The sequence below is a fragment of the Gastrolobium bilobum genome, unplaced genomic scaffold (assembly GCF_033153095.1).
Source record: "Gastrolobium bilobum isolate Gb01-03AN ecotype WA unplaced genomic scaffold, APGP_CSIRO_Gbil_v1 utg1978, whole genome shotgun sequence".
NCBI lineage: Eukaryota > Viridiplantae > Streptophyta > Magnoliopsida > Fabales > Fabaceae > Gastrolobium > Gastrolobium bilobum.
Window position 1 is genome coordinate 257,465 of NW_026897627.1, and position 72,089 is coordinate 329,553.

At 37.3% G+C, this 72,089-nt stretch overlaps 4 protein-coding genes and 1 non-coding gene across 7 annotated transcripts; 3 read left to right on the forward strand and 2 right to left on the reverse strand.

The window, feature by feature from the left end:
• Positions 1–14,296: 14,296 nt before the first annotated feature.
• On the forward strand, positions 14,297–24,019 carry LOC133308745 (DNA replication complex GINS protein PSF3-like). 2 transcript variants are annotated; one of them, XM_061509430.1, is made up of 7 exons: positions 14,297–14,439; positions 16,920–17,019; positions 17,256–17,324; positions 17,442–17,542; positions 22,302–22,394; positions 23,208–23,347; positions 23,507–24,019. In XM_061509430.1, exons 2-7 carry the CDS (start codon positions 16,975–16,977, stop codon positions 23,614–23,616), a joined length of 558 nt encoding a protein of 185 aa, XP_061365414.1. In that variant the 5' UTR covers positions 14,297–14,439; positions 16,920–16,974; the 3' UTR covers positions 23,617–24,019. The 2 variants fall into 2 exon arrangements, with proteins under 2 accessions (XP_061365414.1, XP_061365413.1); XM_061509429.1 differs by having other exon boundaries at positions 14,297–14,435; positions 23,507–24,017.
• Positions 24,020–28,058: 4,039 nt separating this feature from the next.
• Positions 28,059–29,317, forward strand: LOC133308737 (uncharacterized mitochondrial protein AtMg00810-like). Its single transcript, XM_061509422.1, has 2 exons — positions 28,059–29,033; positions 29,285–29,317. The coding sequence occupies exons 1-2, from the start codon at positions 28,059–28,061 to the stop codon at positions 29,315–29,317; spliced, it is 1,008 nt and encodes a 335-aa protein (XP_061365406.1).
• Positions 29,318–30,122: 805 nt separating this feature from the next.
• LOC133308729 (exocyst complex component SEC3A) lies at positions 30,123–58,625 on the reverse strand. 2 transcript variants are annotated; one of them, XM_061509415.1, is made up of 25 exons: positions 58,380–58,625; positions 58,044–58,114; positions 56,739–56,819; positions 56,508–56,575; positions 56,304–56,406; positions 55,486–55,634; positions 54,515–54,632; positions 53,975–54,079; positions 52,769–52,870; positions 52,542–52,679; positions 52,085–52,213; positions 51,915–51,995; positions 51,741–51,815; positions 50,304–50,477; positions 50,069–50,219; positions 49,876–49,940; positions 42,489–42,659; positions 42,313–42,392; positions 41,175–41,256; positions 36,110–36,207; positions 35,885–35,993; positions 35,721–35,789; positions 31,081–31,146; positions 30,907–30,996; positions 30,123–30,391 (listed from the first exon to the last, which is right to left on the reverse strand). In XM_061509415.1, the coding sequence occupies exons 1-25, from the start codon at positions 58,552–58,554 to the stop codon at positions 30,281–30,283; spliced, it is 2,661 nt and encodes an 886-aa protein (XP_061365399.1). In that variant the 5' UTR covers positions 58,555–58,625; the 3' UTR covers positions 30,123–30,280. The 2 variants fall into 2 exon arrangements, with proteins under 2 accessions (XP_061365399.1, XP_061365398.1); XM_061509414.1 differs by having other exon boundaries at positions 50,063–50,219.
• Positions 58,626–65,322: 6,697 nt separating this feature from the next.
• Positions 65,323–67,610, forward strand: LOC133308738 (uncharacterized). The gene is made up of 2 exons (XM_061509423.1): positions 65,323–65,994; positions 66,153–67,610. Exons 1-2 carry the CDS (start codon positions 65,323–65,325, stop codon positions 67,608–67,610), a joined length of 2,130 nt encoding a protein of 709 aa, XP_061365407.1.
• On the reverse strand, positions 65,829–65,933 carry LOC133308746 (small nucleolar RNA R71). The gene has a single exon (XR_009751218.1). It is a non-coding gene; the product is annotated as a small nucleolar RNA R71 (small nucleolar RNA).
• Positions 67,611–72,089: the final 4,479 nt, after the last annotated feature.

A 72,089-nucleotide genomic window follows, 5' to 3' on the forward strand; every position in this document is an offset into this window, starting at 1 on the left:
CACCAGAAAAACAAGCCTCTCACTCAACCCAACACAACCATAAGGTGTTTACAAGGAAGAACCAAGAGAAAATATGATCATTTGGTGGTTTCCCACGAAGAAATGGTGAAGGCAAGGGAAGGAGACATCAAGTTAGCAAAGAGACCCACACTCAGCAGCCACTCACACACAAAAACTGATAAATCAACCTAGGGTTGTGTGCATAAGTTGTATATATAGTCACTTAACAATTAAACACACAGTATTAACATTAATAGCTACGCTTAGTATCTTAATCCCAAACTCAGGATTCTTAATTTACTCAATTTTACAAGAATTATCATATTTTTCTCATATTTTTCGTAGCACCTTTCCGGTACGCACTTTTCATAGCCAGTATCAATTTTTGGCACCAGTTCTCATTATTTTAACTTGAAACTCATTTTACAAGTCCTATATATTATTCTAGGAATATACATGCACTTATTATAATTTTCCAGGATACTTTGCCAGTAAGCACTTATACCGACTAGCAGAATTGGTATCTGCACTTTTCGTCAGAAAAGCGACTTCCATCATTATTACTCACTTACTATAATTATCAGAGCCTCATAATAATTATTAGGGTAAATTATGAAATTATCTCATTAAACTAATAATTAACTGATTAATTTCCTTAATTAATGGTGTGGGTTCTTACATTCACCCCACCTTTTTAGGGTTTTGCCTTCAAAATCAGAATATACCTGTCTCGAAAATCGGGATACTGCCGGAGAAGCTCGTCCTCTCGCTCCCAGGAACACTCTTCAGGAGTCCTTCCTGACCATTGCACTTTGACCATCGGAATGACCTTGCTCCTCAGCTGCTTCTCGCCACGATCGAGAATCTTAAGGGGTCCGACGGGAGTTTTCAAGTTCTCCCGAACCTCCACATCATCAGGTTGCACCACGTGCGAAGGATCCGCTACATACTTGCGAAGTTGAGACACGTGAAACACGTCGTGGATGTTGGCCAAGTTCGGAGGCAAGACAAGCCGGTAGGTAACAGGTCTTACTCTACTAAGAATCTGGTATGGCCCAATAAATCGCGGGCTCAGCTTCCTCACTCCAAGTGCCCGTCCAACACCGGTGACAGGTGAAAGTCTCACAAACACGTGCTCACCCTCACTGAACTCCAGTGGTCGATGCTTGACATCGTAGTAACTCTTCTGGAGATTCTGCGCCTGCTTCAGCTTTTCCCTGATCATCTGGATCTGCAGGGTGGTATCTTGGACAAAGTTCAAGCCAAACAACTCACGATCTCCAACCTCAGACCAGCAGGTAGGTGTACGACACCTCCTACCGTACAACGCCTCGTAGGGTGCCATGCCCTGGCTAGCATGGAAACTGTTGTTGTACGAAAACTCAACCAACGGAAGGTACCTATCCCATGCCGAGCCCTGCTCCAACGTGCAAGCCCGCAACATGTCCTCCAAGGTCTGGATAGTCCGCTTAGTCTGTCCATCAGTCTGAGGGTGATAGGTTGTACTCAGTCTCAACTGAGTCCCAAAAGCTCCCTGCAGCGCCTCCCAGAACCGAGATGTGAACTTCGGGTCCCTATCACTGATGATACTCTCGGGCACCCCGTGAAACCTCAAGATCTCACGAACATACAGTTTGGCCAACTGCTCAGTAGTGAAGCTCACCTTCATTGGAAGAAAATGGGCAGACTTCGTCAGTCTGTCCACAATGACCCAAATAGAGTCGCAGCCAACCTGAGTCTTCGGCAAACCCCCAACGAAGTCCATGGAAATGCTCTCCCATTTCCATTCCGGAATCTCAAGAGGTTGAAGTTTACCAGACGGCTTCTGGTGTTCTATCTTCACCTTCTGGCGAATCAAGCACTTGGACACATACACAGCTATGTCCTTCTTCATTCCTGGCCACCAGAAATTCCTCTTCAGGTCTTGGTACATCTTAGTAGTACCAGGGTGAATAGTAAACTATCCCTTATGGGCCTCCGCTATAACCTCTTTGGTCAAAGGACCTCGAGGAATCACAACACGCTTCTGAAACAACAGAAGTCCATCCTCATTCCAAGACACACCGTCTTGGTTCTTCACGTAGTCGAGACACTCTCTCTGCACTTGCGCCTTGTGGATCTTCTCCATAAGCTCATTCCTGACTCTCACAGTCTCCATATCGAGAAGTGCACCCCCAAATAAGGTTGTCACCTTCAGATCTCGAAACTTCTCTATGAGGTCGAAGTCACCCATCGTCAAACTGGATAGACTCACGAATTTCTGACTCAAAGCATCAGCTTCCACATTGGCCTTGCTAGGATGGTACTTCAGCTCAAAGTCGTAGTCCTTCAGAAACTCCATCCATCTCCTCTGCCTCATGTTCAGCTCCTTCTGATCAAACAAATACTTCAAGCTCTTGTGGTCACTGAACACCGAAAACTGCATACCGAACAGATAATGCCTCCAAATCTTGAAAGCAAACACAATCGCAGCCAACTCCAAATCATGAGTCAGGTAGTTCTCCTCATGAGGCTTCAACTGCCTCGAAGCAAAAACAACAACTCTACCAGACTGCATCAACACACAACCCAGCCCCCTTCCAGAAGCATCACAGTAAAGCTCAAAGGACTCCTCATGATCAGGAAGGACCAACACTGGTGAAGTAGTCAATCTCTCCTTCAACTTCTGAAAGCAATCCTCATACTCGTGAGTCCACACAAATGGAGTCTCTTTTTGGGTAAGGCGAGTCAAAGGGAGAACCATCGTGGAGAAACCCTTGATAAACCTCCGATAGTAACCTGTCAAACCTAAGAAGCTGCTCACCTCCGTAACTGTCTTGGGCCTCTTCCAATCCAGCACGACCTCAATCTTGTTGGGATCTACTGCAACTCCATCTGCTAAAATCACATGCCCCAGAAACTTGACTGATTTGAGCCAAAACTCACACTTAGAAGGCTTAACATAAAGCTTTTTCTCCTTCAGCACTTGCAGAACAATCCTCAGATGCTCTGCATGCTCCTCCTCAGTCTTGGAGTAAATCAGAATGTCATCAATAAAGACGATCACGAACTGATCCAGATACGGTTGGAAAATCCTGTTCATGTAATCCATGAACACTGTCGGCGCATTGGTGAGTCCAAACGGGATCACCAAATACTTAAAGTGACCATATCTCGAACGAAACGCGGTCTTAGGGACATCCTCCGGCTTCACCCGAATTTGATGGTATCCGGACCGGAGATCAATCTTGGAATACACGCAAGCACCCCTGAGCTGATCCAACAGATCATCAATCCGAGGAAGGGGATACTTGTTCTTGATCGTCACCTTGTTCAACTGCCTGTAGTCGGTGCACAATCGCATAGTTCCGTCTTTCTTCTTCACAAAGATGACCGGTGCTCCCAAAGGAGACACACTCGGCCGGATGAAATCTTTCGCTGAAAGATCCTCAATATGCTTCTTCAGCCCAGCCAACTCCGGTGGCGACATCTGATATAGAGCTAAAGTAATAGGCCCCACACCAGGCAACAAATCAATGGAGAACTCTATCTCCCGCTGTGGCGGAAACTCAGGAATCTCCTCAGGAAACACCTCGAGGAACTCCCCCACCACAGGAATGCCAGTGATATCCTCCTGTGTCCCACTCACCAAACCTCCCAACATGACATAACCAAATGCCCCTGCTCTCAAGGCCTTCCTAGTTTGCAACAATGAAATATGTGGCGAGGAACTAGTTGTGGAATCACACAGAGACATCACCACGCGCTTTGCACAACAATCAATCAGTGCACAATTTCTAGACAACCAATCCATGCCCAAAATAATCTCTAAGTTGGCCATCGGTAATCCTATCAGATCCACCGAGAACTCGCGGCCGTCCCACTGAAACGTTACATCGCGATGTATAGTGGTAGAATCACATATTTCTCCGGTGGCGGTAGTCACCCCAACGGTGGAGAAAGCACAGACATGGGCAACTCAAGCCCCAAAGCAATCGGGGTAGCAGCAAACGAATGCGTAGCCCCAGAATCAAACAGTGCATCAACAGCAATACCACCAATAGACACAGTACCTCTAACAAGGTTCGGAGCGCAGTCCGACTGCTGCCTATCCAAGGTGTACACATGCCCAACAGAAGGTGGCACCGCAGGTACCGAAGTAGAAGCCATCGGAACCATCTGCAAAGGAACTGCTTGAACAGCTGCAGCTCTCGCTGTAGACGACATAATGTCTCTAGAGAAGTGGCCCTCCTTGCCACACTAGAAACAGATCAACTGACCCGAAGCTCAACGACCAGCATGCTGCTTTCCGCTCCCCGCACATCTCGGAGTGGAAGGAGGCCTAACAGAACTCCCCTACTGTGAAGCAGCCCTCTTGAATTGACCAGGCGCCTGCCTAGTCGCCAACTGTTTACCTTTGCCCTTCCCAGCAAACTTCCTGTCCTTCCAAGAAGTAAGAGCAGGAGTGGAACTAACAGTCCCTTTGGTCTCGTCGACCTTGGCCCTCTTAGCCTTGCTCGCAATGCAGACATCCTCAATGTCCTTACACTGCTGAACCAGTGTAAATCCCTCGAAGCAGCTCCAGCAATATGCTCAGCAATCACCTCACTAAGTCCTCTGCGGAACTTAGCAGCCAGAAACATCAGAGTAGGAGGAACCATCCGGAAGTGCGCAAACTTCACAAGCTCATTAAACTTGGCCAGGTACTCGTCAACAGACATCGACCCTGAACCAATCTATCAAATTCCCCCTGCTTCCTCTCCTGCACATCGTAGGGAAAATACTTGCCCAAAAAGCATTCCTCAAAGAATGGCCACGTCATGACATGACCATGCATCTCAAAAGCACGAGAGGTGTTCGTCCACCACTCATGGGCATCGCCCTCCAGCATGTAAGTCGAGAACATCAGCTTCTGCGGGTCTGTACACTGCATGACCTGAAATATCTTGTCCAGCGCCTGTAGCCATCTCGCTGCAGCAATAGGATCCAAAGACCCATCAAACACAGGGTGGCTTACGCTTCCTGAAAGTATTCAGCTGACGATTAATCACATCACGATCATCAGTAGGCCCCACAAGGGTCTCCATCGTCTCGGCGACATGAGTAGCACTGCCAATGTGACTCAGGCTCTCATCCTGACACTAGGTGGAGGCGGCGGCGGTGGTGGCGGTTGTGGCGGTGGAAACTGACCTACAGCAGGACCAACCCTCAGCTCCTCCAACATGACTCTCATCATCGTCATGTTCCCCATCCTATTCGCCTCGAGGACATCCTCAGTGGTCCTCCGGTTCGCTTCACGAACCTCTTCTGCGGCTATCCGATTCGCCTCGCGAACAACGTCAATCATTGCCGCGTTGGCCAATCTAGTGGCCTCCTGATCGGCTAACCTAGCCGCCTGCATCTCGGCCAATGCAGTCAGGATAAGATCAGGTTGATCCTCAAAAGTCTCTCGTGTTCTCCCGGACCTTACCATGACTCTGCACAAGTTACACAAATTATGAGTTGATCAGGCCCACGCAATGTGATCACATATGCATTATCATAATAAAATTCGACGGAGTAAACACACAAGACAAACGCAACCAAACATCCTAGCTATTGCAATACACACAAGCTTTTCCCTCGAACCATTGCTTTGATACCATAAATGTAACACCCCGTATATATCTGGTAATGTTATCATACTATCGTATTAAGCTGCGCTTAATTAAAAATCGCGGAATATCTTTTTCTTTTCAATTATGATGTCATTTATCATTACCAACTTGATTACTTAACCATTTTCAAAACATCGCATGTATGTACAATACAATAAACAACTAATAGAAATACCTCATTAATTAAATAACATAAGTATGACTCTAGTCACGGAACCACCACACGTAGACCGGACCAACTAGTAGTTTATACAACTCCAACTATAAGTACTAACATCAGTGACATGGACAATCTCCATGCTCACACGAATAAGGAAACAAAGCCCACATCGTCTCAACAACAGCAACATCAAAAAGTAAGCTAATACATCAAATCAGCAGATATAACCAGCATTCAACATGTCAGCATAAATAACAGCAATATCATCAACTAAGCTCTGGCCTTCTGCCGCCAGAGACATCAGTCCCCATATTACCTGAACCTGAAATAATCATTCCCCAAACGTGGGGTGAGATCTCTAAACAAGAAATCTCAGTAAGGCAAGGGGTCCTCAAGGATCTTCCACCCCAAGCTCACTTACATGTGCAATAAAAGTTCAAAAGCAGTTTATCATCATCAGTTCTAAAATAGTGCAATGCAGCAGATAATCATGGCATGTGTGTCAATTCTATTCTACTGGCCAGAGAAATGCAAGATTTATATACATCTAATACCCACAATTAGTGCAAGATGCTACTTGCATCCACCCCGGATCACCGTCTTGTATGACGCCACATACTCAGGCTTACCGTCAAGATGGAACAACACATGCATATTAAAAGCCATTACACATAAAGCTCAACAGCATTTCAAATATTCAAAGCATGTAACACAACATGCATATAACCATACCCCCAAGGGACATGGTGGAACCACAACATGGCTAAACTGAGGACACGAAAGCTTACCTTGCAAGCTAACTATACAATGCCAAGAGTCCAACACAAGCTCAAAGCCCAAATACAGCAGTATCACAATCTGTTATGGACCAATAATAAATCAAAAAACATGCACCACAAGCATACACTATTAAGACAACGCTTTTTCATTACGTTTTACGTCTTAAGGCTTCACACAAAGCCATAAGCCCTTAATCACTTGATTCTGACTTAGTTCGATTATTACAGAAGTTCAATTTCATCAATCTAGGATCCACAAACCCCCAATAGCCTACTGTATGAACCGTACAGCTACTGATCTTCGAAATCCCAGAATATCTGAATATTCGTCGGGGACATATCCGGATATGCATATTCGGATATCAAAGACCCCATATCCCGATATCAATATCCGGATACCATATCCGGATATCAATATCTGGATACACATATCCGGATATTTCGCGACAGACAACAGCTTTTGCATTTGCGAAGATATCCATCCAAGGTACCATTTTTAACACTTTAAAATGTCAATGCATGCATTTTAAATCTGTTTTAGGTCCACATACCAGTTGGTTACTTGCTTAACCCATTTACATGCAAAGACATCACCTTTAAACCATTAAAACTCATAAATGAGGTTGGTACAACTTACCAAAGCTCAAAACAGAAAAGCAAAGGCTCTTGGAGCTCTCCAAACTGCCTCAAGGTTCAGACTACCAAGGAATACGAAATGACAACACAAGCTTGGACCTTTCAACACAAAGGAAGCTTCTTGAAGCTCAAAATGCCACCACAATGGCTCCAACAACACCAACCCCCAAAGTCAACACCGAAAGCACCCAAGAACAACCCACCAACTCAGAAAAAACAAGCCTTTAACCCAACACAACCACAAGGTGTTTACAAGGAAGAACCAAGAGAAAAGATGATCATTTGGTGGTTTCCCATGAAGAAATGGTGAAGGCAAGGGAAGGAGACACCAAGTCAGCAAAGAAACCCACACTCAGCAGCCACTCATGCACAAAAACTGATAAATCAACCTAGGGTTATGTGCATAAGTTGTATATATAATCATTTAACAATTAAACACACAGTATTAACATTAATAGCTACGCTTAGCATTTTAATCCCAAACTCAGGATTCTTAACCTACTCAATTTTACAAGAATTATCATATTTTTCTCATATTTTTCGCAGCACCTTTCTGGTACGCGCTTTTCATAGCCAGTATAAGTTTCTGGCACCAGTTCTCATTATTTTAACTTGAAACTCATTTTACAAGTCCTATATATTATTCTAGGAATATACATGCACTTATTATAATTTTTCGGGATACTTTGCCGGTATGCACTTATACCGACTAGCAGAACCGATATCTGCACTTTTCATCAGAAATGCAACTTTCAGCATTATTACTTACTTACTATAATTATTAGAGCCTCATAATAATTATTAGGTTAAATTATGGAATTATCTCATTAAACTCATAATTAACTGATTAATTTCCTTAATTAACGGTGCAGGTTCTTACATATCCCGCCGCTGGAAGCCTGCCAGGAGCCGCTCCTTGTCTGTGCCCTTACACACCGACGATCACTCCTCGCCCTCGTCAGCGCCCGGGATGTTACAATGTACCTCACCAACTAAGGTCAACATATCTTAAAAACTCAGCACTCCATCATATTGAACCCAAGCTAGGGGGCTTCTATTGTGTATATAATATCTATCTTGGATTCATTGTGCATTGGCCCTGTTCACAAATTGAGAAATCCTAGATCTTTAGGGAACTTTTGGGCAGCCTCTATATATAACTAGGGCCTTCACCATCATTCAAGAAAGAACACTGTATCAATCTTACCTTACACAATCTTACTTTGTAGGTGCATCAATCCTCTTATTCAATCGGAGCACACAAGGGAGATACTTATAGTCACCATTGTTGGCGTGCAGATCACCTAAGAGAAAACTCTAAGATGATTTGCACCTGTGCAAGTGTAAGAACCCGCATTTAGGAATTTAATTAAATTAAATATGAGTTTAGGAAATAATTCTATAATTGACCTTGAATAATTATGAAAAGGCTTAAATAATTATTATAAGGGCTCAATAATATTGAAAGTCGCTTTTCTGACGAAAAGTGCCGATACCGGTTCTGCTTCACAGTATAAGTGCGTACCGATGAAGTATCCCAAAAAATTATAATAAGTGTATGAATATTCCTAGAATAATATTTAAGTTAAGAATATCAAGTTTGAAGTCAAAATGATGAGAACTGATGTCAGAACTAATATCGACTGCGTGAAAATGCGTATCGTAAAAGTGTGCGAAAAATAAAAAAAATATGACAAATCTTAGAAAAATGGCTAGGTTCATAATATGAAGTTTGAGATTAAAATGATAAGCGTAGCTAGTAGTGCTAATACAGTGAGTTTAAACTTAAGTGCCCCTATAAATACATGGGCACAAGGCCCTAGGTCAGAATTCTCATCCTCCTACGTGAAATTTTCTGAGCTTTGGTGGCAGCCACCTTCCTCCACCTTCTTCCCTCTATTGAAGCTCCAAGCGACCACCTTTTCTCTTACTTTCTTCACAAAAATTCTTTGAGTGAGTGTGCTCTAGCCTTGAGTGGTTGAAAGATTACTCATTTCTGAGTTGTAGGTTCAGTTTGGGTGAGTGAGGGTTTCTGAATTTTGGTGAAGTGTTGTGGGAGTCTTGTGGTTGGCATTTGAAGCTTCAAGGTGTCATTTTGGTAGAGAAAAGACCAAGCTCTGGTCACCATTTCGTGGTCTTGTGTAATGTGATTTCTTGGGACTGATTTGAGAGCTCCAAGAGCACTTTGTTCTGCTGTTTTGAGACCCCATAGGTATACTATTATCATTCCTCTTGAAATCCATGATTTTAGCTTGTTTAAGTCACTAAAAGAGGGAACTTTGATTAATCAAGTTAAGAGTTTTTAGTCTATGCATGTTTAGTGTTTTTGAACATCTGTTTTTTAGAAAAACCGGACCTTGAACCTTGGGGAAGCATTTGGGTCGCGGATTATGCAGAAAAATTCTGCAGAATTCTATTCTGTTCGCGTGGGAATCGATTCCCTCTTGTTGGGAATCGATTACCAAGTGCAGGAATCGATTCCCAAGGTTTGGTAATCGATTCCTACTTGTCAGAATGAACAAAAACCAGTTTTTATTGCGTGAGAAAGTCCCCATTTGGGCATGAGGCCCTAGGAAGTCAGGGTTTCTGTTGGGAAATATTAATACCTTTAATTGTGGGGCTTAATGCTTAATAATTATGAATTAGAAAGGATGAAAACGAAAGAGAAGACCTTGTTTAATGGTTATGAAATTAAGATTTCTGAATATTAAATTGTGTATTCATAACGAACAGATTGCAATTGACTTGTGATGAGACTGTTGGGTTTCCTGTTTTTATGAGCCTTTGGACAGAGATTTTGGCACTATAGGTAAGATTTCGTGTCCTCGGTTTTGCCCATTGTTAGTTCCACCATACCTCACAGAGGGATGGTTTATATGCATGTTGTGTTTTTGTGAAAATATGAAATGATTATTGATATGCTATTGAGCTGTGATATTGATTGCAAGTGCCATATGATATGTATGTGGTGTTCCACCTAGATGGTAAGCCTGAGTATGTGGCGACATACAAGATGGTGATTCTGTGGGTGAGGTACAAGCGGGGTCCTTGTACTGTAGGTTATAGACGTATGTAATCCCTATATTTTGTTCTCTGGCTAGTAGGATATTGACACACATGACATGGATATATGCTGCATTGTACAGATTTTGGAACTTATACTGTTTTACTATTTTAGAACTTATATTGCACATGTAAGTGAGCTTGAGGTGGAGAGATCCTTGAGGACCCCTTGTCTTGCTGAGATTTCTTTTTAGAGATCTCACCCCGTGTTGTGGCACATTTTCAGGTTCAGGTACCTCGGGGGTTGATACCTCTAGCGGCAGGAGGCCGGAGTTGAGTTGAGATGCATTCTGTTATTTGATATGCTTGGATATCGACCATGTTTTACTTTCATTATCATGTTATTTGAGTTGAGACATTGTTGGGCTTTGTTGCCTTATTTGGTGAGCATGAGGGTTGTCCCTGCCACATTGACTATGCTATGTTTATTTAGTTTTGAGCTGTATAATTGTATCAAGATATTGTCCGGTCTACGTGTTGTAGTTCTGTGACTAGATACACATTTATATCATGAGATTATTCAGTTAGTTGTCTATTGAAATTTAGATACAGGCAATATTTTGAAAAAGGAATAAGTAATCAATTTGGTTAATAATGATGACGTCATAATTGAAAAGAAAAAGTTAGCTTCCGCATTTAATTGAGCTGCGCTTAATACTGTAATATGATAATAATATGGGTATACACTAGGTGTTACAGCAAGCACACACGTCTAAGTAATAAATGGAATATTAAGTCTCAATTTATTGTCCTACAGAGAACGTATTGTTATATTGAATGCCCAAACTATAAAAAATGAACCTAACAACAATTAAGAATGTTCAAAAACTAGAATTGAATCATCTAAAATTTCTCATTCCTAACTATCATAGTAGCGTTCCCATTATGACAAAAAGTTCGAACCACTCTCTTTCATTCATCACATCGTTATATATTTCAATCATTCCTTCAAGGGGAGGAACAACAATTCACATGAACAAAATATTGTGCGAAAATGGTATTGTGCAGTGAATTTAAAATTGTAGAAACGAAAATGGATCTTATATTCAAAACCCTATAATGTTAACAGAACAATAACATATAACAATAAAATGAGGAAAGTCAATAAAATAAAATAAAATAGGAACAAATTCACTGCTACATTAACAATCAACTGTAACAATGATTCAGTACCTCATTCAATGAAATTGTTCAGGTGACTTTTCATTGCCAACTCTGATTCCTCAAGCTCTTAGGCTATTTGGTATACGAAATCTTGTGTTCCCTTGCGATTTCATTCCCAATTGTACTGCATCGAACCTTTGTAGGAACTTAGTGGTTTCTTATTCCTAAGGCAACCAATGAAAGTGTTTTCACACATTCACCTTCCAACTGATATTTTGCAGTCTATAATCCCTTCCCTTCGAAAGTTTCTTTCTCCGATTATTTCAAACACAAATTCAGAAAACACCAGAATTTCATTGAAATCAGAAACAAAGCTTCAATTACAATAAGTGTTAATTACATAGATCATCCATTCCTGAGGAAAGTTAGCTCATCATGTCTGCAGACTTGTTCGAAAATACAAAAGAAGATCCTTCGACTTGAGATCCTATTGCAGACAACTTGGAATTCAATATGAACAAAAACAAAAGAAGAAGATAACAGGGAATTATATATTAAAAATGAAGAGCTGCAAAATGCAGAAAACTAATGGAAGCAGCAGAAATCAATGGTTTATGATAAAATCCTCGCACTCCAATTAAAATAAAGAAAAGAAATAGTTAATGATATAATCAACCAACAAATTATAACTTCATTATTCAATTACTAAGATTGGTCCAGTCTTAATAATTAAGAATTCCGAATTGAAAATAAAAATATTTACCGAACTATCCGAATTACTTTGAATGCAAAACAAATGATGAAGAGAACGATGATGTTCGTAGGGGAAAGGGTCAACTGGAAAAAGCTTCCTGTGGACTTTTCTCCCTTTCCTTTTATAATGATGAGAGTGAGTGGTTCTTTGGTAAATTATCTTGCCTTTTTCTTCAACGTTTGGTCAAGGCGTCTCTTCTCTTTCTTTCGTCGTGTGATTCTTGCTTGACCAATTGTCCTTTTCCTTTTTTTCTCTCTCCTTGTAACAACTTGGTCATTTTCCAGACTATTCTCCATTTTTTCCTTGTTTGATTGTCATGATTGCTAAAGTAGTGGACACCTTTTTGGGGGAACATTTGATTCACCTTGCAAATTGCAAAAAATAAAAAAGTTAGTGGAATCGAAACATGATAAAGTACAACTCATTTTTTTCACTTTTTAACACTAATATTCCTTTTTGTCATGTTCTCTCTCTCATACTCGAAGCAATATATTTTTCTGCATTTCTATGATTTTTCTTTAAAAAGTGCAATTTGAGAACACCATTAAACAATGTTCCCTTGTGAGGGAACACCTGGGATGAGGCTAAAACGAAGTCCCATCAACTGCCATCAAGCTTACACCACGGAAGCTCGAGCATAACCTCACATTACGTCTAGACAACCATATCGAAATACTTAGCGAACTTTTCATTTTTTTTGGATACATTAGCGAACTCTTCATTGAATATGTTAATATCGGCAAAAGTTCTTATAAGTATTTAGAATTTTTTACTTTTATTTTTATTTTTTACGCTATATATAAATTTTCTTTTATGATAATTCCTGAACTTGAACTTTTACCTTTTATTATATAATTGAAGTGCAATATGCAAATTAGACACCCAAAAAAATATATTGATTTGTGGAAATCGTTGTTTTTAACTATTTCTTACACTTTAAAGGCTCGTTTGATGGACAAGATATGATATGTGGCTGATAAGGGTAAGATATGATATGAGGCTGATAAGCCTATATCATGTCATGTGTTTAATGAACACCGATTAGCAATCTGATAAGATTATGTAGAAGGAAAAAGAAAAAACAAAAAACAAAATATAATGCAATAAATACAAATATATTGGGTAGCGTGGGGATATATTGGGTATCCAATCTTGGGATCATATCCTATTGAATCCTAACCCAGCTCCTCCCATAGGATAAGAAATCATGTATTGGATATGATAAAATTAGACAATAGGATAAGTTAATCATATCCTATTGACCCACCAAACAAGAGATAAAAGTAAGATATGATAAATTATCCTATCCTATCTTCTTTATCAGGTGCTCCAAACATGTGCTAAAGTCTTGAACATCTTTGTATATTATAACTTTACTTACAACTAGTTAGCTAATTTTGTTTATATAACAAAGAAGTGTTTTAGGTTATCGATTATTTGATTAATCTGAACAACACGAAAACAACAAAATTTTTCTCATCAAATTTTTAAACACTATTATATACTCAAAGTCGATAGCACTATTAGGATGAAATAAATCCGTGCAAGTTGATACACGGACACCTACTTGATTATATGTTTTTTATTTTAACTATTATTTTCTTATCAAATAGATTATTTCATCTATTAATTTTCTGTTTATTTTTACCTATTTTTCTTCAATACTGTTAGATCAGAATTTTAATTAACATTTTTTTTTCTCTTTATATTCTGATCTATCGAGATTGAAGAATGATAAAAAAGATAGGCAGAAACAAATGGTAGATAGAATAATCTATCACTTTTTCCAATATTATTTTGTTTTTTTTTTTATAATTTTTTTTTGCATCTCGAGCGCTTTCTACCGTGAAGGCGCATCGAAATCGGATCTGGATCCTCTCATGTGAAAATTTATCATATCATGTGAGAAATCATAACCATACAAAGGTAAATCAATGGTAATGGTAAGTGGTAACAAAGGAGGATGGAGAAAAAATGTTGAAATAAGTAGTTATAAAATCATAACCGTTGATTTATCTTTGTATAATTGTGATATTCTCGAATGATCATGATCCATTTCCATCGAAATCCCATATTTGCCCTGTATTTAGCGTTCGGACATTTATATCAAAGGGGTATATAATGAACTTCAAACGCGAAACCTATCTCCCTCGACTTCGCGTTCTCTCATTTTCTCACTTCGAACAACAAGAAAGCCAGAAACTCACTCTCAACCCTCAGCTTCCGGCGGTTTATCGGCGAATTTCCGGCGACCCAGCGACAGCAACCACTTCCAGCGAAATTTTCTTCTTCCAGTAGAAAGGGTTGGCATGTTCTGCTTTCTTCAATTAATTTTTTTTTTTTTTTTTTGATAGTTTGCTTTCTTCAATTATTAATTGCTCTGAAATTATGCACTTATATTTATTGGTAGATATAGCCCTCTAAATCCAATGCTTATTAGATAATGATGGCACCTCTGAAAATGACCATTGGCACGTTCCTAATTTAAGAAAATAGATGCTCATTGAAGGTTTATTCTTGAGAGGCTAAGTCCTTATAGATTCTGTGATAGCAACCATCTACGCATACTTAGGTTACTCCAGCTACTCTAAAGCAGCTTTTAAATTTTAATGTTCAAGTACAGGGGACCAAGGAGTCGTAGGAAATGAAAGGCTATATGGAATTGTAATACTATGTTAGCTGCAATTCGGGGTATTTAGATGGAGCCTAATGCCAATATTTATTAAGAAATCTTTGCCTCTTATCTTGAATAGGGGGATTTAATTAATATCAAACAGATTTAATTATCTTGGTTGCGAGGTTGAAGCAGTGGTAAAGCTATGCTCCTTTGTGACTGAAATGTTATGGGTTTGAATTCAGGAAACAGTTTCTTTGCAAATATGCAAGGGTAAGACTGCGTACAAGGATTGTTCTCACCCCAACCTTTGTTAGTCGGGGTTTAATGTGGAGTGATTTTTGGATTTAATTATCCTATTTGAGGTTTAATCTCAAGTATGATTGTATAAATGCTCTACTTATGTTCCTTGAATCCTTGTTTGGATCGTCGGTGATAATAAATTTAATTATGAATGAATATTTTTATTTTTGAGCATTTATATGTGTAGTATGTCTCTGTAATAGGTTCATGCATACGACTTCGCTGTTGTGCTATACCGCTATAGTGTCGTTTGATTACTATGATCATTATGTATTGGCAACATTTATCAGAATGAAGATCTATAAAAGTTTTAGGCTTACCAGAGTTCGTATTAATGAAAGTGCATTGGCAACATTTATCAGAATGAAGCTCTATAAAACAGGGAAACAAGAAACCTGCATTTGTAATTAATATGTCTACCTGTTGCTTCAATGTAGCTAAACTTTTGGTATCCATTGGAGATTGTGGAGACTTCAATTGACTGGAAAATTCCAATTAGACCACACAATATAATCTGTCACATACTTAACATCAAATATGTCAAAACTAAGGTACAAATTCAATTTTTGGAATGTTCTTCAGGTAGTGTTCAATTAATAGATCACTAAGTCCAGTTAGTAATATCAAAAGCAACTCTTTCTTAACGAAATACATGAGAAATTGAGAATTACTAGATCCAATTTTCATTCCCCCTCCCTATATGGACACTGGGCCATTTTACTTGTTACTGCATACATTGTCAGCATCTTTTGTCAAGGTTTATTTTAAATGTATTTTTCCATGCTCTTACACCTCATCACAATATTTAATTATTTTGCTAACAATAGCCAAACTATTTGCTAGATTCTATTTGACAAGTCAATTTCTAGTATGTGCCTTAGTAACTTGGATTTTATATAAATATAATTGGTGTCGTAGTCACAGTACTGAACTTAATGAATGCAACTTATTTTCTTGCATAGTTCCTGTTAAGTAGATTTAGGTATGCAGTTACAGAATTTTTCTTTTTCCGCTAATTGATAAATGATGTCTATAGTCTAGATAGCATGTAGCAGTATGTTCCAATTATGTATTTGTCGGCTTCTATTATGCGACTAGCTTCTTGGATAATACAATATTTATTCCACGGGTATATTTTCAGATCACGACTTCTTGTTGAAATGATGTTAATACTTGTGCTGAATTGCAAATGTTCTACTTTATTGGGTTTGGATGTTTCTGTCTTGAGTCACTGCTGAGCATAAGTTATTCAGGTTTTCTTAATCTTAACACAGTAATAGTAACTTGGTATTCTCTTGACTCTATTTGTGCTTTCTTGTTTGACTGTTAAATTTTATATTTGCAGCAAGTATACATGTACTTGTGCTATTTCTTTATTTTATTTTTTGAAAAAAATCCTTTTTTTTAAAATATCTCTATTTTAGAAAAACTAGTGGGCTGACCTATAGGGTGACTAAGAATGGTCTATACTTTTGGCTTTATGGCCCTAACTCACGTGAGGTAGGGCTTGGTGGGGTGGACTGGACCATATTGACAGCCGTACATGCAAGTTTTCAAATTGAAGAGAAGATTTTGGTCAACTTAAATTTTTGCTGCCTCATAGCTATTTTTCTCCAGAATGGAGGGCTGCTGATAGCAACAAGTTCTGTGATTTTGCATTTCATTGTAATGGAACTGCAACAATAGATGCTGTTGTGGAAGGTCTCATTGATAAAACTTTGTTTTTATTTAATATTAGAGCTGGCGAATGAAGTTCTTGAAGCTTCTCATTGATTTTTGTTGTCTTGTTTATTAGTTCAAGAAGAAAGATGTTTAAATATATTTATAAATGTAATGACATGGTTCTAGCTCAAAGTATCTTTATTTGCAGTTTGCTCTTTCGATGAGTTGAAAGAAAGTGCAAGAGCCGCAAGCTGGAGGATTGGATGGCAAAGTACTATGACATTGATGATATTATCACGGAGGAAGAGGTAGTCTTCAGACTCTTAATTTGTTTCCAATTGATATATGTCAGATTCAATAAGGGATGCTAGTTTAGAGATATTTGATTTTTGTAAACAAGGGAAATGTTTTGCTACATTAGTTAGCCTTAAGATGCTATGTGGCTAGTTTATAACAGAATTGACTCATTGTGTAAACAATGAGGATATGGAATGCAACCTAATTTCTTATCCTAATACTACGATTTGTTATGTTATGATCACAGATTGTGTCAGTTATGTTTCAGAAGGCAGCATCTGGAGTGGGAATAGATCCCAGTTCTGAGACGGACTTTGTAAGAGTCGTTGACACAATTTATGTATTTCAAAAGGAAAGAATTGCTTGCAGTAGCACCAGAGGTGCTTGGTGGAACTTTATGATTTGACCTCACTTTAGAATGTTTGATTTTCAGATTGAAGCAGGCTCAAAAGTTGAACTGCCTTTTTGGCTTGCTCGTGAGTTACAGTTGAGACAAGCAGTATCAGTCAATGTTCCTTCTTGTTTCAATCAAAAGTAATAATCATTTTATGTTTTTTTGCAACTTATAAGCACATTCCATTATATAATATAGCATTTCATGACATTGAGGAAACACTTTTTAAGTAGACTTCTATTTTTGTTACCCCTAGAATGCTTTTGCAGACCTTTCTTGTTAACTCCTGTTTCTAGAGCTTTAACTGGATTTGGAGTCAAAGTCTTTTCTTTAACCTTATTTTTCAGATACATTTAAATTAATTTCTCTTAAGTGCATGGTGTTGTGGAAATATGGAAAGCAACCAATTATTCAATAATCAATTTGCATGGCTTTCATGGAAGTTCTAAAAACTAAAAAGTGGCATATGCATGCAAATCTGCATTGGCATTTGTTAGAATAGTTGTAAAAATAGTTCATTATATATATAGTCCCACATCGTATGAGCTCAACCTATTAGGTCTTTTAGTCTCTTTAAATAGAGAGCTCTTGTACATTGTAATACACTATGATTATTCAATATACAATTATTCTTTAATCTCAAGTTGGTATCATAGCTTTTTAGCTCTGGGGATCCGCTTCCGCTAAAACCCTAAGCCCACTGCTTAGGTGTTCTCTTCTACTTTGCCGTGCATTCTTCCGGCGAGTTTTTTCTCTAAGCCGTGTGTCTCTCCGGCTTGTTTCTTCAACTGTCAGAACCACTTCCCGCCGCCAACAACCACTGCTCGTCACTGTTCAGGCCACCGGAGCACTGTTTCGGCGAGGTTTTAGCCCAGACTACCTGCGATCAGGACCGTCTCATCCCGGCGACCAGTTCTGTGGTGGTCCGACCACCGTCGCGTCAGCCACGCGCCTCCACGCACCGTTCTTCTCCTCTGCGCGTGGTGCTCACGCGCCACCTTCAACCGGCGCGTGTGCACTGTTCCGGTGGAGTTTTCCGGCCGTTCTTGGACAGAACTTCTCGTCTTCTTCTCCTCTTTCCGGATCTGTGCTTGGTTCTTTGTGGGTCTCACTTTAGACGCGTGGTTCTCCTTGATTGGATATCGTTTGCCTTCGTTTACGGCTTTTATATTCTGTCTTTAAATGGCAGCAGCGTCCCCTGATCTCTCGGAGGTTAACTCTCCTTGTCCTCTTGTCAAAACTTCCTCAGGAATCATCTCTACTAATATTGGGCCCATTACATCTTCCAAACTGAAGGATTCTATCTCTCTTGCTGCGAATATAGCTCAGTCAGACAATGCATCATTTGGTTCTGTTTCTCTCTCACTTGCGGACTATGCTGCACTCCAAACTCTTCTCAAGAAGGCTTCTCCTCAGTCTCAACCATATACTGGTAATCCCGTTGCTTGTGTTTCTCATTCTACATCACTTGGCACTTGGATATTTGACTCAGGTGCTACCGATCATCTCTGTGGTAATACGGAACTCTTTACATCTCTTACTTATTCTGATCATTTACCTTCTTTTACCCTTGCGGATGGAACCAAAGCCCCAGTTCGTGGGATTGGACAAGCTCGTCCAACCTCTACCTTAGCCTTGACATCTGTTTATTACATTCCTGGCATCCCTTATAACTTAATTTCTATTAGTAAGTTGATCCACTCCCTCACTTGCACCATTACTTTCTCTAACCATTCTGTTTCTGTGCAGGATCCGGGTACGGGGAAAATGATTGGAGTGGGTCGTGAGTCACAGGGGCTTTACTATCTGGATGTGCCTCGTCCTTCAGTGGCACTCTCTCTCACAGAATCTCCACAACTTATCCACAGTCGCCTCGGTCATCCAAGTCTTTCAAAGTTGCAGAAAATGGTTCCTCTTTTATCCGGTCTTCAGTCTTTAGATTGTGTGTCATGTCAACAAGGGAAGCGTACACGTTCCTCTTTTGCCAGTCGAGTCAATAAACGAGCTGATGCCCCTTTCTCTCTTGTTCATTCAGATATCTGGGGTCCAAGTCGTACCTTGTCTGTTTTAGGTTTTCGGTATTTCGTTACCTTTATTGATGATTTTTTCCGTTGCACTTGGGTCTATTTAATGAAAATCGTTCTGAGTTATTTTCCATTTATAAAAAGTTTTATATTGAGATTCATACTCAATTTGGTGTTTCTATTCGTATTCTACGTAGTGATAATGCTAAGGAATATGTTTCTATTGATTTTTCTAATTTCTTGGCCACACAAGGTACTTTACATCAAACTACTTGTCCTCACACTCCACAACAAAATGGGGTGGCTGAACGTAAAAACAGACATCTCATTGAAACTGCACGTACCCTTCTTCTTCATATGCAGGTTCCCCTTCACTTCTGGGCATATGTTGTACTCATCTCTTGTTTTCTCATCAATCGCATGCCCTCATCTGTGCTCAACAATGATATTCCTCATAACCTATTGCTTCCAGATGTTCCTCTTTATCCTAACTCCACATGTCTTTGGTTGTACTTGTTTTGTTCATGATCTCACTCCTGGTAAGGATAAGTTAACATCCAAAGCCTTTCAGTGTATCTTTCTTGGTTATTCTCGTCTTCAAAAGGGTTATCGTTGTTATTCTCCCGATCTTAAGCGTTACTTAGTTTCCGCTGATGTCACTTTTCTTGATCAACAACCCTTTAATTCTATCCCATCTCAGTTGTCACAGGTTGATCATGTTCTTCCTGTCCCTTTTCTTGACTTGTCTTTTCCAGCTGCAGGTGCTTCTATTCCAGATGAGCAACATATTGCTTCTATACCTGAGGACCGTCCACTTCTCACCTATCAGCGTCGCAAAACTGTGCCTCCTGTCGACTCGACTCTTGCTGACTCATCGCCCACTGCTGTTGCTTCTTCCCCTCCGGATCCTTCACCAGAGGCTCTTCCCATTGCTCAAAGAAAAGGTACACGTACTACTCGTAACCCTTATCCTCTTTATACTTTTTTGAGCTATGACCGTCTTTCTTCACCTCATTTCACCTTTGTTTCTAGTCTTTCTTCTATTTCTATTCCTAAGACCGCAGGTGAAGCACTTTCCCATCCAGGGTGGCGCCAAGCGATGCTTGATGAGATGACTGCACTTCATTCCAATGGCACTTGAGACCTTGTTTCTGTTCCTCCAGAGAAGTCTACAGTTGGTTGTCGCTGGGTGTTTACTGTGAAAGTTGGACCTGATGGCCATGTTGATCGACTCAAGGCCCGCCTAGTTGCATAGGGTTTTACTCAAATATTCGGCCTTGATTATAGCGATACATTCTCTCCGGTCGCTAAGATGGCGTCAGTTCGCCTATTTCTTGCTCTTGCTGCTATTCGTCACTGGCCACTCCTTCAACTTGACATCAAAAATGCCTTTCTTCATGGTGATTTACAAGAAGAAGTTTATATGGAGCAACCACCGGGTTTTGTTGCTCAGGGGGAGTCTGGGAAGGTGTGTCGTCTTCGCAAATCCTTATATGGTCTCAAGCAGTCTCCTCGGGCATGGTTCAGTCGCTTCAGTTCTGTTGTTCAGGAGTTTGGCTTAATTCGCAGTAAAGTTGACCACTCTGTGTTTTATAGGATCACATCTCCTGATAAGTGCATCTATTTGTTAGTCTATGTTGATGACATCATCCTCACCGGGAGTGATCAAGCTGGAATTCGTCAGTTAAAACAGTATTTATTCAGTCAATTTCAGACAAAGGACCTCAGGAAGCTGCGTTACTTCTTGGGAATTGAGGTAGCACAATCTAGACAGGGCATTTCTATCTGTCAAAGGAAGTATGCCTTGGATATCCTAGAAGAGACTGGTATGTTGGCGTGTAAGCCAGTTGACACACCCATGGATCCTACTATCAAATTACTACCCGGACAAGGAGAACCATTATCTGATCCTGGACGTTATCGGAGGTTGATTGGGAAGCTCAATTATCTCACTGTGACTAGGCCAGACATTTCTTTTGCTGTTAGTGTCGCTAGTCAGTTTCTTGATTCTCCGTGTGATTCTCATTGGGATGCTGCTGTTAGGATCCTTCGTTACATCAAAGGAGCACCAGGGAAAGGTTTATTATATTCAGATCAGGGAAATACAGAAATTTGTGGTTATTCAGATGCCGATTGGGCAGGATCACCCTCGGATAGGCGCTCTACTTCAGGCTATTGTGTTTTCTTTGGAGGAAACCTGATTTCTTGGAAAAGTAAGAAACAAACTGTTGTTGCCCGATCTAGTGCAGAGGCCGAGTATCGTGCAATGGGAGTTGCTACCTGCGAGCTAATCTGATTAAAGCAGTTGATTCGGGAGCTCCATCTTTGTGAACAGAAGAAACCCATGTCTCTCATTTGTGACAATCAAGCTGCACTACATATATCCTCTAATCCTGTATTTCATGAGAGAACCAAACATATAGAGATCGATTGTCATTTCATTCGAGAAAAAATTCAGTTAGGAGAAATCAAAACGGAATTTGTCAACTCCAATGATCAACTCGCGGATGTCTTCACTAAAGCTCTTAGGGGTCCTCGGGTTGAATATATTTGTGGCAAGCTGGACGCTTACAATATATATGCTCCAGCTTGAGGGGGAGTGTTAGAATAGTTGTAAAAATAGTTCATTATATATATAGTCCCACATCGTATGAGCTCAACCTATTAGGTCTTTTAGTCTCTTTAAATAGAGAGCTCTTGTACATTGTAATACACTATGATTATTCAATATACAATTATTCTTTAATCTCAAGTGCATTCACACCCATATGTACTGGAAGAATATTGATAGATTGATGGTGTTATAATTTGATACTTAATATTTAAGTTAAAGTGTTAATTTTTTTATCTTATAGTTGGTGCTTCTTGATTTCAGAACAAGGTTAGAGATCCAAGCTGATTCTGCATATGTAGATTTGAGGTCCAGATGTCCATTCTTTTATGAATTTGGTTGCAAGATAGCACCTATGTAAGTCTCGCTTATGCCTGTATTTTCTTGCTTACATCATCTTAAAGAGGTGTTTATTTATTTTTGGCTTTAACTTTACTCATTTATTTTAATATATATTCTTGCTTAGTTTTGTCTTGGAAGATAGTATATGGCTGTCACATGTCATCATCCTTCTTATCTAGAATGAGCCACGGAATCTGAAAATTTTGTTATTGCAGAGTACTTACAGGCTCATAGCATCTCATTCAAATCCTTATCACCAAAAATTCCACTATTAGTTAAGACAATCAAATGAAAAAAGTAGGATGACAAAAAAAATAAAAAAATTACCGACTGCCTTTGCACGAGTCTTCCTTCAAAAAGTTTGGCAACTTGTTCTGTTAGCAATCTGATCTCCCCCTCCTCCTTTCTTTTGTCCAATATTCTGCTCCACCCTTGTGGCACCAGCATACCTAGAGAAATGAAAATTTCCCATTTGATCCAAACTTAAGGTAATAAACAATGCTTAACAATAACATAGATAATTCTTAGTTTAGCTAAACATTAGAGTTGGAATTTATTGTATTTTGACTGTTAAGATTAACTCCAGAAGCGGCATTTGTCTGGTATAATACACAACAAACGTGAATATAAATAGAGAGAAGTGCATATTTGTTTTTTTTTTTTTTTTTTAAATTATATCAATTCGAAGTCTTCAAATGATGTTTTATATCATTTTTCTGATGAATTATTTTATATCATTTTAGTTACAGTATGATTGAAATATCTTATACCATGTACAAACTACTTCTGAATTTATTAATTTGATCATTTATTTTTCATTTATGACAGAGTTGCCGATAGAACCATCGGGTTTCTGTTGTTGTCTGCATTTCAGAGTAGGTATAAGGAAGTCCTCACTAAGGCACATAGTTCAGCATTTGCTGCTGGTTCCAAATTCTGGACTATTCTGACAAAAGAGGAGATCAATTGTGAGACTTGTTCCACTTGCTATTTGAAGCATGCTTTTTTTGTTTTTTTGGATACATGAAACATGCCTTTAACATTTATTTATGCGGTCTCATCTTTTTCCCCTCTCATGCACGGGGAGATGTTCAATTAATTCTTGTTTGGTGTAATGCTTTTTGTAGTGTATGAGACAGCTCAATCCGCAATGGCATCCTTCAAGAAATGGCGAATGGGGGGACCCATGTTTCAGATAGCTTCTGTTCTGAGAAGAAAGAGAAAATCAAATGAATAGTTGCTTTCTAACCTTACATTTGTTTAGGGCAATTGATTTGGACCTGCAAATTGCAAGATGCGTTGAAAAATGGACAAAAAACGTTAAATTACTTATGATATCCTTGTAAAATCAATACAATGTGTTGTAATTTTAAATTGCTTGCGTAAGGTTATGAACACGAGAATTTATTATTAGTATTATTATTGGTTGAGAAACGGGGCTAACAGCCCAAAACCTAATATTTTCAAGCAGCTTGATTCCAAGTACTGGGTGTTGTCTACCTTTGGTCCTACGTGTCGTTCTTCCCTTATAGGCCTGTTGCAGAGAATTGCCAAGTCCAGTCAGGGAGTATTGCATTCGAGGAACAGTATATGCGTGATTATTAGCATGTGACTGGTGTATCATTATCATTAGTAGGGTTCGATCTCTGGCTGTGTGTATGAAAAAAGCTTTGTTGGGAAATATTTATTCACTTAATATGATCTCCTATCTCGAAATGATTAGTCTTTGGCTGCTGGTTAGATGATATTTTGGGAAACCAAAAAAAAGAAAAAAAGAAAATTCCTATATTCTTATATATACTTGGAGGTTATTCACAAAAATTTTCACCATTAGAATCTACTCACTACGTTAGTCTTATTGTAAGGCTCACATAATTAAATGATTGAGATCATTCCGGAGGGAGGGAGCATATAATAACTTTCTAACACTACGATATAATCAGCTAACTAAACTTTTCCATTTGATTTTCTGGACCAGTATACGGAATAACAGCAGCAATAGTGTATTTAATTACAAGACGAGAGTGATGTTAACTTATTCTAATCAGCCAATATCCAGAAAAAAGTGAAAAGTAGCCAAACTCTTCAAATTAATTTAACTGTCTTTGTTCTTTTAGTATGAAAGCTTTGGTAAAGGGATTATTTTATGACGGTGCTCATGCTTAAACTCGTGACAACTTTACAATCAAATACTCCAGCTATAATATGAAGTGCAAATCAACTACTGCTAAATGCCTCCTATTGACAGTCACGTATTTGGCAGGGAACAATCCATTTAACGGAAGTAAAATTTGTCACGACATCAAGCGCTTATTTGCTATGATGTATTTTAGCATATATGTATTTTTATGTTTTTATTGTTTTGGGTTGTAGCTTGTAGCACTGCTTGCACCATGTATTTTTTAGTCTTTCTGTTAGGATTCTGTTGTGGGGCCAATTACACACCCACACCTCACACTTTCTGTTACTCTTCTTTTCTTTTATTCGCATATATAGTCACACCTATTGTAATACATCACCAGGTTGTTACAGATAATGAAAAATACGTTTCTGCATTTTCTCTCTTTCTTGCTCTAATATGGTATTAGATGTAATACTCTGAGCTCATCATCTCCTCCAATGACTCGTGGAGGTAAAAACACCAATCCCCCCTCTTCTACCTCATCACCATCCCACGTTTTTTCTTCTCCCATGGATGATTTTGGGAGTCCCTTTTATCTTCAGAATGGTGATCACACTGGTCTCATTCTTGTTGCTCACTCTCTTGATGGTCCGAATTACAATTCTTGGAGCAGAGCTATGCTAATTGCTCTCACCGCCAAGAACAAGGCGTGTCTCATCGACGTTAGCATTCCTCGTCCCAATTCCTCTGACCTGTTGTTTCCTGCTTGGATTCAATGCAACTCGATGGTGATCTCTTGGCTCCTTGATTCCATTACCAAGGAGATTGCTGATAGTTTAATGTACTTCTCCACCGCCTCTGATTTGTGGGCTGATCTTCGCACACGCTTCCACCAAGCAAATGGACCACGCATATTCCAACTGAAACAGCAAATATCGCCACTTCACCAGGGAGCTCTGGATATCAATTCCTACTACACTAAGCTGAAAATACTTTGGGATGAACTCCAAGATCACACTCCGAATTTTCCTTGCACATGTGGTGGCCTTCGCAATCTTTCTGATTCCATACAGAGGGACTATGCTATGCAGTTTTTAATGGGCTTGAATGACTCTTTTTCATCTATACGCGCTCAGATTCTTTTGATGGAGCCATTGCCTTCTTTGTCCTGTGTTTTCTCGCTGGTTCTGCAAGAAGAAAGGCAACGGCAAATCTCCACCTCTGTCCTTCCTTCATTTGATGCTCCTCTGGCTAATTCGATCTCTGGTTCTTCAACAGCTGCACCGGTTCCTACTTCCATGGCTGCCGCCGTCTCTACTCAACGGCGTCCTCGTCCTCTTTGTTCCCACTGTCAGCAACTTGGGCACACCAGAGACAAGTGCTTCAAACTACATGGGTCTCCTCTGGGCTACAAACCCAGAGGCCCACACCCTCATCCTGGCCCATCTCCCACTCAGGCCCAAATAAACTTAGCCACCTCACAACCCCACTCACCACATGGCTCCCAATCCCTTTCATCCAGTCAGTTCGATCAACTGCTCTCCCTTCTTCAGACTTGTCCCAAACCCACCGCCACCGCCTATGCCTCTGACCCACCGTCAGCAACCTCTGCTCCTACCAATCCCTTGATCGCAAGCTTCAGTGGTAAGTTCCCCCTTCCTTTATCTTCATCTTCGTGGGTGATTGACACTGGTGCTACTCACCATGTCACTTTCACTCCATCTCTGTTTTCAGATACATCTTCTTCTTCTTCTTCTGGTTCTATATCTCTTCCAAATGGTTCCCATATTCCTATTTCTTATGTTAGAACCGTTCCTCTTTCCCCTTCCATTGTTTTGCATAATGTTCTTTTCGTTCCCTCTTTTTCCCTCATTCTTATTTCTGTTAGTGCTCTCACACGGGATTCTGACATTGTCATTCTTTTCTCCAATTCCTTTTGTCTTCTCCAGGATGCTAAAACTCACAAGGTGATTGGGATTGCTAGGCGCACGGGACCTTTACATTTTTGATTCTTCCAATTTTTTCCCTATTTCTCATGTTCCCCATCCCCTTTGTTCTTCTGTTATTTCCCCATCCTCTGTAGTATGGCACTCTCGGCTAGGCCATCATTCTCATTCCCTTTTAATTTCAATGAAGAATGTTTTACAATTTGCTGATAGTGTCTCTGATCATTCACATGTACTGTCTGTCCTTTAGCAAAACAGAAAAGATTACCTTTCATTTTGAATCCTAAAATATCTTCATCTGCTTTTACTTTAATACACTGTGACATTTGGAGACCATTTACTCCCCTTTCTGTTTCTGGTGACAAATATTTTTTAACAATTGTTGATGATGCCACACGTTTTACGTGGGTTTTTCCTCTCAAGCACAAATCTGATTTTACTACAATTTTCCCTTCATTTTACACTTTGATCCTCACTCAATATTCCACTGCCATAAAATCAATTAGATGTGACAATGCCCCTGAATTCCACCTTCCTCATTTCTATTCATCGAAAGGTATCCAATTATTTCATTCCCGTGTGGAGCGTCCTCAACAAAATTCAGTTGTTGAATGCAAACACCAACATATCCTAAATGTTTTCCGCGCCCTGCATTTCCAATCACACATTCCATTAGCCTACTGGACAGACTGTGTCCTTACTGCAGTGTACCTCATTAATCGCATTCCCTCACCCCTCCTTCATCATAAAACACCTTTTGAGCTTCTTACTCACACACTTCCTTCCTATTCACATCTTCGAACCTTTGGTTGTCTCTGTTTCTATTCTACTTTGTCTCGAAACAGACACAAGTTCTCTCCTCGATCCTCACCTGCTGTTTTCCTCGGGTATCCACTTGGATACAAAGCATATAAGCTCCTTGATCTCGATTCCAATCGGATAGTCATTTCTAGGGATGTTGTCTTCCATGAGTCTATATTTCCTTTCTCTTCCTCTGCTTCTTTGTCTACTTCTTTCACCTCTTTACCATCTTCATCAACCTCTACACCTCCAACCGCTACCACTGAAGCTCCTGATCAAACTATGACCAGACCTGTCCGTTCAAAAAGGCAGCCATCCCACCTCTCAGATTATATATGTTCCACATCTACTATGCATCCCATTTCTGCCCACTTGTCCTATTCCAGATTATCCCCTCCCCATCTTGCCTTTATCAATGCTCTTTCTTCCCACTTTGAGCCTTCTTCATATGCTGAAGCCTCCCAACTCCCTGAGTGGTCAGCTGCTATGGATACTGAAATTTCTGCTCTTGAAAAGAATCATACCTGGTCTGTTGTTTCATTTCCTGAAGGTAAGAACCCAGTTGATTGTAAATGGGTTTATCGAGTTAAATACCATAGTGATGGTTCTCTTGAGCGCTATAAGGCCAGACTTGTGGCCAAAGGTTTTACTCAACAAGAAGGATTGGACTTCATGGAAACTTTCTCTCCAGTTGCCAAAATTACATCAGTTCGTATGATGCTTGCCCTTGCTGCAATCAATCATTGGCATCTAATTTAATTAGATGTCAATAATGCCTTTTTACATGGTGAATTATCTGAAGAAGTCTACATGATTCTACCTCCTGGATATTCCAAACAGGGGGAGTTTTTGCCACCAAATGTTGTTTGCAAGCTCCATAAATCTTTGTATGGTCTAAAGCAAGCCTCCCGCCAATGGTATGCCAAATTCTCCTCCACACTTTCTTCTCTTGGCTTTTCTCATTCTCAGGCTGATCATTCCCTCTTCACCAAGTCTTCTGGTGCTACTTTCATAGCTATCCTAGTATATGTAGATGACATACTGGTAGCTTCTAACAATATACATAAGATTCATCATCTCACATCCTTGCTGGACAACAAGTTCAAATTAAAAAATTTGGGTCCTTTAAAGTACTTTTTGGGTATAGAAGTTGCTCGCTCTTCTGCTGGAATCTCTATTTGTCAAAGACAATATACTATGCAAATCTTGAGTGATGCTGGCTACCTTGGCTGCAAACCAAAGTCCACACCCATGGAACCGAATCTTAAGCTCTCATCCCATACTGGTGATCTTCTCCCAGATGCCACCTTATATAGAAGGTTGATTGGCCGATTACTATACTTAACCATCACAGGACCAGATATTTGTTATGTTGTCAACCATCTTAGTCAATTCATGGCTGCCCCAAGAGTCCCTCATCTACATGTTGTTCAGAGAATTCTTGCTTACTTAAAAGGTACTGTTGGACAAGGTCTACTTTTCTCAGCTTCTTCCAGCATTCAATTAAATGCTTTTTCTGATTCTGATTGGGCCTCTTGCCCGGATTCTCGCAAATCAATTTCTGGTTTCTGTGTTTTCTTGGGTAATTCTCTAATTAGTTGGAAATCCAAGAAACAATCTACTGTTTCCAGGTCCTCAGCTGAGGCTGAATATCGTTCCATGGCTCATGCTTCTTGTGAACTCACTTGGCTGCTTTCATTGCTTAAGGATTTTCATGTCTCTCACCCTGCTGCTGCTCATTTATTTTGTGATAACACTGCTGCTCTTCACATAGCTGCTAATCCTGTTTTTCATGAGAGGACAAAGCACATTGAGATTGATTGTCACTTGGTCAGAGATCAAATCATCAAAGGCTGTCTTCAGACTTTTCCTATTGCGTCTACACATCAATTGGCTGACATCTTCACTAAGGCCCTTCATCCAAATCCGTTCTCTTCTCTGCTTTCCAAGATGGGAGTGCATAACATCCACTCTCCATCTTGAGGGGGAGTTTTATCATATATGTAGTTTTATGCTTTTATTGTTTTGGGTTGTAGCTTGTAGCACTGCTTGCACCATGTATTTTTTAGCCTTTCTGTTAGGATTCTGTTGTGGGGCCAATTACACACCCACACCTCACACTTTCTGTTACTCTTCTTTTCTTTTATTCGCATATATAGTCACACCTATTGTAATACATCACCAGGTTGTTACAGATAATGAAAAATACGTTTCTGCATTTTCTCTCTTTATTGCTCTAATAATGTATAAGACTTGATAATATAAGCTTATACTATACGTTATGATATTTTCAGTTGTTTGATATAACCATCATATAATATAAACATATACATCAGAATTTCTTAATAAATCAAAATGATGTATAACTTAATACGACCTAATAAGGTGAGATTAGGCCTAATAATAGATTAATGTATTAACATCGCTGGTCAATACAATTTTCAAGAATTAATACATTATTTTAATATTAATACACTAAAATAAAATAATTTTTCAATATCTTAATTGTTAAATATTGGAGATTTTTATTTTTATAAAAATTAATATAATTTTGGACACTAATCAAATTTTTTTTATAAAAATTAATATCATATAATATATTTGAAAAAATCATATAAATTTATTATTAGAGTATTTTTATCAAAAATATTTATTTTTATTCTATTTAGTATTATGCAATATATTACCAAACGCTTGATAATATTATCTTATACAATACATTATCTTATATCATACCAAATGCTAGATAATATTAAAATTTAATCAGGTCTTATCTTATTGTGCACCAAACATGGCCAGTGTTAAGTCATGATAGATTATCGCTAACTGAAAATCATTAAGATGCTTACAAATAATCAATATTCATTCACCCCATTCGTTCGAAGATACATTAAGGTGCTTGTTTCAAATAATTAAAACTACAAAAAAGATGCACTTTATTAAATAAATAAAATTACATAGGTATAAAAATAAAGATTATACCTCATACAAGATGGAAAGAAAGAAAAACATATACATAAACAAAACCTCCATTACATGGAAGCTAAAAGGTCTCTCATCTCTGCTACAGACGGGATTGTCTCAGTAGGGTAAATCTTAGCCACAAGTTGGGCAAAGCTTTCGTACTTGTCAAGAAACTCCTTCTGCAAAAATATTTAAGAAACTGTTCAACTTAAGTGCATTTTCTACATAGTTTAACAATCCTTCCATTCACAACCCCACACACACATGCGTGAATAAATTACGTATCTCCAGCAAATTTCAATGAGTTTAATTTTGATATGCGGTAGAGTAAAACTTGTTTACACTATCATTTATTTTATTGTGTTGCCATTTTATTAAAAGAGTTTGACCTCTTAAGTAATTATTACCGTAATCAAACTCTATTCATGTTATGGCAATACATGATTAGATAATAGTTAAGTGAACAAAATGTTTGCTCACAATATATCAAAATTAAATCCAATTTAATTGCCTTTTACATGTATCTTGAAATTCGCAAAACTGTAGTATGCTCTCAGCCAAACTGGAGAAGCACTTATAAGACACTTAAGATTTGGCTCTGGAATATTTACTATATAAGCTCTCGTTCTTTCTTACTAAGTTACTGTAAATAGTAGGTATCTTTGTTGGCCAATTGGAATTAAGTACAGCTTACCTTGCACTTGTCCCATAAGGAGGGTAACAATTCCTCTGAAGTCAAATTCTTCTGCAGTTTCTTATACATAGCAGCAATAGACTTGTCAACCTAAATAGAAGCGCATAGACATAATTCACAAGGTAAGCATAGATGCCAGTGAGTAAGGACTTTAAAGAAGATAAGAATACTTACCCCAGATAAACTGGATTTTAACATCTTCCGAAGATCCATCTTTGACAGCCCAAGATGGAAGGGAATCTGAAATTGATGCAAAACCATCATAGAATTTTGTGAACTTTTAAGTCAAATGTCCAGAATTTCAATGCAAAATTTGTCTTAACTATTTACTTCACAGTTTCACTGTTAAGAACCCAGATTTTTCAGACAGAGAGATGAGAAAAACAGAGAAAGGAAAGAGAAGTATACTTTGTGGTCGTGTTTACTGAATTAAATACAAAGAATAAATGAGAGAAATCTCTTCCAAGGGTTTCCCCTTACAACTGAGCCACCGCTCTTTTTGCCCAAATGATAACAAATCTCCCTCCCCACTCTTCTTCCCTCTCATATGTAAGCTAATTCTCTACAGCTACAACTTTAACCACCTAAATGTTCTAACTAACTAGTCTCTTGATCCTATCATTCACACACCCAGAAAAATAAGGACAAAAATACAAAAATGTCTTGTTAGAAATAATATTAATTATTATTATTAGAATAGTCTAGAATAGTCTAGATTGTGGGCTTGGCCCATTAGGTCATCCCATTAGGTCTTTTAGTCTCTATAAATAGAGAGCCTCCTTGTACAGGCTTACACACTTGAATATACAATATATTTCAGATTCAATTTGGTATCAGAGCTCTCGATCTGAGGGCTCTGCTTCCGCATATATATCTTTTTCTTTCTTTTTACTGCCGTGCATCATACCGGCAACCATCCTTTCACACCTAACCCTTATTTAGTCACAAATTTCTTGTCCTCAACCTCGTATCATCAGGAAAAAGATCGTCAGCCTCCGTTCATCGCCGGAAACCGCCACAAAACCACCGTCCGCCACTGTTCACGGCCGTCAGACTGCTTTTCCGGCGACTTTTCCGACCAACCACCACGCGATCAGGAGCGGCTAAGGGAGGAGACCCTGTCTGTCCAAGCCGCGTGTTGATCGGAGCATCCACGCGCCGCCACGCGCCGGTGGAAGTCTCCGGCGGCCGAACCACTATTCCGGCGCGTGAGCCACCGTCCGGCCACCGTTCCAGGCCGGACCACCACCATCTTGCTCGCCTCCTCACCCTCTTTCCAGATCTGGTTTCCGTTCGTTGTGGGTCCCATCCGTTTGAAAGATATCAGTGAAAAACCCGCTGTTTGGACACTTTTGTGCAACGTTTTTTGCGCGATTTCTTGCTTTCTTGTAGTTCTTTGCTATTTTCTGGTCATCTCCTTTTATTTTGTGATGGAGGGCTCAAATAATGCGTCCAAAAACACGACTGGCATCATCTCCGGTACTACCCCATCTCCATTCTTTTCTCGGGCCAGTGATTCCAATTGGAACAGTGGACGCGGTCGCAGACGTGGCCGCAGACAGAGGCCTCGTTGCAATTATTGCCAGAATCTTGGGCATTTTGAGGAACGCTGCTATAGGAAATACCCTCATTTGAAGTCACCGTCTGCCAAATTTGCTCAAACTGATGTTACGCCACCTTCAACTGGATTAGTAACTCTTTCAAGTGCCGACTATGAGGCACTTCTCAAGAAGGTTTCTTCTCAGCATCCTACTCAAGACACTGGTAATCATGTTGCTTTTTTTATCAATCATCTCTTGGACCCTGGATAATAGACTCAGGTGCTACTCATCATCTTTGTGGTAATAAAGATCTCTTCACTTCACTTTCTTATTCTAATAACCTACCCGCTGTCACTCTTGCTGATGGCACTAAGGCTCCTGCTCGTGGAATTGGGGAAGCCAACCCAACTCCCTTTTTAACTTTGAGTTCTGTTTATTATATACCTGGCATTCCTTTTAATTTAATCTCTGTTAGCCAGTTGATTCATTCTCTTTCATGTACTATTACCTTCTCTAAACAATCTTTTTCTATGCAGGATTCGGGTACGGGGAAGACGATTGGAGCAGGCGTTGAGTCACGAGGTCTCTACTATCTGATTGCACCACCTTCTCCAGTAGCCTGTTCTCTCACAGAGTCTCTTGAGCTAATTCACAGCCGTCTGGGTCATCCAAACCTCTCCAAGCTTCAGCATATGGTTCCCTTTTTATCCAATCTTAAGTCTTTAAACTGTCATTCTTGTCAGCAAGGAAAACACACTCACTCCCCCTAAAGCTCGCTTAGTGGCCAAGGGATACACACAGATCTTTGGTCTTGATTATGGGGATACCTTTTCTCCTGTTGCTAAGATGGCTTCTGTTCGCCTGTTTCTTGCCCTTGCCGCCATTCATCACTGGCCCCTTCTCCAACTTGATATTAAAAATGCTTTTCTACATGGTGACTTGCAGGAGGAAGTTTATATGGAGCAACCACCAGGTTTTGTTGCTCAGGGGGAGAATTCTGGAATGATATGTAAACTTCGGAAATCTTTATATGGCCTGAAGCAATCTCCTCGGGCCTGGTTTAGCCGCTTTAGTTCAGTTGTTGAATCCTTTGGATTAATCAGAAGCAAAGCCGATCATTCTGTCTTTTACCGGCACAGCTCTTCTGGCCAGTGCGTTTATCTCTTGGTCTATGTTGATGACATTATCATTACAGGAAGTGATCAGACCGGGATTGATCAGTTGAAAGAGCATTTATTCAATCAATTTCAGATCAAAGATCTTGGCAGACTTCGATATTTCTTGGGGATCGAAGTTGCACAGTCTAGGCGGGGCATTTCCATCTGTCAGAGGAAGTATGCACTGGATATCCTAGATGAGACTGGCATGTTAGGCTATAAACCCATTGATACACCTATGGACCCCAATGTTAAGTTATTACCAGGACAGGGGGAGCCACTGCCAGATCCTAGTCGCTACCGCCGACTAGTTGGAAAATTGAATTATCTTACTGTGACAAGGCCAGATATCTCCTTCGCAGTGAGTGTTGCAAGTCAATTTCTTGATTCTCCCTGTGACTCCCATTGGGATGCAGTTATTAGAATTCTCCGATATATTAAAAAGGCGCCAAGAAGAGGTTTATTATATACAAATAAAGGGAGTTCAGAGATCTCTAGTTATTCAGATGCTGACTGGGCAGGTTCTCCTTCAGATAGACGATCCACCTCAGGGTATTGTGTTCTCTTCGGAGGAAATTTGATCTCTTGGAAGAGTAAGAAGCAAATTGTGGTCGCCAGATCCAGTGCGGAGGCAGAATATCGGGCAATGGCAAATGCAACCTGCGAGCTCATCTGGCTGAGTCAATTGCTGAAGGAACTCCATCTCTGTGAACAAAGGCCTATGAAGCTCATTTGTGACAACCAAGCCGCTTTGCATATATCCTCTAACCCAGTCTTTCATGAGAGGACCAAGCATATAGAAATTGATTGTCATTTTGTTAGAGAAAAGATCCAGTCAAGGGAGATCGAGACAGCATTTGTCAATTCCAATGATCAACTTGCGGATGTATTCACTAAAGCTCTTAGAGGTCCCCGAATAGATCATATTTGTAACAAGCTGGGAGCTTTTGATATATACGCACCAGCTTGAGGGGGAGTGTTAGAAATAATATTAATTATTAATATTAGAATAGTCTAGAATAGTCTAGATTGTGGGCTTGGCCCATTAGGTCATCCCATTAGGTCTTTTAGTCTCTATAAATAGAGAGCCTCCTTGTACAGACTTACACACTTGAATATACAATATATTTCAGATTCAATTATGTCAAATAAGAGATACACAACTGCAAACACAATTCTTTAAGCCCCCATTATGGCATTGCAGTCAATTTAATATTAAATATATATATATATAATATATATATATATATATATATATATGTATTTATTTTTTTAAAAAGAATAACAAGAGCTTAAAGAAAGTGATAAATGACTATACATTCTTTAAGCCCATTTAGATTCGAAATTTTGAACATGTTCATTGTCAGTGAGTATGACACCACACCAAAAACCTTCCATCTCTACTTCATACGCCCCAAGTGATCCATAGAAAACTTTAGCGCACTCATGGCCCAGAAACTAGAGTCCAAAAGTAGCAACCTTCAGCCTCTTCTACATTACCACTTAAAAATTGAGTAATCCTGCCTACAACAATGCAAAGGGCTTATTTAAGCTATAGGCACGGTCGAGGTAAACTTATGAACGCAGCTCTAGCAGAGAGCTTCCTAAGATATTCGCACCATCATGGAATTGTAATTATACACCACACATTAGTGTATATTAATCACTACAAATTCCCTCACATATCGGACACTCTTTGGGCAGTGTGGATTTTTGAGTTTCTATGATTCAAAATAAATACAACAAGACAAGTAGCTATATTTTGATAAAGTAGTCTGCTTTTGATTGCTATTCAAACTGGGAAACACCAAATATTAGGGTGAAAATCTAGTACAAATTTAATTTTCCATAATTCATAACCCATGATGCCCAGAAAGGATTGTTAAAGTCGATATAATGTTGACAACTACAATTAGTTCTATCCTGTTACGACTATTATTTGGCATAGGGGTTTTAATTATGAATCCCAGTTCCCAAATCCAGAGCTGCAACATATCCAAATACAGGGAGAAACCCAGAAACATTTGAAACAGTTCGTTCGATAAAAGAATTATAAATATGATGAGATTAGCAGAAGGCTATGAAGGATTAACAAGACAGCATTATACACACTAACCTCTTCAGGTGCGACAGTGAACATTAAGTCCTCAATCCTTCGTGTAAACTGGAAAAGACGTTCAAATTGCTGGCCAAAACAAAGGGATAATGAGCTGGGTCTCAAAGGATATTAATTCAAGAGCGGTTGAGAAAAAGATGGAAAGTAGAAAATAAATTACTCACAAAGTAGATAATCATGCTAATATGGCGTGTACAAGCTTGTTCATAGGCTTCACTGGCCTGATGATAAAACTTGGCCAAAGTGGGCACAATGTTGGCGAGGTCATACAAACTGAGTAAAACGAACAAAATAATAATTGAAAAAGGCTGTCATCCTTTGCAAAATCAACTTAATTAACAAGCAAGAATGAGACAACATCTTAGCAGGGGGACAAGGTAAAAACTTGCCTATTCTGAAAGGCGGCATAGTTCTCAAAAAGAAAAATATCTGCATACTTTGGATCGGTTTGTGCAATTTTTTCCAAAGTCGCAAACATTATGCTAACCTGTCAAGCGACATTCCCACCAGCAAACATTATGCCAACAGTTACAAAGTAAATTGAAAATAAATATTGATAAATACATTTTTTGTGGACCGCAAACAAAAAAGTGTAATTAGTAAACAATTGAAATCACTCAAAGTAATTATCAAAATAGTACATAAGGTTTGAAATTATTAATTCTTCTTTCACTTTGCAAATATGTAACGGTAAGATTGCGTACAAGAATTTTCCCCTGACCCCACCCTCGCTAAACGGGTTTTAATGGTGAGTGGATTTTTGTTTTATTTTTCTTTCACTAACGACTCATCATCGTATCCTGAATAATATCCAAGGGTATAAACCACCGCCTGAGCATTCTTGCAATTCACCCTAATCAAATGTATTACATACCTGAAGAAAAGGCACTACTCCAAAATACAACCTCCTTCCTTCTCTCACAACCAAAATACGGGTAAAGAAAATAAAAAAATCAAGCGAGGAAAAATCCAATGCTTATGAAATATTCCAAACAACTTACTCCATAATTTTTGAGAATTCAGGTATGAGTGATAAAGTTTCACATTAGTTATGAATAGACTAAGTAAGGACCATACAAGTGAAAGGACCTATGAACTCAATGATTTAAAGTTTTTGATTCAAATGTGATGTCGGGTTCACTTATGGTGGATTGTCGCTTAGCCTATACATGAAAATCTCCCTTGCCATGGCTCCCCCAGACAGCCTAACAGTAGTATTAGAACCAATGTTTGGTTGGGCCAAGCATGTGATTGACTAGGCTAAATATTTGGATATGATTGTTGGTGACTATGTTACACCGACACGGGACACGACACGCCGACACGTTAATTCTAAAAAATATTAGATTTCGATACATTAGGAAACATTTTGATATTAAATAATACTTTTAATATTGTAAAGAACCAATTCAACCCAAAAACTTAAGCTATTGGGTGAAGCTACATTAATGATTTTATATAACTCTAACACTCCCTTCACATGCGAGCCCACTGGGCTTAAAGGGTGGACAATGCACAGGCACCTATCTGTGCTAAGAAACTCCACAAGACTTAATTAATTATTAATTAAATGAGGGGCGGTGAGGATCGAACCTGTGACACCAAAGCTTTGGTACAATGTAAAGAACCAATTCAACCCAAAAGCTTAAACTGTTAGGTGAGGCTATATTAATAGTTTTATATAACTCTAACAAATATATATAATATAGTTTACATATAGCCTAACTATTTGGCCATAACTAAGTTTGGACTTAACTAACAATAATAATCCACAACAAGGAAACCAGTGGTGGAGCCTGCAACATTGGAGCTTTCTAACATTGGATAAGCCTGCAACATCCCCTTCACCTTCAAACGATGCTTCGTCCACGAAGTGTGATGGGCCAGGTAACATTTGGACAGTTGGGAGGATTTGATCATTTGGCAACTAGGGATTCCCATTGTCATGGAAGACAACTGTAGTGCACTCCTGTTAATGGGCGGTTGAGATTGGTGTCTTAGAACGAGGAAAATTTAGCCGTTGAGATGGGTAATTAGTTGTACCCTTCAATTGAGATACTTCCAAAGTCATGGGACCTAGGTGATCAGGATGAGGTTGCGGCTGATTGGCTGTAGGAGTGATAAGGTAATCCGGGTAAAGCTTGTTGAATGTGGAGGGCCCCACATGATTTTGAGACTTTGCACTCGAAATTAATGGAGCAGAGAGGGTAAGAGTATAGTTATTTGGTTCTCCTGAATTTTTCGTTTATGAAAAATGCTTCCTTTTTTCCTGTGTAAGCTCTGAATGTGGTATTTCTTTTCCCCATAGCTATAAGATCGTGTCTTTCTCCATTTGTATTTGCTGCTCTTTGGACCCCATTTGTTACTGCTAAAGGTGAAATCTCGAGTCCCCCTTCGTCGTGAGTGGCCATTCTCTTTTCTTCTCTTTTCTCTGTTTTTTCAAATGGATTCTGTGTTTTTTTTTTTAAAAAACTTTTATATTTTATTTTAGAATTATTTTAATTTTATAAAAATTTCGAAAATTTTAGTCAAAATCGCATTTCGAGATAGTCAACATAAACCCAAAATATTGACCGCGTGTCGGTGTCTGACACGAATTTATAATGTATCCATGCTTCATAAGTTGGTGATCAAGTTTGATGTGCATCCAAACCCATGTTGTGGATGGAGCCAAGGACTTGGTTGGTAACCCCATAAATACCATAAGAAGCTACTCTTTTTTTGGGGGGAGGGGGGGCAGGAAAATGCCAGAACTAACACTTGACGGGGAGATGGTTTGGAATTCAAGTGAGTGGTAAAGTTTCACATTGGTTAGAAATGAATTAAGTGGAAACCATTAAATGAAATGATCCATGAACTCAATGCTTTAAGGTTTTAGATTAAGATGTGGTATCGAGTCAACTTATTGTGGTGTATTATCGCTTAGTCCATAGATGGAGGTCTTTTTTGCCATGGGTTCCCCTGACCATGTAATAGAAGAGAGAGAGAGAAGAACAAAGGAGAGAAAAAAACTCATTTCTTGATTTTCTTTGGTAAATCCAAAAAGTGAGGTTTTCGGAGAGAATATTGTATTGTGTACCCATTAACATGAATTGGTGATAATGGAAGATTTGGGTGGACTTCAATAAAAGTAGCTGATAATGGAAGATTTGGTGAGCTCCAATAAAAGTTGTGTGATTTTTTCCCTTAGGGGGTGTTTGGTACAAGTGTTTTTTTTGGGTTTCTGGGATAGTGGGGTAGGGATAAGAGGAAGAGTAAAAATAATCCTGGGTAAATTTTTTTCCCCATGATTTTATTTTACACTGCGAATTCCTATCAGAGAATACCATGGATGAGATGGAATTTCTTTTCCCCAATGAGACGGGAAACTAGTCACTCATTTTTCAGACAAAAATACCCCCAACAACCATGCTTCACCATAGACACAGCTGAACCACTGTCTCCACAACAATTCACCAGCCATAAACCCTAGCATCTCCTCTCACCCAGACCGCTGTCCATGGCAACCATATCCCTCACTGCTGCTAAGCTTCCACCCACAACCACATCCCTCGAAACATAAGACGGGTCCAAACTTAGCGGATCTGGTCCTGGACCAAAGAAATAGTCACTGAAATTACCAAAAAGAAATAGTGGGGGATGAAGTAGCAAGTAGTGTCGTCCACAACACCCGCGTCACTCACTCGGATTTTGTATCTCTTGTAATCGATTTCATTTACATAGTATTTCCCTGAAAACAGAGTTAAAATTGTAGCATTGTTCTCGCAATATAATTTATACATCTTGTTCCCACAATTGGGTGGGCCACTTGAGAGTCGAAATGGGTAACACAGGAGGAAGCAGGACAATCGTGAATGGATAAGGCAGTACAAAGTTTGTAAGAATAGGAAAAGAATGGTAGCAACAGAGGATATTGCTCTACTTTCCATTGTTGTCTAGATCAAGTTTTTTTTGTTTCTAATCGGGTTTCAAAAGTAAGATATTACGAGGGTAGTTTCGTAAATTCTCCCAATATTCCCATCAATATTTATCATCAACCAAACATACACTCAAGTAAATTAATCAACATTCCCAGTAATATTTTAGCCTACCAAACAACTTTTTGGCAACATTCTCGGAAAACTTTTTTCCCCACCATATTCCCAGTAATCATGATTCTCGGATAAAAAAAAAATTTCTCCTGTACCAAACGTCCCCTTACGGTCCTTTTAGCATTAAAATCTAGTGTGTCAATTGGTGTTCTTCTTTTCTTGATCTTTTTTGTTGATTACTTCAATTTTGCACTAGAATAATTGTTGTTCGCCCCTCAACAAAGTGGTGTTAAGAGCTATGATCGTAGTTATGGGTGTTTGTGATGTAGTTGTTTATTTGATTAAAGTGGATTAAAAGTGGCATTAAGAGCTATGTTCATTTGATTACGTCAAGAGCCATGAACATAGCTCGAGTACTATGGTTAAACTTAATGGATCCAATTGGTTGATTTGGAAGCCTATGATGGAGGATCTCTTATTTTGAGAATACCCGTTGAAGGTAATGCTAACTAAAGTTGTTGGATATGAAGTGGAATAAATTGAATAGAAAATAACTGACAAAATAAGATAGTAGCTGGATATAAGTATTTTCCATCATGTTGAAAATGAGACATCAATTGAAGACCAATGGAAAAATTTACCATCTCTCCAAGTTATGAAAACAACTAGCAATAAAACATTCTTCATGAGACAACTTGTAAACTCGAAGTACAAGGATAGTATCCTTATTAGTTAACACTTGAATGAATATCAAAGTATAGTAAATCAATTGACTAAAATGAATTTGACGCTTGAAGATGAGTTGCAAGCTTTACTATTAATGGGTTCTTTGCCAGGTTGTTGGGAGATCTTGGTTGTATTAGATAGTAATTCAGCTCCAGAAGGTAAACTGTTAACAAGTACATTTACTAGTGCATTTATTAAATAAAGAGACTATAAGGAAGTCCATGGGTTCAAATGATGCACAAGCATTTGTCACGAAGAACTCGGGGAGATTGTTGGGAATTCAAGTGTAAGGGGTCAAGTCTCTTATTGGTTAAGAATAGACTAAGTAGTGATCATATAAGTGGAGTACCCATAAACTTAATGACTTAAAGTTTTGGATTAAGATATGTCGAATCCACTTATTGTAGTGGATTGTCACTTAACCCATTGATGATAGTCTCTCTTTTATGCACTCCCCCTGGCAGCCTAACAATAACATCCTAGCCACCTCACACTGCAAAAGTAATGATTGGAGTTTTCGATCTAATGTAAAACACTGCACAAATATCTGGATCCAAAGCTCAATTTGACCTATTCATTGATGTCTACACCCTTCCACTTATTCTAATCTCCTCATTTTTGGAAAGCATGAGTTTGAGTTCTCAACAGAATCATGAGACATCATAAAACTAGAAAGAGTTTTAAAGTAACCACTTACAAATTTTGTGTATGCTTGGTCAACCAAATCCCTAGACTGTCCCTGGATGTACTGCTCCATCCGAGTTGCGAGGGTTGCAAATCTATGCAAAACAATTAACAAAGCATTTAACACCAATCATGAAGAGAGACTTGATATTTGAAATAAATACAAACTAGAAAGTGAACAGTAGCAGCTATAACTTCTAATTGCTCCCTAAATATAAACCATTGTTACATATATATCAGGATCCATTGAAATGATTTTAACCAATGCGACCATTGAATTATACCTAATTATAATACTGATCTTACAAACCAACATTCATAAAATTTAAACAACTACAATTATGTGATCTAGACATAGATATTTTCATTTAATTTAAGTTATATTACCTACACTCATGTTAGTTGAAGTTGATGGAGTAGAAAACAATCGTGGATTATCTTAAACTTTATAAAGTATATTATACATATACCATGCTTATGAAGATCCCAAGTATTCCAAGATTGCTTTCTACTCCATCAACTTATGTTAGAATTAGCCTACCGCGAGCCTTAAGGCAGTAGTAAGGTTGCTCCCTGTGACCGGAGTTTAAATTTGAAAACAAATTCTTTTCAAAAATTCAAGAGTAAGACTGCATACAATCAACCCTCACCCCTATCCTCGCAAGTCGGGAAGCCTTAGGCACCCGGTTTGACCACATGTTTGCCAAATAAACTAAACATAGGGTTATAAATGTAAACTCCAAATTAAATAATTTAATAATAATATCGATGGGCCTCTAAACCAGATAAAGGAGAGAGGCAAGGAAGGGGCAGGAAGGAAATTATGCTTGAAAGAGTGTGTTAGGAAGCAAAAGGGAGGAGTCAGTCTAATAGAATGGACAGGTGGCAGCATGACATTAGGGATGGAGAGCTGGACAAGAGGAAGGAAGGAATCTTACTGTGACAAAATGTTTAATAAAGAAATCCAAGATGGTGTTAGGAGCCTTTCACTGCATTAAGCATTAAGTAGAGATACTAGTCTAGGTCTCTCTATGTTCTAAACTTTGTCAAATTGGCTATAAACGTAGCAGAGAACTGTACTATCATTCTCAAAAGGAATTGCCTATTTCTTTGGCGAAGGGGTTAAAGTAGAAAACAAGGATGCATTTCACCTGGGAATGTAGGATAGGACACCCATTTGGCGGACATTGCGTTCATTTCTTTCAATTTGATGACAAGCTTCATCGACAAACTGCAAAAAGATTTCCAATTAAATGAATTGGGCTAGCGTCTCAATCTTCCAAATACATTTGGAAAAATAGTGTTCTTTTTTATGCTAGTCACCTACACGGCTGAATTGCATAGATATCCGAGACTCCAGGTCACCAAGCAAAAGGCGTACAAATCCTGCTGCATCAGCTTTCTGACCAGAGAGATAGCGTTCTGTTATTCCGTGCATTGATATGCAGCGCAAAGGATCAATCTTGTATGCCCAATCCACAACAGCATAAAAGTCTTCCTGAAATCATATAAGGCAGTTTCATAGCTGTAAAATCCATGATTTTTTAAATATACTAAATCACAGCCTGCAACTCATAAAAAAATGTCCAATTATAAGGAACAGTTTGATCTTCAATCTAAGATTTTAACATCAAATAGAATATTTTCAGCTTATAAACATATCCAATAATGTTGACCTTCTAAAGACCTAAGCTTCATTTTAATGTTGCCTTGTATACCAGAGTTGGCAAATTCTAGCATCTAGTTTCTGTTATGAGTCTCAGTTTTTTACTTAGCCCTGCTCTCTTTTGTCTAAGTTTTCTGCTTAGGATGCATATGCAGAGATCTTATCAGCTGGTAACTCTTTCCTTCTGCAAAGATGTCAAGTAACCAGAAGTACATAAATATATGATATTCACACTGCTAAGGGGAAGGATTGAGAATTAAGCCACATAGGACTTAAACAATTTATCTTGGACTTGCATACTCTTTACCATCGTGGTTTATGTTCTTAGCCGCTTGGTGTCTGGAGCTCTTAGTAATGGGCTGGTTAAGCAGTTGAATATTGGTTTGAAGGGTTTTTAGTCTCCCATCTTCAATTTTCTGATGACACCATCTTCATGGAACCAGAGGTTGATTCCTTTGTCAATATTTTGCCTAACATGATATGCATTGATGTTATTTCTGCACTTAAGATTAATTAGGCTAAAAGTGGTATAGCATGAGTGATTGTGGACAGTCAGATTTTTACCGTTTTGGCTACTTTGAAGGAATATCAATCTCTTCAATGCTCTCCAACTTATCTTGGTATCCCTTTGGGAGGTAATCCTTGGGCCTTATCCTTCAAGGATCTGGTGGTTTGTAAAATTTTCAAGCAAAAATGGTTGGAAGGGTGCAGTTTTCTCTCTGGGAGGTTGGATAACTTTTGTAGAGACTTGTTTATCCAGCATCCCTTTATACTTTCTCCCCCTTTTTTGCATTCCAGTGGCTGTTGCTCGGACAATGGAGAGAATAGTATAGGAATTCCTTTGGTATGTGTAAAGAACCAATTCAACCCAAAAGCTTAAGTTGTTGGGTGAGGCTACATTAATGGTTTTATATATTTCAACACGCCCCCTCACACGAGAGCCCACTGGGCTTGAAGGGTAGACAATGCACAGACCCACCTACCTGTGCGAAGAAAGAAATTCCACTAGAAAGAAAATGAGGGACGGTGAGGATCGAACCCGGTATACCAAGGCTCTGATACCATGTAAAGAACCAATTCAACCCAAAAGCTTAAGCTGTTGGGTGAGGCTACATTAATGGTTTTATATATTTCAACAGTATGTGTAGGAGTGTTAGAGATATATAAAACTATTAATATAGCCTCACCTGACAGTTTAAGATTAAAGTTTTGGATTAAATTGGTTCTTTACATGGTATTAGAGCCTGGGTGTCATGGGTTCGATCCTCACCGCCCCGTATTTAATTAATAATTAATTAAGTCTTGTGGAGTTTGTTAGCATAGGTAGGTGGGCCTGTGCATTATCCACACTTCATGCCCAGTGAGCTCTTATATGAGAGGGCGTGTTGAGTATAATATAAACCATTAAAGAGGCCGTCACCAAACAGCTTAAGCCATGGTTGTTAGTATCGCACGATACGCGATACGTATCGTGCGATACGATACGATACAGTTTCAGAACGATATGGATCGCAATGGTGAATCGATTTTGGCATGAATCGTTAGCATGAATCGTAGAATCGAACGATTTGAAACTGAATCGTGAATCGAAATTACATTTGCGATTCAAAATATAAAAAAAATTTAAAAAAAAACACTCAACAGTCGCTTTAAAAAAACACTCAAGAGTCGCCTCAACAGTCGCTTGGAACGGGTTGTTATATGAAAGGTTGCTTCAGAAAAATCAGGGATTCAAAATCCCATTTAAAAAACAAAAGGAAACAAGAAGCAACGAACGAAACAGAATTTGTATAGGACTGAGAGGAGAGACTTTCAGAGGAGAAAACGCCTTGCAAATTGTAGAAGAAGCAACGAAACAAAAATTTCAGAGGAGAGACTCTGTGTAGAAGAAGATTTGCAGAGGAGAAGAGCGTGTAGAAGAAGAAGAAGCACAAAAGACTTACGGGTTACGGGTACTATTTTTTTTTGCTTCTTCACACAGATGGGTACTATTTTTGAAATGGGTTTGTCCGTTTGTGATTGTAAATTGAAAAGAGAGGATCAGAGGATACATTATATTAATATATTATTATAATATTATAAACAAGCTGTAGTGTGTTCTCAATTTAAAATGCATGTGAGGATGTGTCTTATAAATAGATTATTGCTTCTATTTATAAGACACGTACTATTGCCTAATGCCTATTGCTTTCTCAGCTTTTTGTGTATGTGTCTTATAATATTATAAACAAGCTACAGTGCGTTCTCAGCTTTTTTGTGTATGTGTCACTGTCATGTTGAAATTGAAAGTGCTATTGCCTATTGCTGAAATGAAACTGCTATTGCCTAGTGCTGCCTATGAAAGTGCTATTTCCTTTTTCATTTAAATAGTGAATAAATTTAATTGAGTATTAGTGCATTAGCTGAAGACACCTACGGACCTACCTAATTTTTTTGCCTTTGATTTTTTTTTTCTCTCTTTTACAGTAATAGAAATAATAAAAATGGCTCCAAAGAAGAAATCCCAAAAACAGAAGGATATAACTTGGGATCATTGTAAATCCCTTGCGAATAGATTGAATGTTAAATGTAATTATTGTCCCAAAACAATGTGGGGAGGAACATTTAGAATGAAGCACCATCTAGCTGGAACACACAAAGAAGTTGCTCCATGCCAACAAGTGCCGGAAGAGATAAGGGATCTATTTAAAAAAATATTAGAGGATGCAAGAGATGATGATGAACTAGAGTGCTTCGATGATAAAGATTCACAAAAAAAAGGGAGCATGGATAGTTTTATGATAAAAGGAAAAAGTGGAAGTGGCTCATCTGCTATGAAACAACAAACTATAAATTCAATGGTGAAGGATAGAGATTTGGTGGTTCGAGATATTTGTAGATGCATATATGGCAATGCATTGCCATTTAATTTAGTTAAGAGTCCACTATTTATTAATATGGTGAAGTCTATTAGTGAATATGGTGAAGTCTATTAGTGAATATGGTAGAGGCTTAAAACCACCAACTTATCATGAAGTGAGGGTGTCATATTTGAAGAAAGAAGTTGATCTTGTCCATACTAATTTGGATAAATATAAGTTGGAATGGAAGAAAACTGGTTGTACATTGATGTCAGATGGATGGACTGATGGAAAGGGTAGATCTCTTACTAATTTTCTTGTTAATAGTCCTAGAGGGACTGTTTTTATAAAATCTGTTGATACAAGCAGCTTTATTAAAGATGCTGAAAAAATGTTTGGATTACTTGATGAGATGGTGATAGAAATTGGAGAAGAGAATATCGTTCAAGTAGTGACAGATAGTGCTTCAGCCCTTGTATCTGCTGGACAAAAGTTGATGGATAAAAGAAAGCAACTCTTTTGGTCACCCTGTGCAGCCCACTGTCTTGATTTGATTTTGGAAGATATTGGTGGCATTACAGTGTTCTATAATACCATTTGGAAAGCAAAAAAAATTACAACTTTCATTTATAGGCACACATGGGTGTTGAATTTGTATAGAACCTTTTCCAAAGGTAGAGAGTTAGCTAGGCCTGCAATAACAAGGTTTGCTACATCATATTTGACAATGCAGTCAATTTTGAAACAAAAGACTGCACTTCGATCTATGTTTACATCTGAAAAATGGGTTAATAGTGCTTATTGCTCTAGGCCGGAAGCCAAATTTGCAGAAAATGTTGTTTTGGCTGATAAAAGGTTTTGGAAATCAATACATTATTGCTTGAAAATTGTGTCTCCTCTTGTGAAAGTTCTTAGACTTGTGGATGGTGATTCAAAACCTGCAATGGGATACATTTATGAGGCTATGGATAGAGCAAAGGAAGAAATAGCAAAGAGTTTTAATCATGAGGAAAAGAGATATAAGGATGTATGGGAAATCATTGACAAGCGTTGGGATTTACAACTTCATAGGCCTCTTCATGCAGCCGCCTATTTTCTTAATCCAAAGTAAGTATAGGTTCTTTATATTTATTTATTTTATATAAAATTCTTTATATTTTATATTTGACTTATTATTAAGCCTTATTCTAAATTTATAATAATTATATAGGTTCCACTATGACACAAAGTTCAACCCAGATCGTGAGGTTAAAACTGGCTTGTGGAAGACATTGGAGAAGATGTGTCCTGATATTGAAACAAGGATCACAATTGATTCCCAAATTGAGAAATTTGACAGGGCTGAAGGACTCTTTGGAAATAGTTTAGCAATTGCAACTAGAGCTAGGAAGCAACCTGGTAATCATCGAATTTTGTGTATTGATTAAATTATGTTTTGATATTTTTAAAATTAAAAATTAAATCATTAACCAAATATTTATTTATCAATTACTTTTTTTTTTGCTAGCTTTATGGTGGAATAGTTTTGGAGACGACTGCAAAGAGCTGCAAACAATAGTTATTCGTATCCTAAGCCTCACTTGCAGTGCTACAGGGTGCGAGAGTAATTGGAGTGTGTTTGATCAAATTCACTCAAAGAGAAGAAACCGTTTAGAGCAACAAAGGTTGAATGCTCTTGTGTTTGTTAAAGACAACCTTCAACTTGAAATTAGGCAAAAACAAAGGGAGGAAAAAGGAGGCACATATGATCCTATCTGCTTATCAGATTTAGATTCTGACGAGGAATGGATTACTGAGCAAGAGGAGCCTTGCCTAATGGATGAGGAATCTTGGGTGGATGTTCATGAGTGCTTCAACGTTGATGAAGGAGACCAAAGCAAAAAGAGAAAGAGAGGTATATTTGCATATATAATATTTCTTTTAATCAAACACCTTATGTAATATTTATTTACATTATGTATATATTTTTTTTAGGTCCTCGAAATCTTCAAGATGATAAGAATGATAAAGGCAAAGGCATCTTAATACAAGAGGATGTCAACAAGAATGATAACAGAAAAGGATCTCAAATTATTGAACAAGATATGGGAGATGAGTCAGATGACTCTACTAATGGAGAGGATGAAGGACTAGATATGCCAATACTAGATCCTGATAGTGATAGTAGTGATAATATTAGTCTTGAAATTTAATGAATATGAGAAATAACTGGTTTTAGATTTGGTTACTTATGGATTTTGGTATTTAGATTTTTTTTAATTTGGATTTATATAATATTATATATTTTTAAGTTATTTTTAATTTGTTTCTGAATCTTACGATTCGATACGATTCACGATACAAAAAAACAGCCGAACGATTCACGATACGTATTGCGATTCAACAACCATGGCTTAAGCTTTTGGGTTTGTTGAGATATATAAAACCATTGATGTAGCCTCACCCAAAAGCTTAAGCTGGTGGGTGAGGGCTTTTTAATGGTTTTATATATCTCAACACGCCCCCTCACACGAGAGCCCACTGGGCTTGAAGAGTGGATGATGCAACAGGCCCAGCCTACCTGTGCTAAGAAATTCCACGAGAGAAAGTGGGGGACGGTGAGGTTTGAACCCGGGACACGAGGCTCTGATATATCCCAAGGTTCTTTACAGGGTTGAATTGGTACTTTACATGATATTAGAGCCTCTGTGTCCCGGAATTGATCCTCCTCGCCCCCCATTTTCTTTGTGGAATTTCTTAACACATGTAGACTAGGCCTGATGCATCATCCACCTTTCAAGCCCAATGGGCTCTCTTGTGATGGGGCGTGTTAGAGATATATAAAACCATTAATATAGCCTCACCCAAAAGTTTAAGCTTAAGGTTTTGGGTTGTATTGGTTCTTTACAAGGAGAATCGAGTAGAGACCATCTTGTGAGTCGGGATATTTGTTTTAGACCCAAGAAGGAAGGGGGGGTTGGGTCTTGGTAACTTGGCATCCAAGAATGTAGCCTTGGCAACTAAGTGGCTTTGATGGTTTCCTTTACCATGTTTTTCTTTATGGATAATGCTATTTGAAGCAAGTATGGTTTGCATTAAAATGGGTGGGACGCCAAGTCAACTTAGATTTCTCCTCTTCCTCACTTTGGGTGATGGTTCTTATATCATTTTGGGAGGATACTTGGGCTGGGGATTTCCTCTTTCTGAGGCTTTTCCAAGTCTCCTTCAGCTTTGGAAATTCTCTTCATAATGCCCCTGTACGTCAGTTTACTCTTCTTAATTAAATTCTCCTGAAACTTTTATTTCATCATAAACTTGCATGATAGATTGGTTAGTTAGAGTCTCTTTTACTTAGCTTGATTTTATTCATCGTTCTTCCAATAATGATACAAGAATTAGGTCCCTCTTGGGTGTTTTCTCTCATAATTACTTCCAATTCATCACAAACTCTCCTAATAGAGATAGTTTTTTTGCAACAAACCTATCCGGAAATCAAAAGCTCTAACAGTTGTCCTTAACAGGATTGACACTAATGATATGTTGCAAAAGTGAAGAACTCTCACTACTTTATCTCCTAATATGTCTATAATTAGCGGTTCTAGTTCGTAATCCAGAACTCATCTTTTTTGCATTGTTCTGCTGCAGGTTTTGGAATAAGCTTTTTGGAAATTTCCTGAGAGAATTGAGTTTGCCCTAAGGATTGCATTAGTTCCTCCTTATTAAATTTAGAGGTTCTGGCTTCTGTAAAGAAGATAAGATTCTGTGGCAGTGCTGTGCATTTGCTGTTCTCTGGTGTCTTTGGATGGAAAGGAATGCTAGAATTTTCAAGGGAACTTCTCTAGACATTTGGGACAGGGTTAGATTTTTAGCTTGTCTGTGTTGTTCTGCTCATGGATTTTATAGAATCATTTTGGCATGCAGAGATTGGCATACCTTGCTACATGACTCAATCTCTTAGTTTCTAGATGTTTTATTTTTGTAATTTTCTTGTGAGGGTTCTTATCCTCTACCTTTGTACTCTTCTTTTCTGAATGAAATTTATTTTTCTATCAGAAAAGAGAGGGGGGCGGTGAACAATAAACTTAATCTTATCACAAGAAGGCAAATGCTATATGTCTCTCGCCAAGATGCTTATCATGTAACATTCAGAAGATCCAGATCGCTTCATCTCACATATATCAGAATCACAAAAGTAGACTCGAAATGATAAAGAGCATGTTTATGCATACTTGAATTCCGTCTAGTAAATCCTGAAGTGATTCATTTAAAGCTGCAAGCTCCGCAGAATTTTTACCTACAAAATGGAAGGAACTGTTAAATTCCCGAAAAATTGATACAAACAGGGGATAACTAAACTATAATAGATCAAATATAAATTCAAAAGTACAGAAAGGCTATTTGCAGAAAGTCAGGTACGTGTACCAGATTTGCTGTCATTCTCATCAATGTCCATGATTCCCAAATCATCATCATTGGCATCATCATCATATCCAGTTTTATTGCCATTAACAACACCTACTGGAGAAACAAGTGTAGGAACCTCGAAGCACATAAAGTGTGCAAAAAAAGAACTCTGCAATGTATGCAACGAAGATTTATAAATTTGAAATATTAAAGACAAATCTGTGACAAAAATGAATGAATATCAAACTTTCACCTCATCCACCAGAAGAGGGATAAAAATCGTGAGCATCTTTGCATAAGCCTCAGAGACTGTAGACGTGTCAGTAGCATTTACATTCTGACCAGAACCTGTGGATCCTTCAAGCCAAACAGTTGGATTTCTGGATGCTTTAGTACTAGCACGAAGTTCATTTGCAAATTCACGGGCCTGTAAAAGGATACATGAAACTTTAGACTCCATCCATGTTCATACCAAAGCATAAAAAACAATATATATGACCTAGAATTCAAATACCAATTATAACACAAATCTTCTTGCCAAAGACCAAATGGCAATCAAAACTCTCTGATATCCAGTTAAGGAAGACAAAAAAACATCATAAACCAGATCAAACAGAACTAACAATGGAGGATCTCCAGGTTGCAAAAGTGCATCCCCACTTCAACAAGTTAAGTAATGATAGTGGTAAGAACTATTGTTCTCTGTTAACTCTTCTTTAAAAAGATAGTTGTTGAGAAAATATTTGACAATTTTCTTTGCAATACATTAGAAGTTTATTTTCTGACAGGAATCAAATAAAATAAAAAACAATTTTAACTTCAGTTTCCCCTGCTCACTCCATGTTCCGTCAAGCATAAAGCATACAGTCCAGGTAACCCAGCTTCTTCAGATTCTAACAAGGAGGTAAGAATGTAATCTTAAAGTTTCACAGGGCTTGGGTGGAAGCAGGCTTGAGTCTGAGAGGGTTAAAAAGTTACATACACACATAGGCTTAAGAACAATGCTAAGCAAACAACACTCTAGCTGAAAGACAATTACATAACATAATTTCCATTATGATCGCATCCACAAATAGGTCAGCTTGACTTATACCTGGTCAGACAAATCTTAAAACTATCTGTGATTAATATAATATAAAATTATTAATGTAGTATTAAACTTTTGGGTTGAAAATTACACTATAAATTATGGGCTACAACGTGAAACATGCCAACTGGCACTACTTTGGCAACTTATTAACCTGAAATGAGCTACAATTTAATGTTCTATCACTCATAAGATAGTCAGGAAAGATTTTAAAAATTGGGATTTTTATTCTCTATAGGAAGTCTCATGGTCCTCCCTTCCCATTACTATTTTTTTTTTTTTCGATTTCTTTTTTATCTTAGATTATAAGTAATCACATTAAAGAGGGCAAGCCTAGAGTGATAATGGGATCGAATCCGAGAAACGACCTCTTTGTAAATATGCAAGGATAAGGCCGCGTACCGGCATTTGCCCTCACCCTACCCTCATTAGTCGGGATTTAATCGGAAATGTTTATATGTAAGTAATCACAATAATTAATGGCTTTTCACATGTACAATGATTACTTCTCAGTTCATACAAAGGTAAAAGAGCAAGTCATGGCAAGAACTTTAACACCAAACAGTTAAAAAACAAATAAAAGCAATATGGTGTGTGACAAACCTCCCTGCGAAGGAGCAAGTTTAGAGAACTGCAATAAGCTTTCCTTAATGGACCCAAGCAATTCTTGTCAAGACTCTGCAAGTATACAGGAAGATAATTTAGGTAATAAAAAAGAAAATATATGCATGCAAAACAAAAATTTGAGCCGGAATAGTAGGTCATCCATATTTTAACCTTTAAATGTTGCAAGAGACGTGCATATGTCCTGCACTTGTACCGCAGGTCAGCGTGATCAGGCCTCTTCAACTGTCCCCGCTGTTTAGAGCAAGCAGACAGAGTGATTCCCAAAAATTCAATCCAAGACTTCAAAAGTAACAATTCTATAATAATTTTACAGAAAATACCTGAGAAAAGTAACTTTTATCACTTATCATGAAGTCCACCAAACTAGCAAAGTAATTTCTCAAGAATTCTGAAGCTCTCCTGACAAAAGTAGATTTTAATTTTTCAAGTTCTGCACGCTTCTCTTTAACCTGTAGGAGGTAGCAGGAACCACCATAAAAATAGATGACTTTTAGGTCCTGTACATATTTGCCATTTCAACCAAAACCAGAGTGCTCTCTTTGCTTTGTCATCCCAAATTCATATTACTTCTCTCATAATTCTTTCCATCCAATCAAGATGGTAGAAACTAAAGAATAAAAATCACACGTCACCTTAAAAAAATGGCTCTTAATATATTTTTAACAAATACCACAAGCATTCCATGTCCCATGAATAATTTTGTTTCCTAAATGGCTAAATCATGATCACTTGCTTTACCAGATGATTTTTAACGTGAAAGTAAAGCAGTGAACATACAGCTCTCATGTTTGCATAAACAGGGTCTAGATTAGGCACTTCAAGACCACGCAAGGCACTGGTCAACCATTCACATGCTTCTACATTTTGAAGCATTCGAGCTTCATCAAATGAACCTCCTGTCAAACATGCTGCATACTACACCCAACAAAACATCATCAAAATAATTAAAGCTAGGTAAGATCATCCAGCTTAACCCAGGATACATTCACGTATTGAAGGCATACCTCAGAAGGGACACGCAATCGCTCAAGAAGCTTATCAAGCTCCTCAATGAGAGATTTGTTATTTACCGATTGCATTTCCAAGCTGTTATTGCGGGTTTCTATCTGGATATCAGAAAAGTTATTAAGATAAAATAAAGTAAGAGATCAATGCTTTTTAAAACTCCTACATCCAACATTATATCAACTAGATTACCAAGAGAAGCAAACAAAACTGAAAAAATCTCAAAGCAGAAAGCAACAACACCATAAAATAGCCGCTTCTTAGAAATAATTGTGACCATAACCACATTTTCAAAGGTAACATTCTAATCTAAATTAATATCATTACTCAGAAGGAAGATTTTAAAAAGGGAACAATAAACCTTTCTATTTTCTTAGAGAAAAGAAGAGAATTTAGGAAAGAGAGAAAACAGAATATAGAATGAGAGGTGGATAAAATATCCTCCATGATGAATTCACACACCACAGAGAGAGAGAAGTTGAGTAGTACAATAAAGCTCTGCAATCTCTCTCTCTCTATATATCAAAACCCCCTGATTGAGGTCATGGTACCAACACCAAAGAGATGCTGTATATACACTTCTATCTCCATAACAAATCCAGAGGGAGGATACTATCCTTAAAAACACGAGTTTTGTTCTTACTAAACACACTTAATAAATAACAACATATTAAAGTAACAAAGTTTTTCCCCTTGTTACTCCTGCCTAATCCTTTGAAGCAAACCCAAAAAATAAAAACTGCTCCTAATTCAGCAGACACATCCAAGACTCCCCGAAGTTACTAAGTATTATGCTCGTGATTAAACTGGAAGTTGAGCAGTGTAAAAATAACAGGGAAATTTTTTCCAAGATAACACAATTAACGGGAGTTAGATGTTTTATTTTCATACTTTGGTTTACCGCCATTGCTCTTGGTAATGTGAAAGTGAATTTTAAGATACAAATAAATATGGTCTATTAAATTACAGAGAAAACAAAAGAAGTAACACCAAAATCATTGACGTCTTTGCTTTATAACTTGTAGAAAAAAGAATTGAGGTTAGAACAAAAAATTAAATACAACATACTGGACTAGTGCTTGCCTTGCTTTAACAAAGGAACAAAGAAAACCAATCAAATGATCCATGATTCCAGCAATTAGTGCCATTACAAGCAATGTATCTAGGAAAATTATATTCTCAACTTGAAGGGTACAAGCCCTTACTGATGCAATATCCTCTCTCATGTGCCGGAGTTTCAAATTGAATATGCTTAACCATTCATCCAAGTCTTCCACACAATCCGTTGCTGCTTCAAGCCCTTGCAATACCTGCAAGGAACAGATTAGTATTAAACCACTTTATTAAAACATCCTAAGTTATGATTAATAACTAATCGGAAACATGGAGATTTGTGAAATTAAGTTGCATTATCACAGCAGCTATAATGAATGAAATGACAATAATGAGATACTGTTACAAGTTTACAACTTAAAATATCAGGACAATGTGAAGCTTCAAGCAGGCATAAAATCAGAAAAAATGGTTGATTTAATACAAAAGTCAATAATCCAAGGTGTTTAAATAATTAAATCATAGCTTAGACAACACAAAAGCTCAGTTCAGTCTATCATTCAAAACTCACAGGTAGAAAATTAAGCTGCCATAAAACACATGAATCAAGGGGACTGTTTACAAGAACATACAGCAAACAAGAAGGCATATACCAGCAAAAGAAAGGTAATCAACTCAAAGAACAATAATACCTCATCCATCAAAGGTTCACTTTCTAAAATGGCATGCACGTTTGCTGCTTCCAGAGCTTGGAGCTCTCTCTTCAACCTTTCAGAAAATACCTCTGCTTCACCAATGCCCATTACATAACTGCACTTTAAAAAAATTCAACCATTTAGTTGGGCACAATGGCATTGTGAAAGAGGTGATTTAGCAAAACTGAATTATGTATGTATCCAAGTGACATATTTTTCTTCATTTTGAACTTGTTAGAAATATAATATAAAATATAAAAATCATTCATCTGTCTTCGCCTAACAACTTAAGCTTTTGGGTTGAATTGGTTGTTTGACATGGTATCAAAGCCTCTCTGATCAAGTGATCCATAGTTCGATCATTGCCACCCTCCATTCTTCTAATAATCTTCTAATAAATATTGTGAAATTTCTTAACACATGTAGGTGAGCCTATGCATTGTCCACCCTTCAAGCTTAATGGGCTCTCGTGTGAGGGAACATATTAGAAATATAAAAACCATTCATCTGCTTTCACCTAACAACTTAAACTTTTGGGTTGAATTGGTTGTTTGTTAGAACTTTTACAAATATGTTACAACCATTATATTCAAAACTTTCCACTAATTTATGAAGGGTTTAATATTTCTACTTTTACTACAGAAAACTTTTTCCGCTACACTCGCATAAAAATGAGTGAATTCCATTATATCCACTAACTTTTTATCTTTGTTCTTATTATAATGGAACCCACTCACTTTTATGCGAATGTGCCAAAAAAAAGCAACAAAAACATAAATATTTTTCCCATTTATGAATTCCCTGCAGCAATTTTATGAGGAAAGCCAGAGAGACTCCCTGTGACCCTAGGATTTATAGAACTCAATCCAGCAATTTACTGAAACAGAGGCCATTATTTCAAGTATATTCTTACTCATCATAAATATTTAACCTCAATACCATTTAAGACAAATAAGAATAGCACTTACTTTCCCAAAAGAACCTCCATGTCCTCTTCCTCTGCCTGGGAGACAAGTTCCTTTTCTACATTGACTTTCAATTCTGTCTCAGTCACAGCAGATGCAACAGGACCACCATCTTGCAAGTTGCTTTGAGTAGAAACTGAAGATGTATTTTCCTGTTTCAGATATTGTGAAAATAAACAAATAGAAGAGCCAACTATAAACAATAATTAACTGCAACTAGTCACTGTGATAAGAAATTCAGACAGAGAGACAATCCAACTTAGACACACTCCTATGCTATGTTTGAAAGGAAGGTAAGAAAGGGGAAGCGAAGGAAAATTTGACCTTAACCCTCTCTGGGAGATTATTAAGGATAGGAAGTAGTGGGATGTATTCCCTTTCAAGACCCCATCCCCCCAAATTGGCAGGCAAGCAAGGGATATGTTTATTTTAAATTAAATAAGGGGAAGTAACTCTCATTCCCTCTACTTTATTTTGATTCCCAAACAAGGGAAAGAGAATTCTCCACCTTTCCTTACTTAAACATCAAAACAAGGGGGTTTAACTACCCCTTCATCCTCTCTCTCTTCTCTTCCCCTCCTCTCCCCTCTCTTCGCTCTACTCGAAACTTTCAAACGACGAGTTAGAGCTTAACATCCTCAACTTGAAGTCATGGACTAGAAAACCAATGATGAGATAAGTAACACTCCATACATAGTAACAAATACCAAGTAATTATTAATTATGCAGGTAAAGCAAGAAGTATTCATTAGAACAGAATGATGGCTACTTGGTTGTAAAGAAGCACTAAAATTAAGAGACTAGGAGATCATAATATGCACCTTAGCCCAAAGAGCCATCTCCACAACATCAATACCAACAACCTTCGGAAGGCGACCCAAAACATCTTTGCAGATGTTTAAGATGCAAAGAAGGAGGCGATTCCTACAAGAAAAGTAACAGACATGATGAGAAAACTTCCCTCCCCTCACATAGAACTCAACCACTGTCCATGTTTAGATTAGTATTTCTCTCAACAAGAAGACCTGTCATCAATATTGCGCATTGTCCACTGAGAAGGAGCCACGCTCTGGTTTCTAAGGTTATCAAATCCCTACAAGATATACATTCATCAGTTAAAGAAACAAATGATTAGGAAAACATCAAGAAATAAACTTCAAAACCAGGAACGGTTGCTTCTCACAATATTACTGTGACAGAAACTGAGAACAATATGTTTGGAATTTGAATATAAAGATATCATTGTGGAACCTTACCAGTGTAAATGTACACCCACTGGGATCATTAGTTATAACTTCCACCTTCGAGAGGTGCTTTAGCTTGTATAGTTTTGCAGGCTGCAAGGACAAGAAATTTTATTGACAATAGTAAAAAATGATAGAACATCCGACCAAGTTAAAATCACTGAGAAGAAAAAAGAAGGCTATGTTAACATTTATAGTGAAGTATCAACCAAGCCAATTTCAGTTCATCAGTTTCTTCTATACATAGCTAGGTATATCCCAGAAAAAGTAAATAAAAAATAAAAACATGTATGAATAAGAGGAAGGAAATAAAAAACATATCCCTCAACTAGTATCAATACGATGGATAGAAGTTGCAAGGAAGGGAACTTTGTTAAATATACTCTTAAATGGTTGTTTGATTTGTTTCACATAGTTAGATACTCACTCCTCCACGGTGTTTGACATGGTTTCAAGATTCTCCAAAGTGAGATACTCATGCCCTCCCAAACTACTTGAAGTAGTGGATGACACATTATTTGGGCTTTTTCCTAAGAGTGTAAGTTAGCTTACACGTAATATAGCAAAGGACTTAGTTATTAGTATTGAAGAATGAAAATTTATGCTGTACAATTTTTTGTAATTCAAGTGATTAACCCGAGCAGTGGGGGAATATGCTAACTCAATTGAGTGATAAAATAAAATGTTTCTAACCACAACAAAATAAGTGACCTTACATTCAGGACTTTTTTCCTATGTTGCATCGACATGGGACATGACAAGACACTTCGACAAGTTAATTCTAAAAAATGTTAGATTTCGACACGTTTTGATATTAAATAATATTTTTAATTTATGTAATGTATATTATATTTAATATTCAATAATTTAACAAAAAAATGAAGCTAAACTTATAATATCTATCAATTTTGCAAAGAAATATAAGATATCCCAAATATTTATATTAAACTCAATAAAATGATAATCGTAATTCAACAAATCTAATAATTAGAACTAAAAAGGCAACGCAAACTTTGAACCTTTTTTGAGTCTCTGCAATTTGTGTCAGAGTGTCGGACAGAACTAGTTAGGATTTTTGAAGTGTGCGGTGTATCATAACTTTTCCAACCCCCCCCCCCCCCCCCCAACCCCCCCAAAAAAAAAACCCACAAAAAAAAAAAAAAAAACAAGTGGCAAGAAACAACAGCTCAAGAGGGATCTCTAGCTACTTTATGTATTTGATTTTAAAAGAGGGGTTGGGGGACAATGAGCTGAAATCCACTGAGGCTACAAAATCAAGCATATCCTGAAGAAAAACGGAAGGAAAAAAAAAAGTACCTCAAGAACTCCTCCCGTAGAATACTTCAAAACTCGAAGAAAAGCTGTTGTACTCTGACCTTTTGATTGTGCTGCAGAAAATAGCACGTTGTCAACAACAACCATACAAAAATATAATTTAACAAAATCGTTACAGAAGTAACACACGGTGAACCGATCACACACAATCACTTTAAAAACAAAATGAGTTTTTCCAACCAATACAGTTGAAGATCCAACTACCTCTTCCACAACAAGCACATGAATGCAATATGAACTAACTATATAACTAATGCATCAGAGATCCTAAAATGAAACCGAAACAGAGTATCAGAAACAGTTAGAAAGAGAGGTAACTGGAGAGAGCGAGAACCCTAGGCTTGGCCATTTGACGACCAAGCTTGGAAGATTTTCCCCAGATCCCTTGACTTTTGGAAACGCGGAGAGACATCACGATCTTCTGCTTAGGGTCTTCAATTGCAGCCTCGCAAGCTCGCCGGAGCTCGGTATCGTCGGCGCTCGATTTCGCCATTTCTCCGTTCGTCTCCGATTTCGAAGCTCGTTTTGGAAAGAGACAGAAGAAAGAGAAAGACACAACAAGTTTTACAAGTGCGCGTGTTCTCCGTCACAGTTAAAAAAATGAGAAAGAAAAACGGTTTACCGGTTGGTCTTGTTAGTGTCTTTTTTGTTTTACTTTTCTTTTACTTACTGAGCGACTCATTTTTACTTTCACAGTTTTACCTTAGACCGACCTCGGTCCTTGTACAACTGTACAAGGGTGTCCCTGATGTTTTACTCTTTCCCACTGTTTTGAAATTTTTTTTTTTTTCTAATTTCTATGTCCTAGAAGAATTTTTGAAAAAAAAAATTTAATAATATAATTAATTTTTTTACGTTGATAATACAATATAAATTTATTTTTTATATTTGAAATAATTATAAATTTGTCAATAACCAAATCACAACATAATATAATCAAAATTTTATATTTAATAAATAATAATTATTTAGAATAAATATAAGATTTAACCTCATGAAAATATTAAAAAATATAATTCATTTTTTATAATATATTATTATTATTATTATCTTAATTGTAAAAATAGATAAATACATGTATCTAACATAAGTCAAATTATTTTTTCACATAAGTCATTTCAAAATGAGTTCGCTTTTTTTTTTTTTAGTATTAACTATGGAGGTATCCTCATTCAACCTCCTCCGGTCACCTTGTCCTCGGGGTACGGCCTTGAAGACTAGCCCCTCATTGGAACAACGGGTGCATTGAGATTCGCTACCGGAGAAAGGATGAGACTAATCCCCCATTCGAAGAGAGAGGCATGTCTTCTGGCCGTCAAAGATTTTCTAAGAATTTGCTTGAAGCAGGGTTTGAACCCCTGACTCAAGCAAATCCTTGGGAGCTCAGTTGCCAACAGAGCTACCCTTGGAGGTTAATGGGTTCGCTTTTTCTACAGTCTATGTAGATAACTTATCTACATTGAGATCAAAACGACGTTATTTTGAAGCGGAAATCACATTATTTTTGTAATTATAATGTATTTTAGGGTTATAATAGTCTTTTTCATTATATTTTTTTAATTTTCAACCCAAAACAACATCGTTTTGAGAGCAAATGTAGATAACTTATCTACATCCAATGTAGAAACATTAAATCCATACAGCACAAACAATTAAAGTTACATTCTAATAAAAATATAACAAGTCTTTAATATATTTTGAATATCTCATTATTCATACCGCTACAAAATCAAAATCAAATGTGAGTCATGTGCTAGATTTTTATCTCGTTTTTTTTTTGTTATGTCTCGAAACAAAAAAAAAAGCAAGAAATTTAAAAAATTATTTTTTAATGACACCTCATAATTTTTTTTTAATTTGCATTTCTAGGCTACCCGTTCATTCTCTATGACATGTTGCTAGAGGGGAATCAGGCCAATGGGATGATGGTTTCTCGGGCGTTTGGTTCAGGTTTTCTTATGACAAACCCAGGCATTGCATATTGGCATTTTATGAAGACAACGTTTGGTTCAACGTTTTTAAAAAATTCCCCGAACAACTGATTTGGCTATGCTTCCACAATTCTTTGCAAAAAGTAACGATAAACACAGACCAACAATGCCACTTTAAAAGTGGTATTGTATGATAACCGGGCAAATGGGATACATAGAACGAAGGATCTGACTGAACTACCCTTCTAACCTAAAGCAGCGTGAAAGTTCCACTCCCCTCCTAAAAATCAGATTATACATCTGTGCAACCTCATTGCTATAGTCTCCGGTGCGCACAAGGTGTGGAAGCTCATTTTCAATATTATTCGTGGTTGAATCTCTGCATGTGGTAAATAACTTAATCTTCTTATGTGGTGAACAGAATCAACGTTGAATGTGACGGAGAAGTTGAGAAAGTGAAGTCTGGTGATACTGTTGTTCCTTCCACCGACGATTGTGGGTTCCCTGTGTTGTTAGACCAGCAGTAGTCAATCGATTGTGGAGGTTATCACACCTGAATGTATCCAGTTTAGATCTGGGGCAATCCCAAATCTATTCTAACAATGCAAAATTGATTCTGCAGTCCGTGTTGTTTGGAAACTCTCCGCAACTTCAATTATAGGCGTTAGAAATTCTAAATTTCTAACAGTGTAAAATCAAAAAAGCTAGTATCTGGCTTTTGTGTAAAAATTCAGTTATACCATAGTGCAGTTCATTGGTTTTCCAAAAATATTTGTATTAATATTAAAAAATTAATAAGGGGTTACTTTTGTAATTTTATACCATTTACCCATCAATATTTTATCCTCAACCAAACATAGATTTCAAAAACTTTAATCAATTTGCTGGGTAATATTTTGCCCAACCAAACAAATTTTTTTAAACTTTCATACCTAACTCATTTTCCCTGCAGATCTATAGTAATTACATTTTCCTGGTAAAAAAAAATTTCACTTATACCAAACGCCCCCTAGGTATTGGGATCTGCACAACTATCACAGATGAATTTTGAAAAGTCTCAAACTAACATGGGAAAAAGGCTACAGGCAAATAATTATGGAAAATGATTTTTTATATGTAATCACGATGCTCACCAAAACCTTTGATGCTGTCCGTGAGTCTGAGTCCCACTTTTTGACTTGCATATGGGCGTATGGATGACTAAAGATTGGAAGGATCAAATTCAGCACGTATATAGGGAAGGCAATATGCGCCTACTAACTCTCCAACTATCCATGGATACCAATTTTATCATTTTCCCCCATACATTTTCCTGGTAAAAAAAAATTTCACTTGTACCAAACGCCCCCTAGGTATCGGGATCTGCACAACTATCACAGATGAATTTTGAAAAGTCTCAAACTAACATGGGAAAAAGGCTACAGGCAAATAATTATGGAAAATGATTTTTTATATGTAATCACGGTGCTCACCAAAACCTTTGATGATGCCCGTGAGTCTGAGTCCCACTTTTTGACTTGCATATGGGCATGGATGACTAAAGATTGGAAGGATCAAATTCAGTACGTATATAGGGAAGGCAATATGCGCCTACTAACTCTCCAACTATCCATGGATACCGATTTTATCATTTTTCCCCACATGGGGTTAGGCACCCTTTTTTTAGCTGATTTTAGTTTTGTTAGTTTCCTTCGTTGATTGCTACTTTTGTTTGGGCTTTTTCCTTTAGCTCACCAAAAAAATAAAAATAAATTAATTAATCGATTCTATTGACCACTATTTCTAACTATTTCTTTTCTTCAAGTTAAAAACAAAGAAAAATAATAATTTTGGCAACTTGACACACCTCAAATTTTCATAATTACTTAGGTTATTGATTTATTTTTAATCTTTAATTTTCTTTATTTCATTTAATATATTGTAATTATAAATTTAAAATTTTACACTATCATTTAATTATATTATTGATAAGCTTGATTATTGTAATTCTTTAAAAAAAATTAACTTTTTAATAATATATCAATATGTCCTTAAATGATATTTAAAATGTATTAGATTTAAAATTCTTTTAATGTATATTAAAGTACACTTTTATAAATCATCAAATATTATTCTTTTTAAATTACTAAATTTTAAATGATGATTTAAAATTTTAAAAATAAAAATTGAACTACCCGATGCAACATATTAAAAATAATTTTTTTTTCAAAAAATGACAAATAATAGTAATAGTTTATTAAGTGATTGTTTGGGTGATTTTTTTTTAGTTTTTCTTCTTCTTATAAACAAAAATTAGGTCAAATTTTTTTATAAAAAAATTATTATAAAAAGAATTTTTTAATAATGAAGAAAAAACTAAAAGCTCCTAAGAAGAGCTTTTTTTATGATGTATGTCAGCTTTTTTGTCTGCTCCTTTATTTTAACTTTTATCCTTATTCTTGTATTTATAAATGTTATTATTACTCCAATAATTCATTCTAATAATAAATTAATTTATCTTCCTCGAAATTCATATATTACCCTAATATTTGTAAATTAATTTTTCAAAACTATTAGAACAATTTTATATAATCACTAAATAATTTTATACTTTATTTTTTAAGCTCTTTTTTTAACTTTAATTTAAAAGTAGCTTTTAACTTAAAAAAGAGAGGTGTCAAACAAGCCAATATCCTTCGAAAATAATATAAATGTCAAAATCATTATAAATATATTTTTTATATCGATCAAGTAATCGATTATCTGATTATTCCAGTTTAAGTTCCATCAGATCATAGGAAACTGCTCTCCCAAAATCATTTTTTTATTCCTTGGTTTAAACTCAAAATCTGGAACAAACTCTTTACTACTTGAACCAATAACACCTTTCAAATAAAAAACATTATTCTTAAAAACTATTTAATATTTTATAATCGTGAATCATTATTTAATAATAATAATAATAATAATAATAATAATCATCATCATCATCATCATCATCTTAATTAAAGTGTGTGTCCTCTAAAAAAAAATTATTTTTTGAAATTATCTAATATCACATAATGTTAAATGTTATATAATCTCCTTCAAGTAATTAATCAACTCCTTTTTTGGGGCGGAGGATAGGGGGTAAAACCCCCACCAAAAATAGACAAAATCAAGAAATCAGATACAAAATCAAATAAGCAGACAAACAAGCTAAATAGTTATAACTATACGAAAATCTCCATCACCCATTGCCTCAGCTTGCAGAAGAAGAGATAAGCCAGGGGGATCTTCAAACTATATGAATTTGTCCTAGTGTTGGTAGACAAATGGGTAATTTGATAGCCAATCTGCATAATTGTTTCCTTCTCGTCGTGTATGAGTGCGGATGACATGCCAATCATTGTTTAGCCAAGCCCATATCCGAGTCAGCAGGTAAGACTTACGAATTGTGTCTTCGTTACTGGAAAGCAGAGTAACTGTAGAAACTGAGTCACTTTCCAAAATTATATGTTTCCAGCCTCGCTGCCAAGCACATTTTAAACCTTTTAAAATACCCCAATATTTAGTGACAATAGCAGAACAAGTACAAATATTATAAGCAAATCATCTCAGTCAACCGCCAGATGAATTTTGAAGTAGTCCATCACAAGCAGCTTGACCAGGACAACCCTTAGCAACTTCATCTGTGTTCACCTTAATGCATCCATCTTCAGGAGGTGTCCATTTGATAAGTACTAACAAACCTTTGGTTTACCATATTTTTAGACTAAATAACATAAGAGTTATATGGTAGATTGCATGGAATTCAAGGTTTTACGTTAATAAATCATAAGATTGAAGATTGAGCTAACATTATGATATTTTGTTCATTTAGAAGGCAAACCCACAATGATTGGTGCTAAGAAGTGATAAAAGGATCAGAGCATAGAATTGAATCTCAATCTTAGCCAAAAGAAACCAAGAGAGTGCAAGCCTATAGTCGAATGAGCGCATTCAAGTGCGAAGAAGGGCGCTCAAGCACGTTAGGACAGTGAAAATAGGCAAATTGATCCATCCAAGGCGCTCAAGCGCTCAACAGAGCGCTCCAACGCTCCAGAAAGACAAAATTTCCCATCGAGGAGCACGCTTGAGCGTCCAAATGGCCGCTCGAGCGCTATAGGCAGTCAATTACAAGAGTTTCAAGCGTGGAAGCGTGCTCATGCACCCTATAGCACGCTTGAGCGCCCAGCGCGAGCCCAGCCAGCCCAATCTACAGGATTTTAAATACAAAAAGAAACAAGCAAGATTTGATGGAGAATTGATAGAGATTCATGGGGAAATTTTATGAAGAATTAAAAGATTTGGTTTCAAGGTTATAAATAGGGAGCTCGGGGTTAATGGAAAGGATATAGACACACAACAGAAGATACACAGAGACCAAGAGGAGGAATCATGTTGCGGAGCGTTGGAACACTGAGGAGTCAAGACGACATCACACCAATGGAGTCTTAGGGAATTATTTTCTTTTCAATTGCTTTTGAATTCAGTATGCTAGGTTAAGTTTTTATGTAGTTATGAGTAAATGGAACCCAATTGAATCCTTATGTTTTATGAATTAAATTGTCTCTGAATTCTTCTCTTTCTATATTTGAATAAATTTATCTGTTTTTAATGTTTTCTATGAGTTTGCTCCTTATAGATTGATTTAGGGGAATTGTATGACAATAGGGATGTTGGTGCATGGACCCTGATTTGATAAATTTATCATAACCTTGTGATCTAAGGATAGACATAGGATAACTGTGCAATCTTTAAATTCTTGATCTTAATGCATGTTTTCTTAGGGGATAATCGGGGAACTAGATTTCTTTCAAGATCACATAGATTTAGGGTAACAAGAAATTGAGCCCTGATTAACTTCGAAAGAATTGATTGACATTATATTAAGAGTAGATTCTTGATTGTTTAATTCATAACATAAAGAGGATATTGAGGGAAGTCGAAACCCTAACTACGCTTGTTTTTAATCTTTAAATCAATCATCTTTTCAATTGTTTTTAATTCTGAATTTGCATGTTATTGATTGCTTTTAATTTCAAAATTCTCATCTCAATCTTGGTTGTCCAACTAAATTGCGATTAGTGAACTAGTGTTTGAAATCCAATCTTCGTGGGAATGATCTCGTACTCCGGTACACTTTATTACTTAACGATCGGTGCACTTGCCGAGTCGCAACAAGTTTTTGGCGCCGTTGCCGGCGATTGGATCCTTCAACATTAGAAGTAACTAAAAACTGTTTAGATTGGACGTTTTAAATTTCTGCAAAATTAAATTCTACATTAAACTTTTTTGCATAATCTCTTTATTCTTAGTTTATGCGAGGTATGGTTAACCCACGATCCTTGCAATTTGATCCTGAGATAGAGAAGACAACCATAAGTCTCAGAAAAATTGCCAAGGAAAGAAAAGAAAAAGAAGCATCAAGCTCGACGGAACCAAAGGAAGAAACTATGGCTGACAACATCGTACTTCAGAATCCTCCAAGAACCTTGGGAGATTACATGACTCTAGCCCGAGTTCCGCAGACGACAAGCATTGTTAGACCAAATGTGGATGCTAATAATTTTGAGCTCAAGCCAGCACTGTTGCAACTGATTCAAAAAGATCAGTTCGCTGGAGGAAGCACAGAGGACCCCTACATTCATCTTGAGAATTTCTTGCTTTATTTTGACACATTAAAGATGAATGGAGTCTCACGTGATGCCATCTTGCTCAGAGTCTTCCCATGCTCACTGAAGGAAGAAGCAAGAGGTTGGCTGCAATCACTGCCTCAAGGAAGCATCACCAACTGGGATGACTTGGCTACCAAGTTCTTGGCCAGATTCTTCTCATCTTCAAAGATGGAAACTTCTTTTGAACAAAAAGAAAGTGAATCCTTATACGAGGCATGGGAAAGGTTCAAAGGACTACTCTGCAAATGTCCACAACATGGCTTTGAAGCTTGGGAGAAAGGACAAATTTTCTTCCAAGAAATAACGCCCAATACAAGAACCTTGGTGAATGCCGCATCAGAAGATCCTTGAAAACAGAAACTCCAGAGGAAACGTTCGAATTGCTGGAATCTCTAGCCTCTCAGGAGTTTGATAATGCTCCAACACCACATAGGAGAACAGGAATCATGAAGCTTGACGGCTATGATGCACTGTTACCATAGAATGAGCAAATATTACAAATTAACAAGAGACAACAAGCACAACTAGATGCTCTCACGAAGCAATTTTCAAATTCTCAAGTCTCTTCTGTTAACACTCCTCAAGTCACTTATGGGATTTGTGCAAGTGCTCATGCTACTGAAGGCTGTGATTTCATGAAGGCACCTGAGAATGCTGAAGACAACGAAATCTGGTACGATCAAAAGAACCAGAATAATCCAGGGAGGAAACAATATGGAAATAACTATAATCAAGGGTGGAAAAATCAAAATCAACACTCAGAGTTTAGTTACAAATCAAATCATCAGTTGAATCCTCCTCCACTAGTACAACAACAAGGTAACACCTCAGAGTGGGAGAAAGCCTTTGAATGGCTGTCCAAGACCACTTCAGATTATATTCAAAATGCAAATGCCTTTAGGGAAGACACCTCTGCTTTTATGCATAAAACAAGAGCTTCATTTCGGAACAAAGAAGCTTCCATCTGGAATCTTGAAACTCATATTGGCCAGCTGTCAAGACAGTTCGCTGAAAGAACCCAGGGTACCTTCTCGAGTAACATTCTCACTAACCCAAAAGCACAATGTAAGGCTATTACTACCAGAAGTGGGATCGTGATTCTACCTATGGAAAAGCCTTCAGTGGAGAAGAAGAAAGATGAAGAACCTGCAGCTGAAGAGGAGGAAAAGAAAGATGCGGGAGAATATGAAAAGAGCATTCCAGAAAAGAAGCTGTTTAAATGGGAGAAAAAGAAAGCTCTAGACAGGAAAACAAAACCTGTGGATCCATCTCCCTATGCTCGAGTTCCATACCCTCAGAGGCTGAAACAAGATATCCAGAAACAACAATACACAAAATTTCTGGAGATCTTCAAGAAGTTGCAGGTGAATATTTCCTTTGCAGAAGCTCTGGAAAGCATGTCGAACTATGCAAAATTCATGAAAGACCTTCTATCTAGAAAGCGCAAGTTGAAGGAGGGCGAAATAGTGGCCTTAACCGAGGAATGCAGTGCAATTATTCAGAAGAAACTTCCTCCCAAATTGAAAGATCCAGGCAGCTTTAGCATTTCTATAGAAATTGGGAATATTGAAGTAGGAAAGGCACTATGTGATCTGGGAGCGAGTATAAATTTGATGACGCTCTCCATATGTAAAGCTCTTGGAATCAAAAGGCTGAAACCAACTACAGTTCCTCTTCAATTAACTGACAGATCGATCAGACGACCAGACGGGGTTATTGAGGATGTTTTGGTAAAAATTGACAAATTTATTTTTCCTGCAGATTTTGTAATCCTGAACATGGAAGAAGATGCTGAAATCCCTCTACTGTTTGGGAGGCCCTTCCTAGCTACTGCAAGAGCAACGATCAATGTGAAGCAAAGGAAGCTGATGTTGAGGATGAATGAAAAGACAGTCACCATTGATGTCTTTGAGTTTATGAAGCATCCATATGATGGATGAGACTATTTCATGGTTGACATTATTCAAGATGCAGTTGATGACACAATGAAAGAGGAGAATTCCCCACTTGAGTTAGAGCAAATCAATGAAGAAGCAGACTTTGTTGATAAAGAAAAAGAACCAGTGGTGGAAGAATTAAAGAAAAAGAGAGACGACATCCCTCTTGGAGCACCAAAGGTGGAGATTAAGGAGTTTCCTCCAAATCTGAAATATGCTTTCCTTGGTGACAACAACACTTATCCAGTCATCATCAATATTGAGTTGACAACCATGGAAGAAGAAAAGCTTCTCAAGGTGTTAAAGAAACACAAGGCTGCTATAGGATGGTCCTTCTCCGACTTAAAAGGTATAAATCCTTCCTTTTATACTCATAAAATTTTATGGAAGATGATACTAAACCTGTTAGGTAGCCACAAAGAAGACTCAATCCAACCATGAAGGAGGTTGTGAGAAAAGAGGTAGTAAAAATATTAGATGCAAGAATGATCTATCCTATATCTGATAGTGTGTGGGTAAGTCCAGTACAAACTGTACCCAAGAAAGGTGGAGTCATAGTGGTATGAAACGAAAATAATGAGTTGATTCCAACAAGGACAGTCACCGGATGGAGGATGTGTGCTGATTATAGAAGACTTAATGCAGACACTCGGAAGGATCACTTCCCCATTCCTTTCTTGGACCAGATGTTGGAGAGACTAGCTGGTCATGCTTTCTACTGCTTCCTAGATGGGTACTCGGGTTACAGCCAAATAGCAGTAGCTCCAGAAGATCAAGAGAAGACAACATTCACATGCCCTTACGAAGTTTTTGCTTACCAGAGGATGCCCTTCGGTCTATGCAACGCTCCGGTAACTTTTTAAAGGTGTATGCTCTCTATCTTTTCTGATATGATTGAAAAATATATTGAGATCTTCATGGATAATTTTTCTGTTTTTGGTCCCTCTTTTGACTCTTGTTTAGAAAATCTATCATGTGTTTTACAAAGATGTCAAGAGAGTAGTCTTATTTTAGATTGAGAAAAATGTCACTTCATGGTAAAATATGGCATTGTTCTAGGACATAAAGTGTCTAAGGAAGGTATAGAGGTTGATAAAGCTAAAATATATGTTATCGAGAAACTTTCCCCTCCCTCTAATGTTAAAGGTATTCGAAGTTTTCTTGGTCATGCAGGTTTTTACAGACGCTTTATCAAGGACTTCTCCAAGATAGCAAAGTCACTATGCAAGCTGTTGGTCAAAGATGAAGAATTCAACTTCATGGAAGAGTGTTTGGTTGCATTTAATATTTTGAAAGATAGATTGACCACTGCACCAGATTTTTCCTTACCTTTTGAATTGATGTGTGATGCTAGTGATTATGCCATAGGAGTTGTTTTAGGACAAAGAAAGGATAAACTGTTGCATGTAATTTATTATGCTAGTAAAATTTTAAATGATGAACAATTCAATTATGCCACCACTGAAAAAGAATTACTAGTAGTTGTCTATGCATTTGATAAATTTAGACCATACTTGCTTGGGTCTAAAGTGATTGTTTACACTGATCATGCTGCTTTAAAGTATTTGTTGAATAAGCAGGATGCAAAGCCATGACTGCTCAGATGGATGCTGCTCCTTCAAGAGTTTGAAGTCGAGATCAGAGACAAGAAAGGCGTGGAAAACTTAGTGGCTGATCACCTCTCCAGGATCCAAGAAAAAGATCTTCAAGATGGACCCGAATTGAAGATCCGAGAAGAATTCCCCTATGAGCAAATCTTATCCATCAATGTTATCTTGGATCTGCAATCCGAGAAAGTGTTGAATGTCAACACACCCCCATGGTTTGTGAATTTTGCAAATTTCAAGGCAGCAGGGGAAATTCCAGTAGACTTTACATGGCAACAAAGGAAGAAGTTTATGCACGATGTCAAGAGATATCTTTGGGATGAACCATTCCTTTTCTATATATGTGCTGATGGAGTAATCAGATGGTGCATTCTGGAAGAAGAGATGAAAGACATCTTGTGGCATTGTCATGGTTCAAGCTTCGGTGGACATTTTGTGAGAGAAAGAGCAACCGCAAAGGTATTGATGAATGGCTTCCACTGGCTAACACTCTACAAGGATGCAAGGAAGTTTGTGGAAGCATGTGATAGATGTCAGAGAACAGAGATATATCCAGAAGACATGAAATGCCCCTCAACAACATATTGGAGGTCGAAATCTTCGTTGTGTGGGGAATATACTTCATGGGACCTTTTCCCCCATTTACAAACACATCATGATGCTTGTAATAGCCAAAAATTTCTCATTTTCTTCTCTCCCGTGCAAATACAATTCCAAGGTTATATAAATTGACAAACAATTTGTAAATGTAGAAAACAAAAAACAAGATTAAAGAATAGAAAGAAAATAAGATTAAGAACAAAAAATGTTTTTATACCTTTTGTTTTTTCTTCAAGTCATACTTATTACGTAGCCAATCTCCACCATATATTAAAGCTTGGATGATATCTTCAGTCAAGCTAGAACTATAAGCATCAATAACTCTTCCTCCAGAACTAAATATTGATTCTGAGGCTACTGTAGAGATTGATACAGATCTCATGCCTCTCCTAAAGGTAGTATTGGTGGGGATCAAACTTATGTCCTTCCACCACCTACTCAGCTCGCATGCAACAACTGAGTTATCCCAATTAGGTACTACTATGAATAATATTATTTTATTTTATTTAAAATAAATAATATAATATAAGCCGGCCTGTAGGCTTATAGGCCCGGTATGTAAAAAAAAAATCTATGCTCTGCTTCCTAAGTAGACTTTCTTAAAAGCTCCGGCCTGCTCTATTTGCCTATATATAATTGGCCGAGTCTTGCTTGATATAGGCTAGGCCATAGGCCTCTGTAGGCCGGCCCAACCCACTTTCGCTCCTACTCACCCCAACTCACATGTATACCAACTTAATTATATCATTAAAAATGTGTTTAAAATAAAAGATAGTGATAACTCGTGTATCTTAAAATAATCATAAATAATATTTATAAATTTTTTTTTTACTTGCATATGGGCATGGATGACTAAAGATTGGAAGGTTCAAATTCAGCATGTATATAGGGAAGGCAATATGCCCCGACTAACTCTCCAACTATCCGTGGATATCGATTTTATCATTTTTTCCGACATGGGGTTAGGCACCCTTTTTTAGCTGATTGTAGTTTTGTTAGTTTCCTTCGTTGATTGCTACTTTTGTTTGGGTTTTTCCCTTTAGTTCACCAAAAAATAAATAAAAATAAATTAATCGATTATATTCACTACTATTTATAACTATTTCTTTTCTTCAAGTTAAAAATAAAGAAAAATAATAATTTTGGCAACTTGACACACCTCAAATTTCCATAATTACTTAGGCTATTGATTTATTTTTAATTTTTAATTTTTAATTTTCATTATTTCTTTTAATATTTTGTAATTATAAATTTAAAATTATACAAGATCGTTTAATCATATTTTTGATAAGCTTGATTATTGTAATACTTTTAAAAAAATTAACTTTTTAATAATATATCAATATGTCCTTAAATGTTATTTAAAATGTATTGGATTTAAAATTATTTTTAATTACAGTATATTAAAGTACACTTTTATAAATCATCAAATATTATTCTTTTTAAATTATTAAATTTTAAATGATGATTTAAAATTTTTTAAATAAAAATTAAACTACCCAATGCAACATAATAATAATAATTTTTTTTTCAAAAAATGACAAATAATAGTAATAGATTATTAAGTGGTTGTTTGGGAGGTCTTTTTTTTAGCTTTTCTTCTTCTTATAAGCAAAAGTTAGGTCAAACGTTTTTATAAAAAAATTTGTTATAAAAATAATTTTTTAATAATGAAGAAAAAAACTAAAAGCTCCGAAGATGAGCTTTTTTTATGATGCATGTCAGCTTTTTCTGCCTCCTTGTTTATTTTAACGTTTATCCTTATTCTAAACTTGTATTTGTAAATTTTATTATTACCTTTATAATTCATTCTAATAAAAAATTATTTTATCTTCCCTCATTCAAAACTGGGAAATAATTTTCTTATGTTGTAGAAAAATAGTTATCTTATGTTGTAGAAACAAGATTACAAGTAGAACCCATAAGTAAGAGGAGAAAAAAAAAGAAGTGGGACCCACTCATCTTTTGTGTGTATAGAAAATTTAGTTATCTCATACAAAATGAGATAAATATAACCCTTCAACACTATCAGAACAATTTTTTATAATCACTAAATAATTTTTAACTTTATTTTTTAAGCTCTTTTTTTTGAACTTTAGTTTAAAAGTAGCTCTTTTAACTTAAAAAAGAGAGAGGTGTCAAACAAGCTAATATCCATCGAAAATATTATAAATGTTAAAATAATTATAAATATATTTTTTATATCGATCAACTAATCGATTATTTGATTATTCCAGTTTAAGTTCCATCGGATCGTAGATGATTAATGCTCAAT

Coding starts and splice junctions, on each gene's coding strand:
- LOC133308729 (XM_061509414.1), bottom strand. CDS start 58,554: ATGGCGAAATCGAGCGCCGACGATACCGAGCTCCGGCGAGCTTGCGAG. Junction 52,871..53,974: donor TGAGAGAGGATATTGCATCA/GTAAGGGCTTGT, acceptor TCTGATATCCAG/ATAGAAACCCGCAATAACAG. Junction 50,478..51,740: donor ACTTGCTCCTTCGCAGGGAG/GTTTGTCACACA, acceptor ATCCTTTTACAG/GCCCGTGAATTTGCAAATGA.
- LOC133308737 (XM_061509422.1), top strand. CDS start 28,059: ATGATTCTACCTCCTGGATATTCCAAACAGGGGGAGTTTTTGCCACCA. Junction 29,034..29,284: donor TTCACATAGCTGCTAATCCT/GTTTTTCATGAG, acceptor TTTGGGTTGTAG/CTTGTAGCACTGCTTGCACC.
- LOC133308745 (XM_061509430.1), top strand. CDS start 16,975: ATGGCAAAGTACTATGACATTGATGATATTATCACGGAGGAAGAG. Junction 17,543..22,301: donor CCTTCTTGTTTCAATCAAAA/GTAATAATCATT, acceptor TCTTGATTTCAG/AACAAGGTTAGAGATCCAAG. Junction 23,348..23,506: donor GACAAAAGAGGAGATCAATT/GTGAGACTTGTT, acceptor TGCTTTTTGTAG/TGTATGAGACAGCTCAATCC.
- LOC133308738 (XM_061509423.1), top strand. CDS start 65,323: ATGGTTAACCCACGATCCTTGCAATTTGATCCTGAGATAGAGAAGACA. Junction 65,995..66,152: donor CGCCCAATACAAGAACCTTG/GTGAATGCCGCA, acceptor CTGTTACCATAG/AATGAGCAAATATTACAAAT.